Source organism: Primulina tabacum, chromosome 16, assembly GCF_025594145.1.
Source record: "Primulina tabacum isolate GXHZ01 chromosome 16, ASM2559414v2, whole genome shotgun sequence".
NCBI classification, from domain to species: domain Eukaryota; kingdom Viridiplantae; phylum Streptophyta; class Magnoliopsida; order Lamiales; family Gesneriaceae; genus Primulina; species Primulina tabacum.
The window spans coordinates 31,152,768-31,224,856 of record NC_134565.1 but is presented as its reverse complement, the minus strand read 5'-3'; the positions used below and the strand labels follow the sequence as shown (position 1 = coordinate 31,224,856).

Genomic DNA, 72,089 nt, shown 5'->3' with positions numbered 1-72,089 from the left:
ATTTGGTAATTCACCGAAAAGTATTTCGAAAGAGGATTTGTAGGAAATATTGTGTTTAGGTAACCGATTAATGATAGGCTGTTGTGGCAAAGGCAAATGGCCAAAACTGGTAGAGGCCAGCAGATCGGGCGGAAAGATGAGCGGTGGCCGGAATAACGACTTGAGTATCTAAGCGGGTAGTGAGATGAGCTTCATGATTGAGGAGGTTTTCTTGTAACTCCTCAAACGAGATTGCAATGTCCCAGGCCTGAATGGCATGAGCAAACTCTTTATAGTCGTCATTCAGACCATGGAGAACTTTGATGGTGAGATCTTCACCATTAATGGGCGCATTCATGAGAGCGAGTTCATCGGCCTTTGATTTGATAAACTGCATAAACTCAGTAATGGATTGAGAAACTTGCACCTGGATTGCGAAGTTGTCTTTTTAGTTGCATGATGCAGCCACGAGAGGGTTTGCCATAGCTGAAGAGTACTGATCCATGCTTCTGCAGATGTGCGAGCAGTCGCAATAAACGTGATCAAGGATGGAGATAACAATCAAATGATGACGTTTAATATGATTTGATCCAGGCAGATCCACGAGAGATACGCAGAATTGGCCGTCTGAGTATTGGAGACAGTGTTGAATTTGGTTGGACATGGATGGGAGCCATCTACAAATCCAAGCTGATCATGACTTGTAAGGAGAGTCGTGAAATGCAGACGTAATGAGAGATAATTGGAAGAGGTGAGATTCAAGGGCGCATGAGGAGCAGCATTGAAGGAGATCAGAAGAGCGGGAGTGGAGGAGGCCATAGGGTCATCGGAAAAAAGTGGAGGAGTGGGGGCGGGAGCTGCGGCGGCGGCGGCTTGATACCACGTAGAAACTAATGAAAAAAATATAAATTTTATATATCTCAAGAAATTAATACTAGACATATTTATATACAAAATATAAACCTAAGACAGATAAGGAATTACATGAAAATGTACAAAATGTACAAAAGATAATATAGGAGGATCTAAAATGTACAATTCGAATCTATAATGCATCTGGATAGTGAAAGAACTTTTAAGAATTTCAATTTTATCTTTTGAATTCGAATTATTTTTAATTTAAATTTGTGTATTTGAAATTTCTTCAAATCCCACTTTCAATTTAGTCCTTAGGTTTCGAACAAATGCTAATGGAACAGGGCAAGATTTCTACTTCTTTCATTTTAAGTTCGGGGTTGGATTCAAACCATTTCCATGCCAACTTGACATTTTCCAAACAAATTATTGTAAACCTTCTGATCAAGATTGCAACTCGTACTCACCTGACAAATCTCCATTTCTATCTGATAAATTTGACCAAGAACTCCGTAACTACGTACTGTAAGTTTGATACTCTCCAATACATGACCAACCGATTACTCCAATCAATTTAATGTGTTGGGGTTCGTGCCGGTTTGTAATTTTGACTTGAGAGGAGATGGGTATTTAGGGGAATATACAAGGTACTCCAAGTTTATACTTTAGTCGATGCATTACCAATGCATTTGGCAAGGAAACGAAATGATTGTGGGAATTGTAATAAAAGATTGAGCATATACTTGCAACTTAAATGAAAATGGGAATGGAAAAGACACCATCAAGCTAGCTAGCTAAGGGTGCATACTGAATAAAATGACTGGAGAAATCAAGAGATCTTACGTACAGGTGACTCGATCGGTAACATGTGAACCATATTGATCTGAGAAGAAAGAGCTGCTCAAAATCTACAAATTAAATTCTCAAGAATTTTTTATAGTTAGATATTTTCTGAAACTGATTTTTCAATGCATGATGTTTTGATGTACTTAAAGAATGATGACAGATATGAAGATCCATGCAAAAGGAGCAAAAAGTGATATTGGCGCGGCTCAATCTGAGATCGTCGTTTACTCGCTGCATGTGTAAATCCGTCTTCAAATTGAACCGCACCAACATCTCGTTCTTTAACTCCCAACGACACGCATCCCCACAAGTGTTGGTTTCAGATTCTTGATTGGACTTCTAGCATTTTTTCTTAATTTCTCTCAAGATTTTGCTTGGTAACAACAAAGAACGGAACGTCGCATTATAAAAGGAATAAAGGATGCATCAAAATGGTCCTATGTAGGATCAGAAAAGACAACATAATCATTACATATGCCGACAATCTACTGAAAAATAGACATGGAATCATAGGAGATGTTTCTGAAGAGGGTTATCCATGTTTGGTCGTTGGGGTTGGTAATTCGGAGTAAAATCGCAAAAAAGTTATTGATTCTCAACTTTGCCAACCAACATGATCTGGGATTTTTTTCTTGATGAGCATAATGATTCATCAGGCACGAAAATACGTTCATTAGGTCCTACAACAAGAAAGGAGGGAGATTTGAGGAAAAAACAAAACCAAGATAACAACTTCATTTAATTTTTTTCCCACGCATTAGAATAAGATTATCATCTCAAATACATCGATTAAAACTCCATTAAGCTTAAATACTGATTGATACTGCATGCATGTATATATATATGAGGAGTTCATTAACTGAAACATAATTATCATTTACTCAAAATTTTCATAAAGCTCTAACAACAACAAAAAAACACAAACCGAAGATAATCACAAGCTCGAAATTACGAGAATAGATAGAATCTAATAAACTATATGTATATGTAACATAAATATGCACAAAGATACAGGAAAATGTAATTAACTAAGAGGTGTATGTGTGTATGTATATGTATGTATGTATGTATGTATTTATAATGTGTGATTGAGTAAGCTACGCTTGGCTTTGGGATATTGACAAGGAGAAGAAAGTGAGGTGAATGATATCAATTGGGGAGTGAATCTCACTTTAGAGTTATCATGCTTAATTTGAACTCAAATTCAAGAAACTTTCTTCCTTGTCTTGCGCATGCACCTGAAATATTCTCCACCAAGAAAACACAAACAACCCCTTTTTAACGTACCTTGTCCCCATTATTTTAATTCTTCCTTTTATATCATGCTAGCTTTCTTTGTTTTTTTTTCATTGATCAAGATTCTGCGTGGGAATATGAAAAAATTGGTGTATATATCATATATTTCATACTTTTTGTTTTAGGATTGTTATAATAATAGAACAATATTGTCCTAATTATTTAGCTCACCCATGCATGTAAACTAATATATACTTGATATTTGCTCAGATTAAGGTTGTGCAATTCAACCATTTTTGTGTACTCCGGACCTTATGTATATATAATGCATGTACGTTGTAGAGGTATTGAGGACATACTTTGGCGATAAAATACTATATTTTCGTAGTGTAGCGTACGAAAGGAACAGAAAAAATATATATATTCGACGACCAAAGAAATTCTATATTACAAAATTATGTAAAGCAAGATCATTAGACACGATTTTTGTACCTTCTCTTAGAAGGCGAACATATCATCTAGTCTAGGCAAGGGAGTCGTTTTTTACCCAAAATAAAAGGTTAATTTAATTAGTTCATGCAAGCTTTGACTTACTCTCAAGTTACTTTAAAAAAAAAAGTTACTTAATTACCATATATTAATTAATATTTGCGTGTATATATATAACTTAAAGGAGAAGAAGAGACAGCGGGGCCAAAGGAGAGGTGCCTTGGTGATGCAACTGCAGACAATAATCTTGGTTTTCTACACTTTCTACTAACTCACTACACATACTTTTTACCTCTTTAATTAATTAAATATAATTTAACGAGATTTGGGAACCCAAAGAACCTTCGCTGTTGAAAAGCGACTCTCCAATATTTGTCTCTAAAAATGTAAAACTCATTATTTGGGGTGACCACTTCGCGTGACCTGATTCTCACACGCCTTATTAAACCCCTTTCTCATGGAAATTGCAATTCATTTTCCGTCTTTTACATCTGTCTCTTTGAAATTTTGGCCAACTATTGAGTTTTAGTCATGTATTTTTTAATTTTTGGTTATTGAAGTTCGTTTGATACAACCGAGTGTCACGTCAATGTTATGCAGCTAAGAAACAAAAATAAGTTATTGATGCTGAAATTTGACGATATATATTATCAAAAGATAAAATAGTTTGATATACATTATCAAAATTATTACAAGTTTTCTTCTAATTTAATTTCATCATATCCTATCTGATCTTTCGTTGGTTTCCTATCGATAGGGTGGGCATGGGTCGGGTTTTTCAGTTTTGGGTTTATTCGGATTTCTGATATATTATTTTTGTAACCAAACCCGAACCTGAACCAGATACTCTTTTATTTGAGGTTAGGGTCGTGCTGGAGTCGAATATTATCCAGTTTATAATATGCATAGATATATTTTCTATCCGAATGGATTATGCTCCGGTTTGTGACCCGAAATACCTAACCCAAATGCTCATTCACACTTGCACGTTAGTAAATCTTGGTACACGATAGCTCAAAAAGAAATTCTTGGTACTTGATCAATGTGAAAATTTAATTTCAATATAAAAAAATAAAATAATTATCGTTAGAATAGAATATGAAACATGCTATTAACAAAAAGAATGGTGATACAAATACATCAAATATTTGTACATCAATTTTTACACTCATATCTATGGAGGTAAACAAGTTGAACCAAGCCAAGCCATATCGGGCTCGGGCTCGGGCTCGGCTCATTTAAGATATATATAGTCTCAAGCTCGATTCAAAATTTTATCATGAGACTTGAGCTTGCAAGCTCGAGCTCGTGAATATGCTCACGAGCTTATGAGCCAAATATTCTCAAACTTGAGCACGAGCTCGACTCGATAAGCTCAACGAACAATTTCAAGCGAGTTTTATTGAGTCGAACTCTAAATAGCTCGCGGCTACTTGGTTCGTTTACATCTCTACTCATATATGTGAAAAGACCAAACTACCACTGAAAACCAAACATACAACTCATTTTTCTGGAATTCATTGTATAACAAAAAAAACGTACTTATTTCAAGTGAAATATATATCTATCTAATATTATTATAAATATATATGTTTGAATTGTGAGCTTACTATTTTATCATTTCATTTATTTTATAATTTGTTATATTAATGAGGTTCCTTAAGTCATTTTCTATGTTCATTTAATAAGATTATTAATAATGTACTTAATTTAATCAAGATAGTTATTAATATGATTTTACTTTTAAATTTAATTTAATTACATGTTACATATTTAAAAAATTAGGGGTGTCAATCGGGTAGGTTGGGTTGGGTCGAGTTTCAGGCTAACCCGCAAAAATTTTTTTAATTTTTTTTCAATCCGAACCCGAAGCAACCCGAAAACCCCCAACCCGAACACGAACCCGTATAACCCGACTCAACCCGCCTAACCCGAATTTTATTTATTTTTTTAAATTTTTTAAAAAAAATTAATGAAAAAAGTTCAAAAAAATAAAAAATAATAATAATATTATAATTTAAACACATAATAACAAAATTTCCGATTTAAATTTGAAAGTTTAATCGTAGAAAATTAAAAGTATATTTACTAAATCAAATAAAAAATTGTAAAAAAAATAAAAATATGCAAAATAAATATTAAATGATGAAAATTTATCATATAAATATACAATAAATTTTGTTCAAACATACAATATATAAAAATATAGGTAATATTTTCAAAAAAAAAGTTCGCGGGTCAACCCGCGACCCAACCCGAAACCCGCCTAACATGGCACTAACCCGAATCCACCCAACCCGAACCCGAAAAACCCCAACCCGAACCTGATTTTTTTCGTGTTGGGTCTTGTCGGGTTGACGGATCGTGTCGCATTTTGACACCCCTATAAAAAATCTAATATTATTATAAATATATATGAGTTTAAATTGTGAGATTTTACCCTTTCATTTATTTTACAATTTGTTATGTTCATGATTTTCTTTAAGTCATTTTCTATGTTAGTTTAATATGATCATTAAAAATATACTTAATTCAATCAATACATTTTACAATTTGTTATGTTAATGAGGTTTTTAAGTCATTTCATTTATTTTACAATTTGTTATGTTCATGATGTTCTTTAAGTCATTTTATATGTTAGTTTAGTATTATCATTAAAAATGTACTTAGTTCAATCAATATATTTTACAATTTGTTATGTTAATGAGGTTTTTTAAGTCATTTTCTATGTTCATTTAATATGATTATTAATAGTGTACTTTATTCAATCAAGATAGTTATTAATTTGATTTTACTTTTAAATTTAATTTAATTACATGTTACATATTTAAAAAATCTAATATTATTATAAATGTATATTAGTTTGAATTGTGAGCTTACTATTTTACCCTTTCATTTATTTTATAATTTGTTATGTTCATGATGTTCTTTGAGTCATTTTCTATGTTAGTTTAATATGATCATTAAAAATGTACTTAATTCAATCAATATATTCATTAATTTTAATTTTTACTTTTAAAGTTAATTTAATAACATGTTACATATTTAAAAAAATCATCTATTTTACTATTATAATGTTATAAATTAAAAATTTGTTAATATTCCGATATTAAGTTAATAATGGGAAGACGAATGTAGATGAGTGAGGTTGAATAAAATTAAATTATTAATAAATATTAAGATCATATAAAACATATTTTCTCATTAAAATAGAGATATTTTTAGACTACTTATATATCAACATAGATACATGATTGAGAGAAAATATCTGTATGTAAGTGATTTAAATGCAAATATTTAATCATTTAGTCAATTTCGATATATGATGCTAAAAAAATATCCCTAATTAATATATTATCTATTAATATCTATTAAATATATGGATGGGTGAGGTTTGAATAAAATTAAATTAGTAATAAATATTAAAATCATATAAAACTTTTTTTCCTCATTTAAAATAGATATATTTTTGGATTATTCATGTATCAACATAGATACATGATAGAGAGAAAATGTTTGTATGTAAGTTATTTCAATATTTAAGTATTTAATCAATTTCGATATATGATGATAAAAAAATATCCATAAATAATATATTATCTATTAATAATATCTATTAAATATATGACTTTTAATTGTGAGCTTACTATTTTACCATTTTTTTGTTTTACAATATTCGTCATATTCATGATGTTATTTAAGTCATTTTTTATGTTAATTTAAAATGATCATTAATAGTGTTCTTAACTCAATCAAAATAATTATTATTTTAATTTAATTTTAATTTCTTAAATTTATACATTGCAGTCAAATTCATGAAAATCTCTACCATATTAATGATAGATAATAATGGGAAGACGAAGGGAGATGGGACGGATTGAATAAAAATAAATTATTAATAAATATTAAGTTCATATAAAACTTCTTTCTCCCATTTAGAATATAGATATTTTCAGAGTCTTTATGTGTCAATTGAGATAGGTGATTGAGAGAAATATTTGTATGTAACTGATTTCAAACACTGTTTTTAAGTCATTTGGTCAATTTTTTATATATGCTGCTAAATAAATATTACTAAATAATATGCTTCATTTGATCATTTAATGTTCATGTAATAAGATGAATTTTTTACCCTAGCGTTAACATGTTTTATTGTTATATGTCATTTGTGTTGATTATGTTGTATGAATGTCATATAAAATGTCAATATTTCTAAAAGAATAAAATATTTTTCAAAAAGAAAAAATTATTCATCCAGAAAAAGAAATACATGAAAAACAAAGTCTACACAATTTTCATTCTATTTATAATGATATGAGAACAATTCTAAAGCTTTGTGGACACAATAGATCAATTTTGTGAATTTTTAGTAAATTGAGACATTGAGTCAATTGCACTTTATTTTATCCAATATCATCTCGATATATTTTGAGGTGGCTAAGAGTTTGTTTTTGTCTCTTTTTTAGTCAAAGTGGCTAATCAGCTAATTCATAAGATATAAGATGGAAGCATTAAAAACTCCTCGCCAAATACATTCACTTAGCCAAACAGTGAAATACAAATATAAATCTACAATACTCCATCAAATTTATTTTGACTATCATAAAATGCTCATAAAATCTAAACAGTTGTATTATTAGATGAGATATTGAATAAAACAAATACTTTTATATATATTTGAATGATATCTATTATCTTATTTGCATATCTTAATTACGTTATTCATGTCTCTTCTCAAAATTTTTAAAATACAATAATTAATTTTTTATGTCGTTCAACAAGATATAAAATATCATAAACAAAATGTAAACTCGATAGAAGAAAATTTGTTTTGTTTCAATTAATAATATAATATTATGTTCTAGACACAACAAATGAGATTGAAACTATATTATCCCCATGATATGATGAACGCAATCATTGTTCCAAAGCTTCTAAAAAAATAACTAACGAGAAGACTTTCCGGAATTGCGTCAAATTAAACGAGAAAACAGTTCTAATATAGTAATTTGAATGGATATATCAACCTTATAGCTATATATAAAAAGTTCTAATTTATTAACCTTATAGCTATATGTTAATAATATTGATATTAAATATATAAAATTGATATTACAAATATCACGATGTTTGAAGAAATTACAACATCATTCATTGGTTATGTTCTTGAAGGATATATAGGTTATACATACTTTTACTCACAAGTGAAAACCTAACACGATTAAAAGAATTTTTTCTTAGGCGTTGCAGTTGATGATTGTCATAAACTGAAAAATCATCAACAAAAAAAAAAATAAATAGTCGAAATATAAGATTACCGGATAAAAATAATGTAGAAAATTGAAAAAATATCGTGATAGAGAAGCAAACTACAAACATGTCAAATCCCCGATGAGGATTCTATATAATATAATAAGTGTTAAATATTATCATATACTTGTTGAGTATACCAAAATGATTATACGCATATTATAAAAACTACGACAAAGAGTTGTTGAGTTGTCAAAATCAACCAAAAAACATATTGGAAAATGTGTCATGTGGATAAGATAACTTTTCTGATTTATATACCGTCTATGATCATGATTTTTATTTTTTGTGGTTTGATTTGTTTCAATTAATAAATGCTACTATCCATATTTTAATTCATTTAAATATTATCAAAATTTCATTCATATATTTTCAGCAGTTTAGTTGCTCACGTGCAACGCACGTGCACTTTTCTAGAAAAAAAAATATATATATATATATATATATATATATATATATATATATATATATATATATATATATATTTCTTTTTACTAGCTACTAGATTTGTACTTTTAAGTTCAACATCCAAAAAAAAAAATTAACATATTACAGAATTCTTACAAATCTCATCATTCACATGTATTTTTTTCACACCATGGTCAATTCATCTAAGTTCAAGAAAGACAAAAATGTTCATTTATCTTTCAAGTGAAATATGTTAATATAATTGATATAAATGAAATACAAAAAATGAACTAATGTATTATGATATGTCAATTTATTTAATATTTTATTTTGGGAGCATAACACTCTCTCTAGACCAATTGAAACTAAAATTATGGAATTTAAATTTTCTTCGATCAAAAGAAAGAGAAAATTTTTTTGACCAAGTGTCGCAATAAATTGAATAAAAATATCATAATATAGTGGTTGTAAATATCAATATATCGCTATATGGATATACTTATAGTATTTTTTATATATATAATTTACTATGAAAATTTTAATTTGACCCCTAAATTATTAGTCAACACTCAACCCGAGTTGATGCAAAATTAATTCGTTCACATTTGAAACCTCCTCGTGTTAGCCAAAAACCCCACTGATACGTAACTCCGATCCTTTATGCTAACGTTTGAACTTTCACAAAAAAATTTACTTTTATTTCGTTTCCCAATATACTTGAAAGATTCTTTCTTAATTCAAGGAAACACGATAGTTATTTGATTTTTTTTTTTTTTAAATCATTGATTTGGTCCTCTCTTTTAAACCATAGAATTTTGTATGTGATGGGTGTAAGAACAATTATTGGTTGGGTTAATAAAATCTAGGCAAAAACTTGTGTGAGACGGTCTCACGGTCGTATTTGGTTAAATGGATCTCTTATTTGGGTCATCCATGAAAAAATATATAATAAGAGTATTACTTTTTATTGTGAATAATGGTAGGTTTGACTCGTCTTACAGATAAAGATTATTGAAGTCCAAAATATTGATTATGATTGCAGAAGCATAAGCCCATTAGACGCTCTTAAAAATATATAAATAGAAGAGTTTCCGAACAGTTCAAGGTATGCTCTCGTTTTTATATAAAAGTTCTCTGAGTTTTCTTTGAACTGTTTACTGACTTGAGCGTTGGAGTGTCTACGTCGAGAACCCTCCCGACGCCCACTTCACTAGTGTTCGTGACGCAAGTGACGCACCGCAAATCATTTGTATATTGTCAATGTGGATCCGTTTATCGGCCAGGTAAGCTCATTTACCGGTCAAGTGGACCAGTTTACTAACCGATATGATCTCGCGTCCGCAGTCTACACGACTCATTAATTTTAGCTATATCAGTATGTATATCTTCATTGTTTCAAGAAATACTAAAAAACTACTTTCCTCTCAATTATAGAGTTTGAAATGAATATTTTATTCTTATTATTTTGTTAAATTGATAATATCGATTTAAGATTTTGTCTTTCTAGATTAAAAGATTATATTTGATTTATTTCTAGATTTTCAAATCTTGCTTGATTTAATTTTAAATGATAATATCTTGGTTTACTTATTTCTTGATTATGAGATCTTGCTTGATTTATATCTAAATATTATATGATTTGTTTTTAATATGATTTTTATCTCCAAGATATTTTATCCATGTTTAAAATAGTGTTATCTCTAATGAAAATCTTATTTCTATATTTTCTTGGACTATTTTATGGAATGCTTTTTAGGTCAAGCATTGGTTATATATAGATGAAAAACTTCACGGCCGCAGGAGAAGTCTAGAGGAGAGAGTTGGAGAGAAGAGAGTCTTTTTCGTTTGAAGCTTCTCGTGTGAGTCTTTTGGTGTGACTCTTTTGTGAGGTCGGCAGAGGAGCGCATACATAGAAGAAAAATACAAAAGCCGAACCTATATTTTGAGGAGACGTTTTTGTGTGATCGGGTGATCACTTTACAGCGTATGAGAGCTGCTGGATTTTTCTGAACATACAGAAAGTTCAGATATTGAAGATTTTCGTGTTGAAGATTTTGTGTGATTGATTCACATATACCGTGTTGCTGATTGGTGTTGACAACACTCAAGAACAACACTGACGCAGAGTGTTGGTCGAAGAGTGGTTGTGTTTGTTTTAAGCAATACGTTTTTATTTTATGCATCTAGTTTTTATGTGGTTTATTTTGATGCATTTTTAATTCCTTGGAGTGTCAAGGAATTTGGTTTTGTTTTCTCACTAGTATTGTTTTGGTGTAAACGATTTACATATTTTTCTAGTGAAATTTTTGCCATGAGGCATCGCACAAGTATTCGTACTTGTGCATAATTTAAAACTGGTGTTTATTTATTAAAGTTATATTTGTGTGTTAATACTTAATTTCCGCTGCATGTTGTGTGCTCGTGTTAACAACACCAGAGCACAACACTAACTTCTGATACACACATTATAATATTTTAATTTCCTGTACGTTTATGAGCAACATCCCTTTCAAGTGGTATCAGAGCCAACGCTTGATACACTAAGTGATTGATTCTGGTTTATTGTTGTTTTTGTTTGCAGGAAATTTTACAGAATCCCAATGGACGTACTGTCTACAAACATTGATGTTTTGAAGGAAAAATGCTGGCTGCAAGTCAACCCGCACGGTTTTGCCTCTGGTGTTGCAACACCGGGCCGCAACACCACTTCAAAATCCTTGTGTTTCAATGCTAAATCTCACAATGACTCAAGTAATCATGAAATCCAGGATACTGATTCTGATGAACTCACCCTTGATGGTGTGCAGGCTATGTATGAAGAGCTATACGAAGATTGGATCAAAAGAAATAAAATAAATTCTATGCTCTCAAAGAAAAATACTGAGTTAAAGGGTAGCATGTCTCGACTGGAAGTCTTGTTGAGTAAGAAGGACCTCGAACTGTGCAAAGTCAAGGATGATCTTGAGAAGGCCACAAAGACTATTGCTAAATTCAGCTCAAGTTCATCAAAACTTGACTCAATGCTAAATATGGGAAAGGATAACAGAACTGGTCTTGGATATGTTGAAAGCACATATGAACATGGTGAAACTTCTAACTCTAAATCAAAATCAACCGTGTTTGTAAAGGCAAGTGAAGACTGCTCTGTCCCCTTAATAGTGAAACCTCCCATGAAGACTCTGCCAATCTCAAAGCAAGCCTCGGAACGATTGCTGAGACAAAATAGAGCTTCCTCTTCTCATTTGAAATTTGACCCGCCAGTGAAGATGCCACAAACCAAGAAGCCGGTGTCAACTTCTAAATCAAAGCAAAGAAGGCGACATTTTATTTGCCACTACTGTCATAAGCCAGGTCACATCAAACCTTTCTGTTTTAAACTGATAAATGACTATATGAACTGGCATGCAAAACTGGTGTTGCCCAACACCAGGCGCAACACAACAGTCAAGAAACCTCCTGTGAAGAAAGTTTGGGTACCAAAAGCTGTTTTTCATTGCAATGTCATTTATACTTCTTTAAAAACTAACATTGCAGGTGCATGGTACTTTGACAGTGGGTGCTCACGCCACATGACCGGATCTAAAGAACACCTCACGGATTATGTTGAAGTAAAAAGTGGGCGTGTAACCTATGGTGATGGTGCCAAAGGAAGAATTGTATGCAAAGGAACCCTGAATGTTGACGGAATTCCTGAACTTCATAATGTTCTACACGTTGAAGGACTTAACTCAAACTTAATAAGCATAAGTCAACTTTGTGACAATGATTTACGTGTTAAGTTCAATAAAAATAATTGTGAAGTTTTTAATGATGTCAATGTTTGTGTAATGTCAGGTACTCGTTCTGCTGACAATCGCTATCAATTGGGAGAAGGTGATAGTTGCTTAAGTGCCAAGGTGAGTAATTTAGACCTATGGCATCAAAAACTGGGACATGTGAGCTTCAAGACTTCGAAGAATCTGTGTAAGTTTGATGTTGTGAGAGGTATGCCAAATTTAAGTTCAGGTAACTCATATGTATGTGGACCGTGTCAGAAAGGTAAACAAACTCGTGTTGCGAACCCAGTGTTGCAACACTTTGGGACAACACGGTGCCTTGAACTCTTGCATATGGATCTAATGGGTCCGATGGAAGTTAAGAGCTTGGGTGGTAAGAAATATTCGTTTGTTTGTGTTGATGGTTTTTCGCATTTTACTTGGGTAAGTTTTCTTAGAGAAAAATCTGATACATTTGATGCTTTTAAGAAGTTGCATGCTAGAATAACAAATCTGTATGATATGAGGGTGGTTAAAATAAGAACCGATCATGGTGAGGAGTTCGAAAATTCTCATTTTATTTCTTTGTGCCATAAGAAAGGTATCACTCATGAATATTCATCTCCGAAGACCCCTCAAAAAATCGGCATAGCTGAAAGGAAAAATCGAATCCTCCAAGAAATGGCTCGGGTCATGCTTAGTTCTAAGAATGTGTCAAAATGTTTTTGGGCCGAAGCTTTAAATATGACATGTCACATTTCCAACCGTGTTTATTTAAGGAGTGGTTCTACAATGACCTCATATGAGATTATCATGGGAAGAAAACCAAACCTTAAATATTTTCATATTTTTGGATGTGTAGGTTATGTGTTGAATGATAGAGATCATCTAGCTAAATTTGATTCCAAAAGTGATAAATGTTTTTTTCTTGGATACTCTACTAATGGTCGTGCTTATCGTGTATTTAATCTGAGAACTAGGACTACAATGGAATCAATTAACGTTGTGTTTGATGATCTTGCAGATCTGACAGTTAAAACACCGGAGGATGATGTAGAAGAATTGCTGGATATAAGTGAGGCACTGACCAGAAACAGTGTTGAGTCTGGTGTTGAGACCAGTGAAGCAACACCAAGCACAACACCGCCTCTGAACCAAACAGAAATTGTGGATAATGATAACGATGATTATGATGATGTGGTGATCAATTGTGAAAAAGAAATTCCCAGCAAGATTCAGAAGAATCATCCATCATCACAAATCATTGGTGAATTACATGATGATGTGCAAACAAGAAATAAAGAAAAGGTGGACTATCGCAAAATGATTGGTTTAATCTGCATGAGCTCCACGTTTTCTCAGTCAACATAAGGGATTTGAAGATCATCACCACGTGGACCATGTCTACAAACTGAAGAAGGCCCTGTATGGACTGAAACAGGCTCCACGGGCATAGTACGGTAGGTTAGCTGACTATCTGGTAAACTTGGGCTTCAAACAAGGTGAGGTTGACAGAACCCTTTTCATTCAAAAACTGAAATCTGATATTTTGATCTGTCAAGTATATGTAGATGATATTATTTTTGGTTCTTTATCTCAAATACTTGTGAATAACTTTGTGGATTGCATGTCATCACAGTTCAAAATGAGCATGGTAGGAGAACTAAATTTCTTTCTTGGATTACAAGTTAAGCAATTACATGATGGTACATTGTGACAACTCAAGTGTTATAGACATTTCTAAGAATCATGTTCAACACTCTCGAACAAAACACATAGACATAAGACGTCACTTTATTCGAGATTTGGTTGAAAAAGGCATAATTCGACTGGAATTTGTTAGGACTGAGAATCAACTGGCTGATATATTCACGAAACCTTTGGACTTTGAGAGATTTTCCAATCTTCGGAAGTCTCTCAGCATGTGCGTACAATAATCACACACACATATTGTCATTGGTGTTGTCAACACCGGTGACAACACCATTTTTTCATGTATATTTTTAGGATGTTAGGCATACTGCATAATCATAACCATCCTATTTATTTGTGTAATGTCTGAACAGTGAAGGCAATTTCTGAAAGGTACTCTCTGAGTGTTCATACTTCCAATCAAATGTTGAGAAATAAATTATGCTCAATCCAATGCATCGAGTAGTTGAGGATATTCATGGAAATCGTGATCTTATCTAATGTGAAAAAGTGACTTGGATGTGAGCATAAGGAGAAAAATAGAAAAGAGGTAAATAAAAAAAATTGTTTAGAAGAAAATGGAAAAAGCTACCTAGAGGAGTCCATTGAAGACCGTTCTTCTAGTGTTGGAGCTACCACTTCTAAGTAAAAATAGTAATGGAAAAAGCTACCTAGGGGAGTCCATTGAAGATCGTTCTTCTAGTGTGAGAGCTACCATTTCTGAATCAAAATAAAATTTTACGGAAGTTTGAATAAAACTCAGTGGTGTTGCCAGGAGGTGTTGCCAACACCAAGTTCTGACACAGCACAGTTTATACACTGCCAGACATTTTGATAATTCATCATATTGGAGGCATATTTAGGACATGCATATTGATTTTTGTTTCGTGAATTCATCATGTGCAGTGACATATCAGTGTTGACCTATGACAGTTGATACAAACCTTGATCACCTAGATTTTGAGTTTATGTGTATAGTTGTGTCAGTGAGTTATAATCGACGTGTGTTTACTAGATATTCTTTTGAAATCGTCGTAACACGAGTTTGAATCAATTTTACTGCTTGATTTTGGTAATTACTCTTGCTTGTTTCATGTACCCTTGCAATCTTTCTTTTACTCTCGTGATTTCTCTTGTGCGTGTTTGTGTATAACTCCTGATATACATTTATAACTTTCTCTCACGTTATACAGATGGCTGAAGATACTGCTAATGTTGAGTCCGATGTTGTCAACACCGTGGACAACATTGACTCTTTTGTTCTTCAAAGATCAAGGACTATTTTCTATGTTTGTCAAGTTCACCCCGACTGTCATCAATGAATTCTACAATACCCCCGCGGATGAAAAAATGAAATCACAGAAGACATCAGTGCTTTCACTGATGAACTCATTTCTTCTTACTGATCTTTGGAATACTGGAGTTATCGGGGTTTCTCAAAGAAGATGATGATATCCTTTTTTATGTGAGCGAAACCCTCAAGATCGCTTCGCCTTATTTCAAGGGTAACAAGAAACTGGACCTACCTTGGTCAGTTACAGGTGTTGTCAATGGTGTTGGCAACATGGCGTCCTCGTCCACTTCCACTCCCGATGTATTTGACATGCTCTATGTTTCTCATTTACAGGCCCAAATTGAGTTTGTTCTATAGCAGATTCAAAAGCCCAAAGAACCCATTGCTTACTAAGAAGAACAAGTGGCTGAGTAGAGGACACTTTTGGAAGTTGGCTTACATTCTGGTCAAAAAATGAGAGTAGGAGAACCAAAAATGACACAGACTATGGATGGTGCTATGGATAGTGCTGAAGCATCTCGAGTTGCTGAGACTGATGAGCTTACAGACACAGAAGAAGATAAAGGATGAATACTTATGCTCTGTCTGTAATGCTGTTTTTGGGTTGCTCTTATATCTGTTTGCGTGATGATTGAATTTCTCATTCGTATGTCTTCTTATGTTTTCAGGTGTTCTAATGATGGTGTTGACAACACTGTCAACAACACAGTGCTCTAACATGTTTAATTCAGGGGGAGATGAACTTTAACTCAGGGGGAGATAGACTCTAACGCAGGGGGGGCTTAACTGACTGTGATGCTTACCAAAATTATCATTTTTGGATGTTTTGTCCAGAAAGACAAAAAGGAGGAGATTGAAATGAATATTTTATTCCTTTATTATTTTGTTAAATTGATAATATCAATTTAAGATTTTGCCTTTCTAGATTAAAAGATTCTATTTGATTTATTTCTAGATTTTCAAATCTTGCTTGATTTAATTTTAAATGATAATATCTTGGTTTACTTATTTCTTGATTATGAGATCTTGCTTGATTTATATCTAAATATTATATGATTTGTTTTTAATATGATTTTTATCTCCAAGATATTTTATCCATGTTTAAAATAGTGTTATCTCTAATGAAAATCTTATTTCTATATTTTCTTGGACTATTTTATGGAATGCTTTTTAGGTCAAGCATTGGTTATATATAGATGAAAAACTTCACGGCCGCAGGAGAAGTCTAGAGGAGAGAGTTGGAGAGAAGAGAGTCTTTTTCGTTTGAAGCTTCTCGTGTGAGTCTTTTGGTGTGACTCTTTTGTGAGGTCGGCAGAAGAGCGCATACATAGAAGAAAATACAAAAGCCGAACCTATATTTTGAGGAGACGTTTTTGTGTGATCGGGTGATCACTTTACAGCGTATGAGAGCTGCTGGATTTTTCTGAACATACAGAAATTTCAGATATTGAAGATTTTCGTGTTGAAGATTTTGTGTGATTGATTCACATATACCGTGTTGCTGATTGGTGTTGACAACACTCAAGAACAACACTGACGCAGAGTGTTGGTCGAAGAGTGGTTGTTTGTTTTAAGCAATACGTTTTTATTTTATGCATCTAGTTTTTATGTGGTTTATTTTGATGCATTTTTAATTCCTTGGAGTGTCAAGGAATTTGGTTTTGTTTTCTCACTAGTATTGTTTTGGTGTAAACGATTTACATATTTTTCTAGTGAAATTTTTGCCATGAGGCATCGCACAAGTATTCGTACTTGTGCATAATTTAAAACTGGTGTTTATTTATTAAAGTTATATTTGTGTGTTAATACTTAATTTCCGCTGCATGTTGTGTGCTCGTGTTAACAACACCAGAGCACAACACTAACTTCTTATACACATATTATAATATTTTAATTTCTTGTACGTTTATGAGCAACATCTCTTTCAGAGTTTTTTTCTTATTTTTTTAAATCTTAAATACATGGTCCGGTTTCTACATTTATTCGCATTTTTTCTTGGTTTTACTATATATCTATGTTAACTATGATTTAAAAAAAGTGCAATCTGTTTCAAAAAAAAAAGTGCAATCATTTTTTTAATAAATTAAATAAATATACAATAAGAAATTGATATGTAAATTTGTTTTTCTAATAATTTTTTAAATCCATGTGAAAAAACAAATAAGTCTATATATTTAGGACCGATATAGTATTTTAGGTATGGCAAAAATTTATGTGAGACGGTTTCATGGGTCGTATTTTGTGAGACGGGTCTCTTATTTGAGTCATCCATGAAAAAATATTACTTTTTATGCTAAGAGTATAATTTTTTTTGTGAATATCAGTGGGGTTGACACGTCTCACAGATAAAGATTTGTGAGACCGTCTCACAAGAGACCTATTCTTTAGATATTTTAATACAAAATCCAACGTAGCCTTTCAATTGAAAATCTATAGGGTTATATATATATACACACACACACATACACATGTATGCTACTTCTTTGTTCAAGGTCTAACTATGTTGAAATCATGTTTAAATTTTAGCACCGCATACTAATTACCCGTTGAAGCTTACTTATCATGGCTAATTTATTTGTCAAGTAAGGACTCAAATTTTTCCTAATGGGACCGATTAGTTTACCAAAATAATGAAATTTTAATTAATTTGTACTAATAATTATGGTGAATATCCCTTCAATAATTTCATTCTGCATTATTAAGAAATGGACTATGTTTTTTAAAAAAATTCAAAAACAAGAAGTGAATGATAGCTTTAACCAGTTAATTGTGTTTGACTTGATATTATTTTGAGAGGAAAAACAAATTACATTGGAAACTTATGCCCTCTTTTTCACTGAAACCAATCACCTAAATGAGGAATACAACATATGCATCATCGAGTTTTGTATGAATGCTTATATAACCTACCCACATGCTTGGATGGCAACACTAGGCAAGTGAACAAACACAATGGAGTAAGGAGCAAGAGTCATTGGCTCTGATGAATTGAAGAATGCAGGTTCCATGGCAGGTATAGCACCCGATGAATCAACGGTTAACGCCTTCCCATTCAGCAAAACGGTCTGGCTTTGTATATTTCCGTCCATTGGGGTTAGATGGTATTCTTCTCTTTTTGCTACGGATGCTTGTTTATCATGAGGCAACAATGTCACCTTGGATCTGTGTTTGTGATGCCTGTGCCTTCTGTGCACTTGCATTGACGTTCCACTGAAGTTGAGTTCTGCCTGGACAGTTGTGTTTCCGTCTAGATTTATCAGTAGTAAAGTAACACCTCGCTGAACAAAAGACACATGACACTGTTAGGTCGATTGCTAGCAATGTAAATTTAGGGTCGATTTCAGGGTAGAGGTACTTGGATAAATCAAACGTACCGATTGTTTTGAACAATGGGCATAAGCACGGATCATGTTGGTCCCCGTGAAGTTTGTTGACAAAACGTATCTCCCCATAAGGCGGTGCCAAAGAAGTGCGCTGCGAGAAGGCCGACAGGTTGTTAGCAATCAAGAAAGGATGAACAATTAATTAAGTTTGATCAAGCTTCAAATATCTTGAAAAGTTGCATCAGCAATAGCTGTAAGATCAAGGTATTGAACGTATATCAGTTTCAAAATATATGATGCCAATTATCGTAAACTTTTAATAGCCAACCAAATAAAAAATAGTGATATTATGAAAATTCTTTTCATTAGAATTTTATTTTTTTTGGCAAAATTTTGAAAATTTCAGAATATCCTCGAACTTTTGGTGGATTTTTTTTTTTAACACAAACAGGAAAGCTAGAATTTCATTTTAATAGGTTGGAAAATCCGGAGTTCAGAATTTTGAAAGGAAATTTAAAAATAAAAGTACATGAATGCAGGAATACTTTCATTTCACCTGTAATAATCTGGATTTGGATTAAAGGTGGTGGTGTTAAGTAAACCATAGTTGCCACCAATCAACGACTGCCTACAATATGTCTTTGTATCGTGAGCAGATGCCATTCCCAATTGATTCAGGTACCTATTATATAATCACCGAAACAAATACATCAATCAGCTATAAGCAGCTATATGGTACGAGAATTTTTCGGTTGCAAACAATATATGGGATTACCAGAAACTGAACACAAATGCATTCGTTACTTTATCACGTCCACTATTATACGCGCCTCCAGACTCGCCTACCCAAGCAACGGCTGAGGTCCCAGAGCTGTTCACTATGCTCTGGAGTCTTGGAAAATCATCTCCTCCAGAATCAAGAATAGATGGATTGAGAATCCTATCCATAAGGTGCTTGTCGCTGCCTACAAATACAGTGGGTGATTAAATCTTATTTTTGATAAAATCATCACTTTTGATGTTCTTAGAAAGATTTAGTACCTGGGCCTAGATTGTATATATGATGAGTGATTGCATTTAGCGATCCATTTGTTTTAGCTATATATTGTTGGAACCATCCGGCATCAAAGAATCCTCCAGGACCAATGGTTAGTGGCTTGAGACTAGTCTCCTTGTAAATATCTTGAATTAAATTGTATAGAACGACTGTATCAGCAGCATATTGATCCACAGAAATTCCAACCCCAACACCGCTCCCACTCAGCTCGTTCCCTGACAAGAAACGAGGCATGTTGACAAACTTTTCAGATTATATAAATGCTTCTGATAAAATATCTCATTAATTTGACCATAAATTGCGAGGATTCTTACCAAGTTCCCAACCGAAAATATCATAACCTTTCTTGACAGTGTAACGAATGAGAGAGGCAGCATTAGTAGGATCCCAAGGACCAGTTGCAGTATTATCTCGCTGTATTGATTTCCCATTAAGTGCATTTAATCCAAAGATTATAAGAGCCCTGAATTGAACTCATAAAAAGTAGCAGCAACTTTTAATACTAGCATGATTTTTTTAGTTATTGAAATTCAAACCAAAGTTATGTTCTTACCCAGATTGATTAAAGAAGGAATTTAGCTCATCCCATCTAGCCGATGGAAGGCACCCTTCGGTGAAACCGAACAAAACAGATGGGTTCTTGGTGAATGAATTGCAGGGCTTCGGATTATCTTCCGTTTGATATATGACTTTGTCTTGCAATGTACCACCCAATCTGATCTTTAATGGTGAAAAAGCTACATGATCATGTAAAAGAATAAAGTTAATATCCCATCATTTTGATTGAAAAGTGCAGAAAACGTGCAATTACTTATTTCATGTTAATGAATCTATACCTCGTACTGCATTTAAGAGAACGACATTCTTGAGATCCTGCACTCAGAAACATGAAAATCCTTGCATCAGGCATGTTTGTTCATGATCTTCACATCAAAAAGCTCTTAGTATATAAACATTAAGTTTTGCAATGAAGAAATTTCGGATGGCAAAGTTTATTTTTTTCACGGAATTGTTAGAACTCTGTCCTTATTCTTTATGAAACAAATTAAATTAATTTTTCAAGACAGAATAATTTACTGGTTCAATATCATCTCACATCCATGAATCACAAGACAAACTCAATGGGGAGAGGTGTGATTTCCCTAGAATAAAAAACAACTGCATATTTCATGATGAGGTCCTCAAGATACATTTGTCACCTCAAGATACATTTGTCACAAGCCATAGATATCTTGTATTCTTGTTTGCTCTGCGGTTGCTTAGTTTTGAATAATTGGACGTTCTCTTTCACCAAACTGTACCAAATTTTTACCAAACCAAAGAACTTATCCAACCAAATATTTTGATTCAAAAAGTGGTGGAGCCACATTTGAAGCAGGGATGGAATTTACGGATTATCCCTGTCATGATAACCCCTGACTTTTTTGTTTTTTTTTTTAAGAAAAAACCTCTCAATCTTAGCTTGATATTGTGGTTTTGTACTCCAAAGGATTAATTAAAAACTTTAATGTCGGTCCGGCTCCACCCTTGGCCACCAGAGCTTAACAGAAACAGAGAAAAGCACAGGAATAATGAACTTTAAAGCCTCAAGAACATAAGATAGGATTTCTTCCAATCATAAATAAAATAATGATAACCATCAATTGCTACCCATCAAATTCAATCATGTCAAATGATACACACAAATACAAAGATATAACAAGTTTGCAGATGCATGCGGACCAAGGATTCGGAAAGCGGGGGAAAATCTCAGCTATGGAAGCGAAACTTGAATTTTCCAAAACTTAGCATGCCAAAATTGAGATTTTTCTCGATGCGCCTAGTAAACATGGGACAATGATGAAGAAAACATATTAGAAAACATACCAAATTCAACAAAGAAACGTGACCCCAACTGCAAGTCCCATAATCACATTTCTCAGGTGGCCACCAGTCCAACGTAGCGCATATAAAATCCTTATCCGTCTTAGCAATGGGGCTTCTCCCATCCACAAAAACTCTTCCCTCCACAGTCACATCAGCATTCACATCACAAATTAAGCTAAAACACAACAAACACACAACAATACACCAACCCTTTTGCAGAAAAGAGTAGCCCATTTCTGAGGCATCAACAGAAAGCATCAAGAACTCTTCTTAAATACCCAGTTACATGGCATCGTTAAAAACAAGAAAGATTGCAAATTTAGAGGTTTAAAATGTGCAAAATATGCTTTTTGGCCATTAAAGGTAACTCAAAAGATTTATATAGCAAGAAGTCAAGAATTTGGATGAATTATCTCACTCCCATCCTATAACCTATTTATATATACAGATGAATGAAAAGCAAATGAAACATTGAATGAGATGATACAGCACACCACTATCCAAGAAAATGTTCAACAAAAAATCCGTGTGGATGCTGTGGTGAAATGAATTTCAAGATTTAGGTGAGGCTCTTGGGTGTATCTAATACATTTCAAAACAAGTGATCTATATCTATATCTATATACACAGTAATTGTGGTTCGTTGAAGTGGGTCCATTTCACATGTTCTTTGCCTATGGTAAGCAACAAAGCATTGCCGAAGAGTAGGGGGAAAGATAATAAGGATGTCGAAATTCGAGAGTGGTCAAGTGTTATTGTCTGTGGGGACACACTATCTTTTAATTAATTGTTTTTTAAAATAACTATTTACTAATTTGACTGTTAAGATTGGGCTATGTATAGGGATGTAAATAAATCAAATGTGAGTTATTCGAAACTCGATTCGATAAAAGCTCGTTTAATGAGGTTCGTAGTCAAGTGTTATTGTCTGTGGGGACACACTATCTTTTAATTAATTGTTTTTTAAAGAAACTATTACCAAATTTGACTGTTAAGATTGGGCTATATCTAGGGATGTAAATAAATCAAATCGTTTGTGAGCTATTCGAAACTCGATTCGATAAAAGCTCGTTTAATGAGGCTTGTTAAGATAAACGAACCAAGTTCAAGCTCTACAATATTCGGCTCGTTAGCTTGTGAACATGTTCGTTAGTAAATTTATAAGTAATATTTTAGATGAAAAATAATAATTTTGATATTTAATTTATTGATTTAGCACATTAATTATGAAATATATAGAAAAATCTATTAAATTTATTTATTATCATAAATTGACAAATTTTAATAAGAATATTATATTTTTTTCTAAATGTATAATTTATTTTTTAATGAATATTTAAATGTACAATTCATATTTATTGAGCTCGTTTAGATTCGATAAAATCTTGAATAAGCTCGTGAGCCATGAATATATTCGTTAAATAAAGCTCGAGCTCGGCTCGATTATAAACAAACCAAGCTCAAATATTCAAGAGTTCGGCTCGGCTCGACTCGATTACATCCCTAGCTATATCCATTTAATATTATCGTTGAGCAATAAATTGTATTTAAAAAATATATAGTAACAAATAAATAATACTAATGATTGAAAAAATATTATCACACGCCATTATTACTTAGAGTTCAAGATAAATTTATATTTTCTTTGTCTCAAATATATAAGTTTAATTTTTATTTTTATTTTTTCGTGTTGGTTACGTCGAATAAACCGTAATTTTTACAAGAGAATGTTATCTATCTTATAGATAGTGGTATTTTTCTATTCTTTTAATAATATATTCATGTAACTAATTTAGTTGTCTCGAAGATCCATTAAATAAAGATGAAATAGAAAGTTGGCAAAAACTTGTTTGAGACGGTTTCACATGTCGTATTTTGTGAGACAGATCTCTTATTTGAGTCATCCATGAAAAAGTATTACTTTTTATGTTAAAACTATTACTTTTTATTGTGAATATCGGTAGGGTTGACATGTCTCACATATAAAGATTCGTGAGACCGTTTCACAAGAGACCTATTCTAGAAAGTTTGTTTAGTATAGTTGGTTTTTCCCATTATATTTTAAATCTGTTTGGAAAAACAATCAAGTATATGTATTTTTGATAAAATAGAGTAATTGAAAGAAGACATGATCACGTGAAAAAAGATCGTGGTGGATGCTTTATTTTTTTATCAAGTAATTGATGATGAAATGTAAGGTAGAGGTTATCGAAGAAAAGGAAAAAGGATTTTAGAAAAATTGTAGTGCCTCAAAAACATATCTTTTTCCACTTTCAAAATTCTTTTAAATCTATAAAGATCTACTTATCTTTCATTGTCTATATCATTGAAGAGTAGGTATCTTGTGAGACGTCTCACGAATCTTTATATGTGAGACGAGTCAATCTTGCCGATTTTAGCATAAAAAGTAATGAGTAGGTCTCTTGTGAGACGACCTCACGAATATTTATATGTGAGACAAGTCAATCATACCGATATTCACAATAAAAAATAATACTCTTAACATAAAAAAGTAATATTTTTTATGGATGACCCAAATAAGAGATCTGTCTCACAAAATACGACTCATGAGACCTTCTCACACAAGTTTTTGTCAAAAGTAATATTTTTTATGGATGACCCAAATAAGATATCGTCTCACAAAATACGATCTGTGAGACCGTCTCACACAAGTTTTTGTCTTCATTAAATTTTTAAATGTCATCCATAATTTAAAAAAAAAAATTGTAAAAATCAATCAATCGGGTACTAGTTACAAATATTTATTCAACACTCTAAAGTTCTTATTATAATTGTCACGTTATTTATTTTTTTAAGAATTATTAAATTATTGAATCTATCGTAAAACCAAGTTGAATGTTCACGAGACAAAATTTTATTTGAAAACAAAAGATAACAATAAAAGCAAGATCACCTCATATGCCCATTTATTAAGAAATGTGTATGAATTCCATTCTTGGCCCGATTACCTTTTCAAAAAAAAAATATCTTTTAATCAAATTTCAGAAGTGAGGAAAGTCATTTAAGTTTTGCAAATTTTGTGTTTGGTATCCGGCCCGATCAAATCGGGTAGTGTTAACATTAAAGTGCTTACTATTTTCTCAATACGAAATGGTTATCCATGTTTGAAATGTAAATTCTACACCTAACTGTTTGTATATTACTATATTTAGTAGTTTTTTTCCCCTAAACCTTTTCTCGGAGTTTAGGTATATTAGAGTTTGGAAAAAAGTTCAAAAGAAATTCATTAATTATCTGACAGTCCAAGTGATTATAAGTTATAAACTCGTCTATCAAGAAAATACACAAATGTGCTTTGATGTAATAGAAAATTAGGTGATTGAATAATTTAAATGAGGATCAGAGTAATGATTAACAGAGACAGTCGAAAGTATTCATATTTCATGATAGCTGGTGAAATTCTTGGATTTATAGAAGACAAACAACTGCAAAAACTTTTGCCAAAGATGTTTTCATTAATAAGAACGAATAATTGCAAAGAAGATCTCGTGGATTAATTTATAATCAATCTTTACCACTTATAGCAAGATATACCAAACATATTCATATTAAATTAGACTTTAAGTTAATTTAGAAAGTTGCCATAAAAAAATATTCCAGAAAATTTATAACTCAACTACATGTATCATATCCCAAAGAAAAATCTTATCTTTTTTGAGTTTTTAAATATCATATTACTCATTATAAAAACATTATTATAAAAAGATGTCGATTTAATTTTTTATGTTATAATATACACTCCACTTTTTCTACACAAAAAATATTTAACACCAGAAAATTGTCTTCGTATACACCAATAGACTAGTCGGTAAATAATAATTCATGACCGAATTTGACATCGTATCAAAAAGTCGTATACCAAATAAAGTAAGCCACATACATGGATTGGCAGGTTGAATTCTCTATATGTGCAGCCATACAGGCTTCTTGCACACGGTGTAGCTTAGCTTGGGTTGGCCGTAAAATAAACACTACACCGCAGAATCAGGTTAATGCCAAGAAAGCTAAATGGCTCTTTGATTAAGCGCTCAACTTGTTATACAGATACACCTTTGAGCTTTAATCAAACCACAAACATTTCTGTAGAATCATCACCTACAGTTAAATAAACGGAAAAGACGAAGGAAAGGAGAATAAATGAAACGAAACAGATCATTCTATTCAAATCTATTTCTGCTTTATCAAAATTTCAAAATGACAAATCTGTATGATGCTCCGACAGAGATGTGCACCTAACAAGAACAAGTAGCATGGGCTTACTGAAAATATCGACCCAGAAATGTTGGTCTAAGTTCAGGTGAGGTCCTCTTCATACAGCAAAAGTCCTTGCACTCGCTCGATAGTAAAGCATTTTTTGCACATAAAACATCATGTAACCTTGAGCAGATCTTACAATGTTGTCATTGACTTGAGTTATCCATGCATCATCACACTTGTACCATTGATTGCTCAATCTAAGATATGTAACATAGTGACCGGCATCAAGTTTACCCGAGTGAGTGATGACAGCAAACAATTCAAACTCTGATGAAAATTCACTAGAAGGATCTTGCTCGTCTCCATCAAATGGGAAGATTCGGTTGCCATACCTACTTCTTAGAATTGATGATGATAGGTAAGGTGCCATGTCCATGGAGAAAGGGAATTGTAGATAGCGGTCAATTTTTTTTGACATTTTCCGGACTGATGAATGCTCAAACCTTTTGATGTGAAAGCAGGAGACCAAAGGAAGCTTTCTTATAGACATCTGCTTAAGAGATTCCTGCCTCACTTGACATTGCTGGCAGAAAAATTTTTGGTCAGACCCCAACCGCTCTGGTCTTGTGAAACGATCTAGACACCCCATTAATGTAGAAATGTTGAGGTTATGGCTAGTATTCATGGAATCTTTTTCACAATTGACATTATTATTGGATTTTGTAGGTGTCGTTTTTGTGGAGACCGCCAAATTTGATTCCAAATCCAATGAGATATCCACGCATGGATCATATGTCGTAGATGTGAAACCACAGGACGTGCACATGACATCAGATCTCAGGATCCCAGAAAACACACGGTGTGCAATACAGCAGTCTCCGCTTCCTGCACAACAGAAACAAATGGTTACATAAACCATCGGGACAATCATTCCTACCGAAACTGTGAAACATGCCCGGGAAATTAAAGCCTATCTCAGCCACAAAAAGTGAAACTGGAACAGTGATTGTATGAAGCTTGTGATTCAGGAAATGAGAGCATGCTTATTCTGCTAGTGATTCACAAGATGAAAATTTAATATTGACCGTCAAATTTTACAACCCAAATACACAGCTTAGCAACACTTGCTAACCGAGTAGAAAGAAGGAAAGATGCTGCAGGTCATGATGGCATTCGAATCACATAAAACTAGAACTAAGAGTAAGAGTGTTCTTGAAAAGACGGTGAAGTCCACTACGAAGGAAAGGTCCAAAGAAATCCATGGCTAACACCAAAATCTTCAGATTTCTAAGACAAATGGATCTAAAATGACAGCCTACGAATAACTAACACTTTAACAACACTAGATAACCTTTTCAAAAGTGAAGACCCTGGTAGCAACAGCAAGGCTGAAGTTAACACAAGAAAAATTCACGACACAAAGTTTCTATGAAGAAACCAAGCACACCAAGGAAAGTGTAACTTACAGGAGTGAAGCAGAAGGCAAGCTTGCAATTTGAATTATTGACCCTAAATCTGACAGCACTGGTCAATTTCAATGCCTAAAGCGATGAGAAAATCTAGACCAAGATCCTGCATTTAGAAATTGTTGGTTACTCCATCTGTTAAAAGTATTTTGGCTCTCATAGATTAGAAGAGATTCTACGTTAAAGAAGAGGGGGTTGGTTGGACAAGAAGATGTTAAGAAATTTGGAGCGATGCTCTAAAAGCACAAAGTAAATGGAACGTTTCAACTCTAGGTTTTATTATTATATCCAACCATATCTAACATGCCTGTCCAAAGAGGAAGGAAACAAATGTCGATGGATCCTAAATTTATCAGTTGAAACCTGAAAGCATTCAACATCTCAAACGTTTTAGTTTCTTCATTAAATTTACTGGAATAAAATAAAATAACAAAATTATGAATATTTAAGATCGTACAGAATATACTAGGTAAGAAGAATTTTATAGCACGCAGTTATTTTGACTTATTACTTCCAACACTTCATATTTGCACAAGATTCAAAAAAACAGGGCAAAGCAGTGCTAAACTGATGGTCAATTGCCTAAGCGATGGCCAGTAAAAATTATGCCTTTCGTTGTTCTGAGAAACTTACATGAAATAGAACTTTAACTTAACATTTTCGTTACAAGAACCTGACGTGAGGCTACATAAGACCGTCCTAATATTAGGTCCGTGATAATGTTGAGCCATTTTCACGAGAAATCATACAGAATAGCTGTAGGACCTCAATTCTAAAAAATGCAAAGCTGTCGAGGCATGCAAGGAGAAAAGAAAATTATTTGCAGCAATAGTGACTCACCCTGCTAGTTTTAGCCTCTAACGTCTAGGGATCAATCAGGAGGAGAAATTTACACTGAATTGTTGGTCTTACCTTGGGAGTGGTGCTTGCGTTTATCCTTCTGCATCTTTTCATGAATACCTTCGAGCATGGATATGAAAAATTCATGTGCATCCTGCTGTTCATAACTTGCAAGGTTTGATGCATGCTGCCACCAGCTGCAACAAAAAATACAGCCCAATGAAGAGTTCATCCTTTTACCCAAGCTAATCAAAACTGTTAAAGGCATTCAACGCACATGTTTCAGAGATGTGAAGGACAAACATATACGAATTGCAGCAGAAAATAAAAAATATAGGTATAAATTATAACAAGAGCAACTACCAAATATCTTTAGTTAAAAAATATAAATAGCCAGCCTATAGATAAGGTAATTTATTTATTTTACTCAAAGACCATATAAAATAAAAGAATTAGAGAAGCCACAAATATTATCTGACTTTGGAAATTTTCAAATCAAATATGTACAAACTAATACACACTATTCCAGAGAAAAAATCCAATTTTTACTCGATGATTAACAAACCAATGTGGGGTAGATGCACCAAATCTACGAAGTCCAGGTTTCATGTTTTTTTTTCCTGTCTAGTGCATCTTAATAACTAACAGTGTCTAAATTTTCAGCCAAAATATGGAAAAGAAAATGCAGCTGTCTAACTCATGACAGCCACCTTTTGGGGACGGTAATTGGTTTGCTACAAACCATGAACTATCATATAACAACCAACTGAAAAACAAACCAAAATAGTATTTAACAGCCTAACGAAACCTTATTCGTCGAGCAATGTACTGCAAACCACAATATTCAACTTAAATCCAGACCTGTATAAAAACTTTGCAGGGCTGTATGGCTTACGATCACCGGAAAATGCAGCAGAGAAGATGGCATCCAAATCACAAGCCAAACACAACTGCACATTCTTAGTTTTGCTTTTACTGCTCTCGCTCTTTCGAGTTGCGATAGTTCTATTCTCTCTCTCACAATAGAAACGATTATGCTTATCGCTCAAGAAATAATTCCTTAATGGTGGGGTGTGAAGCAACGCTTGCAAAACGGAATTCATAAAACAAGTGTTCCCAAGATTGCTTAGCCCCCTCAAACCCCATGGGAGTTGACTAAAGGGCAAAGGGCTTGAATTCTCCTCGATCAAAGCCTGCTCCCTGAGATCCGGCGTCCATGGTTTGTAATCAACGCGCCGCCGCTTCCGCAGATTTTCAGGCTTTGGAAAAGGCACCACCCCCACCGAAGCGGCAACAACGGCGGCATCAAAATCCTGATCGTAGACCTGATCTCTGCACGTGCAGCAGAAGAGCTCGGCCCGATCGACATCCACCACCACCTGGTGTGACGTCTCCGCCGCGTGGTGCGCGGCATGTGAACGGCAAACGACGGCAGCGCACGAAACGCAGGCGTAGAGGTATGGTGGCGTACGGGAGCAGTCGACACACCGCATAATTTCACCCACCCGGATAGAGGCGCGGCCGAGGGGTCGGACGCGGAGGCAGTCGTGCAGGTTGCGAAACGGATTCTGTCCGAGCTGCAGTCGAAGCTCCGACAAATGCTGACAAAAATAACTAGGCTTTTCAGCAACCGGCGCCGGATCCTCCGAATTGGGAATTGGTTTCTTGGATTTCGACAATTGGGTCTGGTGTGCATTGATCTTCCAAGAACTCCGAAGAATTTGGTGGTCCGATGATGAGGAAGACATTGGGAACAAAATGAACCCAACAATGGGTAAATCGAAAGAGTTTTGAAGCTTGATCTTGATCTTGGTGAAAATGGGGATGAACCAGCGGCCGGGGGAGGGGGGGGTGTCTGGCTATTCTATTGACTGTACATTTTTTCATGGAAGTACTTCACCCTTCTTTTGACCAGAGTACAACGATACCCTCACGTATTGGCTTAATTACAATGAAAATTAAACAACTCTAGGGAAAATAAATGTGCATACAACGGTGATAAAGTATTTTAAATTCATTGCGCAGATAATTTGATTTGAAATTTAAGGTAAAAAGGTTTTTTTTTTTTTTTTTAGAAAACAAATAAGAACAATGAATTTGACATATGAATTTGAAATCAAATATCTTCTAAAATACCATGCAAAATATATTAAAATAATAGTTTCTTCCATATATATTATGTTTTCGTGCATTAATGTTAAAGTTATAGTGAGAAAATTTGTGCTTTTGATCTGTGAACCGTTTGTGTCACTTAGTCCAGACTAAACGTCCATCGTAGTCTACACAAGGAATAACCAAGAATTGGTTGAGTTGGTTACTCAAGGTTGATCACATACAGATCAAGATCTGTTATACCAGTGGTTGAAAGTGGAAAATAAAGAAGAGAACACAGCGGCAACTATTAAGGATGTGACAATGGATTTTGAGTAGCAGAGCATATTCTGAAATCTTCTGAAAAATGATCATCTGCTTGAGAGAAAGAGTGGACAGACTGTAGAGCGATTAGGAGAATTCAAGAGAGCTTCCTCTTTGTAAATTCCATAAGAGTTGCATGAGTGAATTCGAAAATCACAATTGCTTTGTATATGATCAATAAAATCATCCTTGGGTAGTGTTTCATGTGGATGTAGATCGATTTAGATCGAACATAATTCCCGGTTTTGATATGTTCTTTTAGTGTTTTTGTATGTGCTTGAGTTTTTTTATTTAATATTCATTCATCACTGAGTTCTGTAAAGGGAACAATACATTTCTGCTGAATATAACAATCTGTAACCGCAATATTCCTTACAAGTGGCATCAGGTTATTTGAGTGGATCAGATTTGAAATAATGACTGCCAAAAACGAGATACCAAGATTTGATGGTACAGGGGATTTCGGCCTCTGGAGACGGCGCATGTATGTCATTCTAGCACAACAAAATGTGGCAAAAGCACTGGGTGGAATCAAATGTCTCCCCGAAAAACTATCTGATGAAAAAAAAACATGAGGCTATGGAATTGGCATTTAACACGATTACACTTCATCTAGATGAAAAATATCTTCGGGAAGTTTCATCTGAATCGACAGTTGCTGGGCTTTGGAAGAAACTGGAAGAATTGTATATGAAGAAGTCTTTTCAAGATCGAATATTCCTGAAAGGAAGGCTATTTGGATACAAGATGATTGAATATCACTAGTCAAGTTCACAGTTATAGATGAGGAGAATATGGAGCATCATTTGATGAACTTTGTTCATATTTGGACATAATACATCAAATTACTGCATCATACTCACTTCAATCTAACCGGGTGGCAAAAAGAAAAAATCGAACTTTGAAAGAAACGATAAACGCATTATTAATCGGTTTGGGCTTATCCTAAACTTATGGGAGGAAACAATATTATCTACAAACAACATATTAAACAAATTCTCCACAAGAAAAATGATAAGTCGTCTTATGAATTGTTGGAAGGCCATAAACTTTCCTATAAATACTTGAAAGTGTAGGGGTGCTTGACCAATATTGAAATACTAAAGCCAAAGCATGTTAGAATTGGACCGAAGACGGTCGACTACATATTCATCGGATATGCAAATAACGGTACTGCCTATAAATTTATAGTACACAAGTCTGAAAATTCTGAAATGAGTGAAGGCTGACAATTGAGTCAATAATGTTGTGTTCTTTGAAAAGAGAATAAAGAAGAAAATTCTAGCAAAAGAAAAATAATAAATGAGATTGAAGGTTCTCTACAAGTAATGATGAACCTTCACAATATAAAAATCACTATAACAAACAAAGGTTCTTCGAAAAAAGAAGAACCTAGACGAAATAAAATGGCTAGAACCTTGAATCTCTTTGGTCTAGATTTTCACACCTATATGTTGGAAAATGAACCAAAAAAACTTACAAAATGCTTCCTCTAGCCCTATAACTCCATACTAGAAAATCATCAATACAAAAATGGATTGTTTTATGCAAAACTATACTTGGAAACCAGTTAATCTTCCACCAGGTATCAAACTATTGGGATGCAAATGGGTCTTGAAAAGAAAGTCTAAAACTAATGACACGTAGAAAAATACAAGGCTGGATTAGTGGATAAGAGTTATATACAACAGGAAGTCATTGATTTATTTGTTACATATTTGCCAGTTTCAAGAATAAATTTTTTTTTTGTACTTATTGCAATTGCAGCTTTGCATAACCTTAAAATACACCAAATTGATGTCAAAAAATGAATTATTAAATAGTGAACTTGAAGAAGAGATATTTATGAAAAACCCTGAATGTTATATTGTTCAGGGTCAAGAAAAAAAGTTTGCTGACTCGTTAAATCTTTGTATAGACTTAAACAAGCGCCAAGTAGTGACACGAGAAATTTGACAAATTGATATTGTCAAATGATGTTAAGATCAATGAGTGTGACAAATGTGTTTACATCAAAGACACTCGATAATCTTGTGTAATAGTGTATTTATATATAGATGACATGCCTATAATATGGAGTAATCAAGACATGATCAAGGCAACAATGAAAATGTCGACAAAAATTTTTTGATAAGAAAGATATGATTATTGCTGATATTATAATTGAGATTACAATATATAGAATTTCAGAAGCAATTGTCATATCTCAATCTCACTGTGTTGAGACTATCTTGAGGAAGTTTAATGCTTATGACTTCTCTTCAGTAAAGACGCCTATGGACGTGAGCGTCTATTTGGGTAAAAATCATGGAGAACCAGTGTCCCAACTAGAATACTCCAAAATTATTGGGCGCCTTATGAATATTACTAATTTTACTCGACCGGACATCGTTTGTGCGATAAATAAAATTATTCGATTCACTAGCAATCCTAGTGATGTTCATTGGAAGGCGTTGACAATGGTGCTTAGATATTTAAGACACATCTTGGAATATGGTTTTGTATGATACAAACTATTCCGCGATGCTAGAAATATATAGTGTTGTCATTTGGATTTCTGACACCAAAGACTCCAAATCAACTTGTAGCTATGTTTTAAGTATTGATGGTGGTGCGTTCTCTTGGAGGTCATGAAAACAAACCCGATTACTAGATCCACAATGAAATATGAATATATTGCATTAGATAAAGCTGCAAAAGAAGTAGAATGACTTCACAAATTTCTAGAGAATATTCCTTGTTGGACAGTTATAGTGCTTGCAATAATGATACATTGTGATAGTCAATAGGCAATTGCAAAGGCACCAAAGAATATGTACAATGGTAAGTCTCGACATAATACAATGCAACAGTTAATTTTGTATGGAGTTATATATATTGATTATGTCAAATTAAAGGATAATTTGGCGGATCCGCTTACGAAAGCATTGAATAGAGATCAAATGTACAATTTAAACATTGAATAGAGATCAAATGTACAACTTATATAGTGGAATGAGTTTAAAACCTACAAAATAAAGTTATCATAATGGAAACCTAATTTTGTTGATTGGAGATCCCAAGATAATCAATGGAACAAATAAATTATGAAAATTTGAACATTGGGGAATTATTATCTTCTCATTTTTAGGATGACAAGTGTTGTTACCTACCAATATAGTGTAGTTAAGTATTGAAATTTTAATGGTTCTTTAGCTTGTAAAATGATGAGTATGATATGATATTTTTAAAAAGAGACCAACTATATGAGTGTTAGAACAGACTGCCTTAACGAAACACTTATGAAGTTTAGAAGTGTTTCACGGCCAAAACGGATACAACCGATAAATAACCAAATGAAAATGGTAGGGAAGTTATTGCGTATGTACTGTTTTCTGATTTTACACAAACCGTCAAGAAATTAAAGACATCGAGTTCACTCAAATTCACTTTGTAGCCTAGTATATCCGATAGTACTCTGTTAAGGAAAGTTCAAAGCAAAAAACTATCTATCATATATCATGTGTGGCCTAGAACAATCCATGATGCGGGAGAGATGCCTAAGCGTCCTCTCTAATCCAAGGCCGGCCGTGGGGAGGCTCCTAAGCACCCCTATGTGCCATGGAAATTTTACAGGGATGTGGAGGAGATGTCTGACAGTTCTGTTTGACGCGAGTTTTCATTATTTTTGCATCCAAATGATATTCTTTGATGGTTTTCGTTTGAATTTTGGATGAAGAGACACCTCATTATTGAAACAACATGTTCCTATATATTCATATCTATAAATACATGATCTAGGATTATTATAAACATTCTTTAATCAAGTTTTGAATAAGATTTTTTGAACTCTTGCATACATGTTGACTTATCCTCTTATTCTTTCTATACAAAAGAGAGAATATAGCTTTTTGAGTTATTATTATTGCAATTTACTATGTCATTATTGTAAGAAGAAGTTGTTGAATTTTAGAAGAAGATTGTCATAAATCGAATGACCAAGGCGAGATAATTCATTTGTCATTTGCGAGATCTCAGGTACTACACAAACAATATTAATTGTATTTGATAATATATTAAAACTCGTGAAAAACGTGGAATTTTCATGTTGTTAAAAAAAGACGCCATCTTCTTAAAAACACGCTTTTGGCTGAGAATTGTGCTGCCCTCGTCGCGTCTTATCTTGCTTTGAAATTGTAATCAAAGAAACCCCTCGATAGTCCTTCGTTATCTTCGCCTGCATGGATTCATTATTTACAAGCTGAAGAATCCGTTGTTTGCTCTCTGTTGGATTCAATTCAGAAGATAGACAGCTGGCGGCTGAGGTATGGAAATTGTGAAACTATTTTTGGTTTTTTGTATCTGCGAATCTATTGGATTGGATACATTAATTGTGTTTCAAATTCGGCATACATATGGGTGTGTGAATCGATATGATTTACTCGTATTTTTCTCAGTGCTCTACAGTGGGCTTAAACCTAAGGATTGCTTGCGTTAAAACAAGTTCCATTTGTTTGCTTTATGTTGGATTGTTGGTTGTTCATTGCCTTTCGAATTGTACGAGTTAATGGCTTTACAGTTTTACTTGTTGTATTGTTCCTGATGCTTTTAATGACCGAGGTCGTGTTTCTTTGCAGATTGGAGTATCGGAAGTTGTTAATTGCTGTTGCTGTACTGAACTTGAGTACAAATTGTGAGTTTATAAAGTTCATTTTATTTCTGTGGACGTGAAATGAGTGATCTGAAGAAGATTGAGACCTGTTTTACGTATGTGGCATCTTGCCTGTTTAATTGTGGTGTAAGTTTGGGGAATTTGCTGTAAGTTTGAAGTTCTTCACACGATCTGCAAGAAATATCTATAAAGTCCTAGGATATAAAAGAAAAATCAGCGATCAAATAGTCTATTGCTGCATTGAAGGATCATCGATATTTTCCTTCTCTTTGTTTCACTAGTTGACTGAGTTGAACTGTTCCGAAACCTTTCACTACTAAAGACTTGGTCTTTGTCATTTATTTTCATACGACGGACACCATAAACTTCTTTAGATTGTGCAATGAGGAAAATCTGCACTTGAATGATGAAAAGTCCATGGTTTGAATTTTATTTAGACAACAGATCACCCAACAAGACCTGGTTAGAAACAATGAAACAGAATAAAATTCGTTTAGACACGGATGACGATATAATAAGGATAGAGCACGATAGCTTAGCATAGGAGGATCTATATGGCCGACCTTACTTAGTGGAACAAAGGCCTATTGTTGTTGTCGTCGTAATAGGCTGCTCGAGAAATTATTTACTTTTTTTTACAGATACGTTCTTTTTTTTTAGTTCCATGTTTTTTCACAAGGATTTCACTGTCATGGCTCTATTCTTTTGCTTGATATAGGATGATTGGTCATCTTGTTTGTTGGCTTTAACTATACCTTGGAAATATTATTCTTTGATTTACTTATGGCCCATAAAGTTCACCAACAAGTTTCATTTTCCTTGTACCGATCACAGTTCACATGGCAAGCATTAAGGATTGGGTTATATCTCAGATGATATCAAAGTCAATAGCATCTACAAGACCACTCTCAGCATCAGAAAGCTATCTAGACGAGTCTCTTAATGAAGAGCTAGGGAATCAAGGTAAAACACCCTGCTTTACATTGGCGCTTTTGGTTGTTTATTAGCTGGAGTTTCTTTTACTTGTAAGAGTTTTGATATGAAAGCATACAATTATTATTGGTTGGATTATGACTGAAGAGTTCCTTTGGAATGAAGTTTTATATACACTTTATTTCATGGAAAAGAATTTCTCATTGAACTTGAGTAGTGAGGTTAGGAACTTGCAATGATAGGCAACCACAATTTCCTTATGAGAAATATTCAGAAAATTTCGAATTTTTTGCTCACTAGTTTTGAAAATTTTAATTTCGTAGGATCTTGAAAATTAAAAGAAACCACTAGTTCTGCTTGCTTATTGAAGTGATAAGATGTTTGGCTTTATGTAGATTATGAATTTTCTGACAGCAGCTGCCTGCTGTAATTTTTATGCTTCAGGGTTGACCCACACTAACACTAATTTGATTACGCAACCAGTTTCTGCCGAGACACCATGCTCATCTGGTGATAATCAGATGGCTCCGCATCCCACATCCTTGGGAATGGAAAGCTCTTCTGCCTCTAGTCTCAGCAGTGTAGAGATGGATTTGGATCCTCTTGTCATGGTTGAAGCTCTACAAATCAATTTTTTTCGTATTCTTCAACGACTTGGCCTGCCACGGGATAATCTTTTGGTGGTAAAGGTCTTATATCGGATCCAACTGGCAACTTTTATTCGAGCTGGTGAATCAGATTTAAAAAGGGCTAATTTCAAACTAGACAGAGCTCGAGTCACAGCAGCAGAGCAAGAAGCCATTGATATACCAAAACTGAACTTCTCTCTTAGGATACTTGTTTTGGGTAGGACTGGTATTGGCAAGAGTTCAACAATAAATTCCATATTTGGTGAGCCAAAGGTAATAACTGATGCATTTCAGCCTGCCACTGGTCAAGTCCAAGAGATTTTCGGGATTGTGAATGGCATTAGAGTATCTTTTATTGATACACCTGGCCTGTTACCTCCGTCGACAAATTCTGTGAGAAAAAATATGAAAATTTTACATTCCGTGAAGCGGTTTGTTAGAAAATCACCACCGGATGTTGTTTTATATTTTGAACGCCTCGACTTGATTGACATGGGGTATCGTGACTTTTCATTAGTGAAGCTTATAACTGACATCCTCGGCCCTGCAATTTGGTTCAACACCAACATTGTTATGACTCATGCTTCTGCAGCCCTTCCTGAAGGTCCAAATGGGTATCCTGTCAGCTTTGATTCTTACGTTAGTTACTGCACCAATTTGGTGCAACACCAAATTCACCAAGCTATGTTGGATACAAAACTTGAAAACCCTGTAATTTTGGTGGAGAATCATCCCTACTGTATGATGGATAACAGTGGGAGGAAGATACTTCCAAATGGACAGCTGTGGACATCCCAGTTCATGTTATTATGCGTGTGCACCAAAATTCTTGGTGATGTTAGTAATATTTTTGAGTTCGGGGACAAAATACGGTTGGGGCGTTTGAGCAATGTCCGACACCCTTCTTTACCTCATCTACTCTCGTCTTTCCTTAAGCAGAGTGTCCATTTGAGTTCTGGTGGAGCTGGTAGTGAAAATGACGAATTCTTTTTTTCTGATATGGAAGAGGAAGATGAATATGAGCTACTACCTCCTATTCGTATTCTGACTAGAGCTCAGTTCCAGAAACTGACGTCATCTGAGAAAAAGGATTATCTTGATGAGTTAGATTACAGGGAGACGCTTTATTTGAAGAAACTACTGAAACTAGAGTATATTAGAAGAAAGGAAAAAGATAATTATGGTTTGGGATCTGATGAGAATACCGAAAATCAAGAAGGGCCACCTGAGGCAATTATGCTGCCAGACATGGCTGTCCCGCCAAGTTTTGATTCAAGTTCCCAGGTCCATAGATTTCGCTGCCTTGTTACAGGTGACCAATTGGTAGCAAGACCAGTTCTCGATCCACATGGATGGGATCACGATGTTGGTTTTGATGGAATCAACCTTGAGATAACCACGGAAGTAACAAAGAACACAATTATGCGTGTTGCAGGACAAATGAGCAAGGATAAACAAGATTTCAACATACAATCTGAGTCAACCGCAGCTTTCTTATTTCCAAGTGGGCCTGCTTACAGCATTGGCCTCGATGTCCAATCTGCCGGAAAAGAATTGATCTGTTCCATCCGTGGCAACACAAAGCTAAAGAACTTCAAACACAATGCTTCTGAATGCGGTGTTCTTGTGACATATCACGGAAACAGATATATTTTTGGTTCCAAGATTGAAGACAGCATCTCATTTCGGAGGAGGCTGAACTTAAAAATGAATGCGGGTCATGTGACAGGTGCTGGGCAAGTTGCCTATGGCGGAAGTTTTGAAGCGACTTTACGAGGGAAAGACTATCCTGTGAGAGATGAAAAGGTCGGTGTGTCAATGACAATCATTTCTTTAAACAATGAGCCAGTTTTGGGCGGAAATCTGCTGTCTGACTTTAGATTGAGCCCGAGCACATCAATGTCAGTGAACGCCAGTATCAATAGCCAGAAAATGGGTCAGTTAAGGTTAAAGATAAATAGCTCTGAGCGCATGGAAATAGCTCTGGTTGCAGTTATCTCCATATTCAGCTGCCTGTTTAGGAGAAAGTCCAAAAAAGATCTTAGCAGTAGAGAAACTCTTGAAACAGGCTAGTTTTTGTTTTTCCTTCTTAGTATATATATTTTTTGAGGGGGGACGGCGATGAACTTTGGATCGATCTTAAGATAACCATATTCAAGAATTTGTAAAGAAAAAAGGCATCCGATAAAAATTCGAATATTAGATAACGAAAATAATTCATGAATTTACTTAAGTTTTTGTCACATCTTAAAACAGAAAAAGCTTTGTCATCATTCATCCATTATTTAGAGAAAATAATTTGAGCCCGAATGTTCATCACACATAATTTATCAAGGGGAAAATGTATTTTTTCATGTATGTTTTTTTTTTGTTTTTGTTTTTTTTTTTGGGTGCGAATTTGATTATGTATGTTTTAGTCATATATTTTTTTTATTTTTTTGTAGTCTTAGTCTTTTTCATTAAAAATCCTTATGTGGCACTATCAAAGGTATAATCAGGATTTTGAGTATAGAGGTTTGGATTTTTATATTAAAAAGTTCATTCATCATCATCATCATTATTGCCAGTTTCGGAGTCGGTTATATGGATATTAGTTCTTCAAATTAAATGATTTTCTCACGTGTCATCTCTTAAATCAAGATATAAGATATCTTTCTTAATCGATTTTATCCAAATTTTCAATGATTTACCCATCTTACTCTTATATTAACATGTCAATCTAAGATATGTATTGGAGTCATGTTTAGTCTCCTTTTCAATCATGTTAAATGTCTTTCCCTAATATTATCTTCAATGAAAGACTATAACTAAATAGTTCATAATAATTTCCTTCATAATTATATATTTGCGCATTTTGATACATATTCATCTTAACATACGCATATATGCTATCGACATATTATACATATGTAGTCTTTTATTGGTCCAACACTCCGAGCCATAAAACATAGCTAGTCGAACATTAGTCTTATAACATTTTTTTTTTCAATCTCGCATGTATCTTTTTGTCGTATAAGACTCCTGATATCATCTTCCACTTCGTTCACGCTACTTTAATCATATGGTCTATGTAAAAAAAAAAAAATTAAACTTGATTTATATATATAAGAAAAAATATAACTTGAAGTCTTAGATTAATTAAATAATTTTATTTTTATTTCTACCAAAACACTTATATATTTTATTTATATTTATATTTATAGTTGGTTTCTACCTACTATTCATACAATGAGTCAATTTAAATTTTCCATTCATTAATAATTATAGAACTAAAATATTGAAACTAACAAAATAAATATAACATGAAGTAATGAAACTCAATATATATGTGTATATATATAAATATATTAGTATTATTTATATTACGCTGATAAGTCATCAACATAGTGACGACATGACGTTAATTTATATAATGGTTAAAGGGAATTTTACTCAGTTCAGCCTTATGTTGATGACTCATCAACGTCACGTCTGAAAAAATAATTAAAATTATTTCGAAAGAAAAACAGATTAAGACATAAAATTAAATATTTAGAAGTTAAATCATAAAGAATCAAACATTACATACCTAAAATACAATTTATCCATTTATTAACGAGAAAATTTTAGATTAGGACATACACTATTGATTGATTATCAACTCCATTTATGAACTTTTTTATACTGAAGTATAACTATTTTAAATGTCTTATTTGATACATATTAAATCAAAATTAAATAAGAAGGTTGATTTTACCCGTGAACTCAATACTTTTGACACCTAATTTTATGTATTAATGTAAAACGACACCTTTATTTTAATCATTAATATAAAGCAGTACTGAGAATTAAAATTTCTCATAACTCAATTCCAAATAAACTCTTAAATGAATAAACAACAATGACATTCATGAATAAGTGATTATTTTCGTGTCTGCAAAAAAATTGAGAACCCCCACCACGTACTTTTATATGCCAAGTAGTAACTCCAGCCTCTCTCAACTGTGCTCCGTCCTTTTCCCATTTTTTTTATGTACTAAAACCAAGACAATTGTGTATACATAAAATATTTTGTAATTTCTTTAAGGTCGCATCTTTTGTCAAAATGTATAAAAGAAGAGACAAAAACCGTTGCCAACAGAAGATCTGCGTTGCTATACAGCCGCGAATACAGAGGAGATGGATTAGGAATCCCTGTAAATAGGTTGTGGAGTCCATTTGAGATGTAAGTTGAGGGTCCCTGATTTAGCACCATCCAAAGGAATGGCATCTGAATATTCACCTTCCATCAGAACCCGTGTCAATGTTAAGATGCATCCTCCCATATAATCCTGAATGCAAATGAAACACAGAAATAATGACAAGAAAATAAAGAAATCTGCCATCGGAGATATTCTCATGACTCACTGCAGAGACTCTTGTTGCGAATTTATTTTTCCATTATAACTTATGCAAGCTTTATAAATTGTGAGAGCATAATCTGAGACATTTGTCAAACAGAAGTTTTCAAATATATGATGTTGACATACATAACTGTAATGATTTCATGATGAGCGTTCATAAGTACATCACTGTAGACAATTTTATAGATGAGAACCCTACATGAACTCACACTGCTGATCCCAAAATAATGTCAAAATTTTCGAATTTATCATAGAAAAATAAACCAAAATTAAAGACATGGACAACATCCTCGACTGAGCACTAATGCCAAGCTTGAGATCCCTTACATTATAGCCTTCAATTATAGACAGGACAGCTAAATCAGATTCAAACGCAAACAGGCAGAGCTCAACCACCAGACAAACATTGTGTTTTAACAGTTCAGTTTTAAACTGAGTATGGTATTTGCCTCATCCCCTGACAATTTAAGATACTCTCGAGGAGAACAGCCACATTATCTCGCATCGTGGACATTAATCCATGCTACACGTAAATGGACAAAAAAGTCAGTTCTCGTCATCTAGTTTTGAAAATTGCAAGCTAGCAATGTCAGGATGTATCCTCGGAACCAATTGTTAATATTGAGGCTGTAGTTCAGGAGGATTCCTTTGATGTTACATAAATATGTTGTGAAATCTACCAAAAGTTGGAATAACTGTAAGACGTCAGCATCAGTTTTTTCTTACTTCAGCACTGAGGGGATTACAATGGTGCTTCCTACAGGAACAAAGCTCGTCCGATGAGAACTTTTGAAGTCCATCAGAGAATATAGAAGGTCGAGATTTTCATACAATTCAACTACAAAATTTTAAATATCCATTTTATTGCTTTTGACATGTTAAGGAGCATCAATTTTCTTTTAACCTGATCCATCAAAGTTCTGGACTAGTGTTGACCAAATAATATCAATTTCTCAAAGCCGTTGCAAAATCTTGCACGTGCTTTCTTGTGTTCAGCTAATGAATAACATCCATACTTGGAGTTCAACAGTTAAATGAATATAATCGATTTTGACCAAGCATTTTAGAAGTAGCCATGACCATTGAGCTAGAATAAAAGTGTATTATTCACAAGCAGTTAGTACATGAATGAGCCACCCTGTATTAGTGAATATGTCAATGGCATGGCACCAATTTATTAAATCCAAAATTATCGAGTCGGCATACAAATGAATAATTCCCAGCTGCATGTATATCGATGCGCTGTCTCAATGCAACTCTTGTGACATGGAACTAATAGATATTAAATATTTAAATCCGACCTTATGTACCACCTGATCAATTAATTTTAACTCAAGAACAAGAAAGCCGTCTAATATCAAATTACTCTATGCACCCTTGTCAATCCAGTGGAATTTTCCTGTTAAGTGAAACTACTTTATTCCACTATTTCCGCTTGAACAAAATGTGATGTCTTACCCGGTAATCCTTTCATAGTGACTTGTTTGTCAGAGATCTAGAATATTTCTTGACCATGTTAAACTAGTATATTGTACCACGAATAACTGTCAGAAGAAAAGAAAGGTACCTTTCTGAACATGTCATGGTCCCACACTTCCAGAATTAGCATATCATGTAATCCATCTTCAACAACAAAATCAAAAGTCTGGTTCCAAGCTGGATTTAGATTCTCGTTCACAACCTAGAAAATAAAAATAAAAAACAAAAGGGAAATTGATCACATGACAATTTCAGAATCAATTCAATCTAAGAACAACAGTAGAATAATCAAGTCATGAAAAAGATCCAATATAAATTCATTGGAGTTCAGAAAGAATGAAAACAGAATAATGTTCTTGAAATGTCTTTAAATGAAATCCTCATAACATAATTCAAAGAGAAACACACCCTCGTTTTATTTCTTGCTTGAGTTTTTTTCAAAGAAAGAACCACATAGGGGTCCGCTTTCCCCATTAGATCTGCTGGTGGCAGGTCTTCCGCGGATACCACAGTAACAGAAAGTACACCTCTCACATAGACCTCCTTCCTTCTGTTGACTTTACCACCGTCTTCAACTGCATCTTTCCCTTCCGCTCCACCTTTTAGGACCTTCTCCAAGGAAGTCAATGAAAACTTCTGGGCAAAGGGATTGGTAAAACCATTTTGCATGCCATAAGGGCAATAAAGAAGCTCCAAGTGAACCTAGAAAATAAAATTTAGAGATAAACATAAGACAGAGACTCAATGTCAATAAAATTAAGTACACATCTGCATTTCACTATAATCTTGCTACAAAGCAGATTTATGTCTTAATTCCGTTGATTAGCAGTAACTTTGGGGTAGATGATAGGAACTCAATTCCTATTGAGGAATTTTGTGCTTGCTAACTCCAAAATTAAAAACAATAGGGAGGGAAAGAGAGAAAAATGGAGCATAGAGTTGAGGAAATTTTATGAGGCACCTTAAGTCAACCCATCTTTTATTCATGCTATTTATAGTTGTGGAAAGGGTCATACCAAATCTACAGCGGTAGTGCTAGCTTTACAAATGTACAACAGCAGTGACAGCTTTACAAATGTATTTTGTCAGTTGTACATAGGAGTCCAATAATCTCTATGCAACATTACAGCATACAAAGAGAGTGGATAGTGAGTACTGACGGTAGACCACTTGTATGCCCCATATAAGGACAAAAGACAAGTCAAAAGATTCCACAAAACAAAAGATGCTGAACAGTTAAAGAAGGATCCCAATGCTGGATGTTACACATGCAGCACAATAAAGTAGGTCACAGTGACATCACCTTTGTGCCATTACATTTCCTGAATGAGGCTTGAAGGTTTTCGGTAGAAAAATAAGAAATTCAGCATCATTCAGCAAAGACAATGTTTGTTAGGCCCAAGAGTTCCCACAGCCTTGGAATAATATAGACGTGAGGAGAGGGGAATAAAACGTCAAATAGGGGAGGGATGGAGCATTCATTCAGTTATTATTTTGTATTCTGGACTAGCTTTGGATAGGGATAGTAGCATTTCTGCTAGAGTTTTGTATCAAAGTTTATCTCTGGGAAACATTGTCATTCTAGTTGCCATAGATTTTCAGTTCGTAAATTGTGTTCCTAGATTTTCAGTTCGTAAATTGTGTTCCCAACAAACAAAGGTGTCTAAGAAAAGACTAAACAACCAGGAAAATGGGGTGGAGGTCGTTTCTTCATATTTCCAACTGTTAATCATTGTTTCTATTACAATATTTTAATGAAAGTGTACCCACTTACTTCAATTTGGGTTCCTGATCAACATTACACATAACTAAACGATTTCAAAGGTAAATCTATTACTCTTTTAATCATTTTAATTATGAAAGACAAAACGAACAATCACATGGCAAGTGATGGAATAATCAGCCATTCTAATATGAAAATTTTGAAGATGCTACTTCACACCAGGTAACAGAGGAAAATTCTAATTTTGTGGTGTTCATTTTCTTCTGTCCCCCATTTATCTGAACATGTTTATTAAGTTCCCAATCCATGAAACATAAGCATTTTAGTCAGAAACATTGCCATAATAAGAAAGTAAGAGAAAATACATATCTCACCTTCCCCCTATTCTTATTGTCTCTCTGAATGTCCAAATCTTTTACCAATTTCAACCACACATCCTTCACCTTGCCTGGCTGAAGCTCAGTTAGCTGGATTTGAGCACAACCAATTATCTCAGCTGACTGAACCCCTTCTTCATCGTAGATTTTTACAGTCAAATGTTGTGTAGATGCATCTTCAATTACAAACTCAAAATGTTCATTCCAGACTGGATTCAACTGATTGTTCTGGAAGAGAGAAGAAATGAAAAACCATACAAATCTCTGTGTTCAACTGATTTAAGGGCCATGGAGAACTTTTTTAAGACAAAGATATATATATCTTACAATTGTCCTGCTTTTCTTCATCCTATCACGCAAAGGTCGCACATATAACACCGCAAAAGGATCAGATTTTCCTATAATATCTTTATTTGTTAACTCCTTCGCTTGTACAAGTTTCACCTCCAAAGTTCCGACAGGCTTCAGTTCAAGGTCACTGCGAGTAAAAGATGTATATAACAAGTTATCATTCTCATGCTTGCAAATTTCTTTGTGGAAACAACCTCATCAGAATGTTTAGCACAACAGACTCACTTTAAGAAAGAATACTCATTTTAAGAAAGAATTACATACAATTCATACGCAACAAAAAAATGTTTACCTTGATCTTACCTTGGACAATTGTTAGATGTATACGGAGCATATTAAGCGAACAAGGAAAAAAACAGAGATTTTACATGTGGCTTACCTATAATCACCAGGTAATATCTGGATAACTTTCCGAACAGGCCATGTAATAGAATCTTCAACAGCATCCTTTATGGTGCTCTGAAAACAAATGCTACTTGTTATTGCTAGAAGGAATGATGGTACCATAATCTTATTTTTGGTTGTGCCCGAGTGAATGAGTCACCATATCTATAATCTGGTTGCAAAATATAGTACATAAATGAAAAATCTCGAAGCTGTAAAAATTTGAAGTAAAATTTTTTCACTTAACCAATGGTGGAATAATTTCTATAGATTTTGGTTCGATTACAAAGCATATTTAATCGCACTGTTAGGCAGAACAAAGATTCACTGCTAAAGCAGCAGAGCCAGGGATAGCCAGTAGGGATTTTTGCCACCTGGCTTTTAAATTTTTTTATAATTGAATTTTTTTTACATACATATTGATTAAAAGTCACTTTCTCCATCTTCGTATCTGGAAATATTTATTAGATAAAAATTCCAACCCCCCTAAAATGAATTCATGTCTATGCTACTGTCAACTGTGATCAGTTCAGTCAAGAAAATTTCAAGTTGGAGACATCCAACAAGAAGATTTCAACAACATCCGTACATACAACAAATCTAAGACAAGAAGCGTAAAGGTTTTTTGCCTTGGCTAGAACGGAAATTAACTTTATCAGAAGAGACATCCTTCATGTAAAACCAAAGAAAGGAATATTTTAGTGTTATTCTTGGATTATTATAAAAAACAATCAGGAGATTGACACTCAAAACTTCGATTTCTCACGAGCTAAAAGACGTAACTGTGTAACAAACTTTACAGCACACTTCCCAAACAGTAAAATCTGTTTTCATTCTCTTTAACTCAGAAGCAATTTCAGACTCTGGCAAAACATGATTTTACTTCGCAGTTCACATTGATTCCGAATGTTAGCGAGTGTCTATGGTTCACTTCGAGTAAAATAAACACTCGGTCAAATTTATGCTGATAATATTATCTTTGCAAGCACTGGTGGCAAGAAAACATGTAGAAGGATTATCCTATCTTCATTATCTCTGTAAATCCCTATATTCATTACAGTTAAATATTTGTTGTTTTATTTATTTAATACTAATAAATGTTTGAGTTAAATTTCCAATCACAAACTAGTTCATTGGTCTTTAGAATTTTAAATTGGGAAATTTTGCATCTTTCTAAGCAGATTCAGAAAGAGCGCTGATGTCGGATCTAACAAGATCAAGAACTGACTAAAAATAGTTCTTTTGCACTTCTAATCAGTTATCAGAAACGATACTTCCTCAATTGGTTAAAATCTTTTCAAGGTGAAAGTAATCCATTCACCTACTCATACACTAAAATAGCTCTTTAGCACTTCTGAACCGGAGACAATATTTGTTAATTGATTAAAATCTTTTCAAGGTGAAAATAATACATTCCTGCTGCTAGACAGTTTTCTTCTTATCACGGGACCACCACCACGATTTAAAGCTTCACTGAGCTAATTAAATTAATTAGAAAATTCCATATGATAAAGAATCCCCATTTTTTCTGCAACTTCAATTAATTTAAATACCCAAAATTGTATGTTACAGTCATTCAATTATATGCCATGGATCTGGGAAAACAAAAGCAAACTATTCAGATCCAAATTATGCAAGTTTTCAAAGAAACAAGAAAATCAAATCAGAAATTATTCTTTACAGTACTGTATACACATCAAACTACAGCAGATAAGCCACACAATTTACACATTCAACTCATGCAAGCTTCGGACATGCTACCTCTGATGCTTCATGCAAAAAACAGACTTGAGCACGAGAGCTCATGAAAAATGTCATTAAGACTCCTGTGCTCATAAAAAGCAACCTTAGCTCATGTAATATTAAGAGCAAAGATGATCAAATTAGATGGAAAATGGAAAACAAGATGAACAGACCTCGATGGCATCAGATAGGCCAGGTATTGTTGAGATGTCTCCTCCAATAACTTTGAGTGTGAAATCCAGCTTTTTCTACGAGTAATTAAAAAAATATGAAAACATTTGACGTGACAATCAGGGATATTGATAGGTATACTTCAAAATCATTTTAATGAATACTCATTTCCCTCAATTTTCCATATTATATTTTGCTTAAAGAATCCCAAAAACCAGTAAAGAAAATGCTCCACCTTTTTCCGTAAAGAAAAACAAACTGCTCCAAAGCAAGGAAACTCATCCACCTGCGGTCTGAAAATCAGCCTGAAGATGCCAGTAAATCCAATATTCTTCACCTGTATCAGAAAAAAGCTTGGCATGAAACAACAGCTTTCACCAAGAAATTAACACAATTGATACTTAAAAATAAATTAAATAAATGAAGGTGTAAAGTGGATTTCAACACATTCCACAGCTTTCCTATTTCCAAAGGAAAAAACTGAACGACTTCTAAAGGAAGGCAACTGGACCTATGCTTTACATCTTTAGTTTGTCCAGGGGGAAGTAACAGGTTGCACGAACAACAAATTATACTTGAATTATTGGCCAAAAGATATTTGAGAGGATATTGTCTAAAAGGAAAACGATAAGCATGTAACCAAAAAAACTAACGATAGTTATCATGTTTAGGATTATATCTGGAGTCCTCAAACTCATAGTGCCCTATGAGTAATGCAGTAATGCAGTAATTTATAAATGTGGAATCAATCCCGATTAATGCCTGCAATTGTATAACATATATAACTGCTATTACGAGATTTTAAACTGTTTTTTATTTTTTCTCACGCAAATATAAGTTCTTTGCCACCCTAGCCAACATCATATGTCTTTTCCAAGTAGAGAGGGCACAATTAACACAATCGAATGCCAATCATTTTTTATAGCAGAAACTTGATAAATTCAAATCGATAGATTTAGATCTCATGAAAACTATAAGTCCTGTAATATATTTCCATTTACTCATGCTCTGGTATTCTTTGTCATGTAATTTACAACTTCCCATAAAAATTGTCCGAATCTTCTCGTAAAAGTTTGGTGGTAGTGCTTTCCAATCCAGCTACCACCTGAAGCTGATACAATCATCCCACATAAGCCTATAATTTTGGCTCATTGTCTCGAAAGAACACATCATGTTCTCCACATAGACGAATAAGGTACCATGTTCGAGCAAGAAGAACATTTATCCAACTCAATCCCACCCATTTAGTACCACAAGGGAACCACACAACAGGAAAAAATTCTCCTAGAGCATCCTCCCTGCATTTATAACTATTTGTACTGTCAAATCAACTTTCTTCATTTCACAACACACCACAAGCATCCGTGTGCATATTTCGTAAGCATCATAATTGAACATCTTTAAAACCCATACCGGCACTATATTGATTTTATTCAATAACCAACAGTTAAATTTATTCACTCGGGCCTTTTAAACCATGCAATTTGCTTTAAAATGACACGGCTCATGATACAATTGAGCAGCGAAATATAGCATAAGTACATGGCAACCATCAGTACAAAGGCACAATTGAAACAAAAAATGGCCATGTTGCTAGTTCCTGATTCAATAGATAAAAGTTGTTGGCATTATGCAGTGACAGACAGGGGAAGGCAACGAATTGAAAGAACTTTACTAAAAAATCGATTATATGATGGAAAATAGCTCTTTAAAAGACAGATATACTAGTTAGTTAATAGGTCACCTGTACAGGTAGAGCGACACCGACATAAGTCTTAATATCAAGTATAATACTTGGGTTCCCATCCCACTGCATCTCCAACTCTATGGTGATGCCTTCACTCCCTTCTTCAACAATTGTAACTCCTGAAGAACTATAAGGCTAATAAGCACATCAACATTCATCGAACTGTGTCTCCTTGCATCTCAATAAATTCAACTTATCACTGTAGAAACTATTGAGGCCACAATAAAAGAAAAGTACAGAGTATTTGGCAAAATGCATTTCACTGATCAAGACTCGAGCAATTGTAAATCACAAGAGAGCGATTTCATAAATTAGCTCGATAGACAGAGACTGCTCAGAACTCCATTTTTTGGCTTGAGTAGGAAAGAAAATAGCCGAACATGTTCTTAACATGGCTAATCTACTCAACTGCAGTGATAGCAAGTCCACTGTTGACCACGCAATACCCTTAAGCGAAATTGCCTTCTTATACACCACCACCCCCCACCCCCCCAACCAAAAGCAGCTTGCATCAACAATAGACTCATTATTTTTCTACTTCGAGGCACCAAAACGATGACTCAACCGATTTAAAGTTTTCAATGGATAACCATATCTCCATAATAACTATTCTTATTGTCAGTAGATATCAACAATTTGGCAACCATCAAATAACATCAACCCAAAATCATTGTGGTAAAAAATCAATATATATAAAGAATTTATCATCAAGATTCAAGATAAAAATTTCATAATCAAACCTGTGAACTGCGGTGCTACTGTTCCAAGAGTGAACCTAGAGAATGTTAATGATGCCAATATCATAGGCCGATATTGCTCTAGAATTGGCTCCAAGTTTGCCTTTATAAGCTCAGATGCAGCCTTGAAAATTCGAACATGTTAATAGATTAACCAAAACCAGAACTCCCCCATTCAAGGAAGACATATTGCACAAAATTATACCTCATCAACATAGGGCCAAATCTTTTCCAGCTGAAGATTAAGCCAGGTCAACTAAAAGAAAAAAAAATGAATCATATTACCATCGATAACTACTTCACAAATCACAAGATAGCAAGAACATGCAAAACAGTACAAAACATTAAACCAAAAAAAAAAAAAACCAACCTTTTGCCGCTGTGAGAACACTACCCAAGAAGGATAATACTCAGGCGACAGTATCTTTCTCGAATCTTCCACAGTCATTCTAGCAAACGCCGCAACCGTAGTAGCCTTTTCAATCGCAGAATCAAAAATTCATCACTCGCTAGCAGAAATTCAATCGAAGAAGTAACAGAACAAAAGGTCAACTTACAAGGTCAGAACGCTGTTTGGATCGTGCATTTTCAGAGCGGACAAAAGCAACGATCAAAGCAAGACCGAAGATCAATCCAATCACCAAACCTGCTACAAATGACATCCTTGAGATATATTCAACTCAATTTTACACCTCAACTTCAGCTTCCCGAATTTGAAAACGAACGAAGCTCCGTGTCTATTTTTAACTTAACTTTAAAGGAAGATTAATGGCCCACTTAGTGGATTAACAGTGATTTAAAGATTGTTTAGTTGTAATTATCGAAGCAATAGTACGGCAGAATCCCTGCGATTAGTCTCCTCGAATTCTTACAGTTGACAGGTTCAACAGATGGTTGGAACATAATAAAAAAATTTAAAAAGCGTTTGACAAAAAGAACGAAAGTGTTACACGGGTGCAAATATAACTGCACAACTGCAGACTCAGCTACCGTAGGAATTTCGAAAGGTTTGTCGAAAGGCCCTACTTTGTGGTGTCCGAAAAGATTTTATTTATTTCATTGCCGACATATGACTGGACGAAACAATTTTTTTCCGTTAAATTTCGAAAACATTTTTTTCGAAATTTAAAACAATCTTTTTATTTATTAATGTTGTTTGAAAGATTAAAATATTAATTTTTTTTTCGAAATTTAAAACAATCTTTTTATTTATTAATGTTGTTTGAAAGATTAAAATATTAATTTCAAAAAAAAATTCTCATTACACGACAGGGAAATTTATGGGAATAAACAAGTATTATTACTTTTATCTATTTTTACTATTTAAATCTTTTACAAAAATATATTTGTAATAGTTGCTTCAAACTCATAAAGTGATTTACAAAATTGTCAAAAGTTTTCAAAATCTCCTTCGTATCTAGAAATATCACTTGACGCCTCGGATGTTTTTTATACATTATTGTCTATTCTATTTTATTAAGATTGAGCATATGATAGTAACTACCTTTGAGTACACCAATTTTTTCTTCCAATTTTACCCTTATATGATACTAATATTACACTTTTGTTTTTTTGTAATTTTTTTTTAAAATTTCAACACACTTTTTTTTGTTATTTCAACAATTCAAATATCAATTTAGTCACTCCATAAATTGTCAAATTACATTCTAATCCATCGATAATGATAAAAAAATTTGTACACACACGCATCGCGTGTGCTTAGTAACTAGTTATTACTATTTATAAAGATGGAAGCAACGACCACCCGTCTCCACCCTCACTTTTTGGCAAAAAGGGTGGTGGGATATGTTGGTAAGGTGGTAAGTTCGGACGTTATCTATATTGATTGAATTCTGTCAGTTGTTATATATGTTTCATCTAGTTCGATTATGCAACGTCAAGTAAGTATAGAAAATGTTCGAACTAGTCTAGTCGGTCTGATATATGACTATTCAAATTGAGTTTTTTGTAACCATTTTGTCTTATAATTTTGATCATTAGTCAATGAGGATATAATCAAAATGCTTCAATTCGTTGGATTTTTAGCTGGTGTTGGGAGTGTTTGTGCAACTTATAACGCCCAAAAATCAGTCAACATAGACCGCATGCATTAAAATTATTAAATCGCTAAAATATTTTAATTAAATAATTTTGATGCATGAAAGATATATTTTGAGTGACTAAATGATTAATTGTATAATTTGATCGATTGCATAATTTAAAGATTTTTTTAGGCAAATATTGGTGGTTGACTGGGGACGGAGGACCGAAGACGATTAAAGTATTAAAGATTTAAAAGTTAAATTTTTATTTTTAGTAAAGAAATTATTTATTTTAAATAATTTAAGAATTATAGCATTTTTAAAGTCAAGTTTAAATTAATTAATAGGAGCAAGAGATTTTATGTATTTTATAAGAGATTTTTTTGAAAATATGTATTTTAAATTATTATAATTTGAGGCTTAATGATTTTATTAATTTTAATATGTCTAATTAATTATTTAAAAACTAGAATTGATTAAGCCCATTAATTAAGTAATTAAAAAACTTTTTTATTTTTATTTTTTATTTAAACTTAAACCTAAACACACACACCTAAACACCTACACACACCCCATGAAACACACACAAAATTACGTGAAAAGTGAATTGAAGAGAGGAGTTCAGTAGCCGAATTCTTTTCCTTGTTCAAGGGAGTTTTGACAATTTTTTTCTCCATCGTTCTTCGATTTTCTTCATCGTTCTTCTTTCTAACAATGATCATTCGACTCCTTTGCATTCCAAGATGGGTTTTTGGTGGACTTTTGATAAGAAAAAAAGGGTTGAAAAAGGGTATAAGTTGTTATGCGTTTGTCACCGACTTCCACCGCTTCGGTATTCGTATTTCGAGCGTTTTAAACACAAATGCACGTTTCTAAACTTTCTTTTGCACCATTCAAACCATATTATGTGTGTTTAATCATGTTTGCATGAATAATATTAAACCCTCCTTTTATTTTCGTTTTTATGTCTTGTACAAGTTAAAACTAGGATTTTCATACTTTCAAACTCATGATTATGATGCATAAAGGGGCTGTCATCATAGGGCTATGGGAAAGGATGAATTTCGGTATGTTTAAGTGTGGCTAAGGGCCACGGTTAAACGCTGTACATGTAAGGCAAGATGTTAAACGAAAATTGGGATCAAATGGGGCTAGGGGTTGCGTTTCTAGTCCTAGGCGATGGAGACTGCTAGCTGTTGTTTGGGATGTGTTCAAGGATCCTAAAGGAGTCTAGGCATGGTCCTAGATGGGTTGTGCAAGGGCCGGAAAAATAGGATAAAGGTTGCATGTCGTTTTGGGTTGTTTAAGGCATGTAGAGGCGCGACTTAGGGCTGGGGGGTCTAGGCTCTTTAAGCTTGGTCCAGTATGGTCTCTAGGGTTCAGTCATGGTCCTAGGATGGTCAGCTAGGGGCTGGTTGGGTTGGCCATGGGCTAGGGTCGAAGGAATTGAGGGTTTGTGCAAGCTAGGATTTTCGAAAATGAGCAGAATTTTCCAGCATAGTTCTAGGCTTGTTCAAGGATTTTAAATGGCTTGATTTGGGATGAAAAATGATTAGTAAGGTGTTAATAAGCTATGATTCAAGTTTGGTTAAGTTTTAAGTCGATACGGGTTAAAACCGAGACATATGGTTAAGTTTTAAAACGGATTGAGAAATTAGTTGATGAGATTAATTTTACGTCTAAGAAATATTTGTGTGTGTATTTTAAGGTGTCATGTTAAGTTTAGGGATGAAAAGTTTATGTTTAAAATTTGGAAAGAAAATATTAAGTTTTGAATTTATTCAAGTTAAAAACGCTTCATAGTTTAGTCATTAAGTTATTAAATCGAAATGCTCAGTTTTGCGTCTAAGAAAAATATTATAATTCAAATTTAAGCTTATATGATACTATGGGATATGCTCGAGTTAATAAAGGTAAGAGAAAGTCAAAATCAGAAATTTTAAAGTCCAGGGGTAAAATGATCAGGCATCCCGGGTAGTACGAAAGGTCTAGCAGCGCCCCAAAGAATCATAATACAAGATAAATGATATTTTAAAACGTTTATGATGAAATTATATAATTTTATGATATATGCTAAAGTTGTACGTTTTTTCTTAAAAAAATGTTATTTTACGAAATTTGAAAGACACATTGTTTTATGAATAAAAAGGAGAGAAAATATTTTGAAGGATGTGAATTGACTGTGACAAACATGATATGATATGATTGGGAATATCGTGATGGATAAGGCCCAGAAAGAGCTCTTTTTTATGGGAGAAGGCCCATAAAGGAACCAGACGATCATATTTCCACTTACGACGAGGCCTAGCGTCCGTCCCCATGAGCAACGGTGAACTAAGACTGATAAGTCGACCACATGATGATACAATTACAACTAATCACTTTCAAGGATCAAACTTCATCCAAAAATGATATACGATAATGGAAAGCTTTACGATTTAATGATTTGTGCTTACAAATTTATGCTAGCTATTTTAAATAAAAGTATGATTTTATGCATGTGTATGTATATGTATTTTTTGTTACTCATTGTTAGAACGTGTTGAGTCATTAGACTCACTAGGTTTGGATAGTTGCATGTGAAAATGAGATTGAGGGTGGCGCTGATATTTGAGTGGATCGAGTCCGGCAGTACACTCCCGGTGGACATTGATTTTCCGCATTTACTTAGTTAGTATTTAAAGTTTATGAAAAGATTTAGAGAATTTATCATTTAGAGATTTACGCTTGATTTTGAAGTTCGATTTTGGATTATTTTTAAAATGTTGACATATGAGTTTGGTGGTTGACAGTTATAAATTTTTATGCGTTTAGGATTTTGAAATGTTGGATGATTTTTAATTGAATGGTTCGAAGTTTATTAAAAAAAATATATTAGGAATTTAAAGTGAAATAGTAAGGGACGTTTCACAACTTTTATAAAAGGTTGTGATCTAAGATACCTATTTAATTTTCACATAAGAGATGTGTGAATTTTCGATATTCCACATGGATGTTTCTCATAATAATAAGATATATAAGCATGAAAACGTCATGAAATACTAGAAGCATAGGAATGTGTCGGACTTTGGACTATTGTGCTTTTTCCATTTTGAATCGAAATTAGATAAATATCTTGTGGGCTTGTTGAGTGGATGATTAAGTATAGAATGAAGAGTGTTCCATATAGGAAAATAATTTTAACATGAGTAAACTTATATTGAGTTACACTTTGTCAAGTTATAAGAATGATTGGTCAAAAAATTATCTCTCTCGTGCATCTGCGTAGTGGGGGTACAAATCAATGGCCCGATTTGTACTGAAAAAGCTTGACTTGCGTGTAAGCGCACAAGCGCGACCTATGAAAATTCACTCCAGATCTTTCTAGATGTGACCTTCCACTTGACTAACTGCTGGTGCTCCAGCTGAGCAACCGTTGGCCTTTCGAATGGTCAGTTTGTGACTGTCTATATAGAACCTAAGTGCCTAACTCGTGATAAAGTTCACGTACTTCTTCAGTTCACTGTTGCAGTACCTTAGTTCTAGTTGCTACCGGTTGTCTCGTTGTATAATAGGAAACAGTAATCCAACTTGATCCTCGAATCACATACCGGAGGAGACGGATTTTTTTAAGAACAATGTACTTCGTACATGCATTAATTTGCTTTATTGTTTTCATTTTTACCTACTGTATTTTCTTACAACATCGTTTCTGCTCGAGCTTCTGTATCTTTTTTAACTTTACACTAATTTATTCATCGTTTGAGAACTACGATATTGACTTACGATCTTAAAACTGAGCATGTATACACATTACATTATTTGTTTTTAGATGGCTTCTAAAACGAACATGCAAAGAAAACTGGTCTTGTTGTCCCTCATGTCACAGTTCTTGTTACGCCTCAAGTCGTTCCTCCCGTTGCCCACATGTTGCTGGAATTGTTGTTCAGTCAGGCAAGGAGAAAAACCATAGAAGTTCATCGGAATGGACTTCAAAATAAGGCAGCAGAAAATGCTATTTTACTTGTCAAACATGATAAGAATCGTAGCACATAATCTTGACATGTCAAAACATGATAATAACCATAGCATGTATCATCGTATCAGCATATACGTGTTCATTTTCTTAATTTGAATTCCGTTCATTAGTCGTGACTTTCGTATCATCATGTGAGTCTCCATCCTTGGTCATCTTCTACAATTCTTTCATTGTATGATCTTTTAAAGTGTCCACACTCAAAGTGTGCAACAACTGAGTAGATTTGATCTGACTGATAAGTGAACCAAGGTTGTTCAGTTCTGAAATTATGTTGTCCAGCAACATATCAGCTCCTAGTGGCAGTCCAGGGGAGAATACTTTAGCGGGAAATTTTTCTTTCCCCTTTCTTTTCTGAAAAAATGCCACTACAGCAAATTGATATGGGGCAACATCTTGGTCAATGATAGGATCGATTAACTGGTGAAAGAGTGTTTAGAAGGGGGGGTTGAATAAATACTCACGATTTTCAGAATCTTTTCGAAATTTGAGTTAGTTTAGTGACAAACTGAAACTCGAAATCTTGTCAGTCCGACGGTGAACCTGACCAGATTCACATACGAGGATGCTCCTAAACTAAAAAGAGGGTGAAAAAGATGATGAATCTTTTAGTGCTCAGGAAGCGTGAAATCATTCTGATTTCCTATGCCGAAACTATTTAATGAATCGATCGGACGATTCGTTCTACAATGTGTTATGCGAAAAGAAAATGGCTAAAGAGCCATGAGAATCCCTTGACATAAAGTATAAAGCCGAGGATGTGGGGCCAAGTTTCTTGTAGACCGTTTTTTGGATTTTAAAATGTTAGATTCTAAGCAAGTTATAAGCCAAGTTCGAGAAATCCAAGTGATTCTTCACGAGATTCATCCACTACTTTTCGTCTTCATAAGTTTTGGCCACGTTCGTTTCCACTCCGCCTTTTTGTGAGATAAAGTAGAAAGAAGCCGAGATGATTACAAAGCAAATCGAACTTGAGCAAAACATTATGCTATAATTATGGCAAATACAAGTGGAATGACGGAGAACCAGCTGCATTGGCATACGAAAATGGTTGCAGCAATTTCGATTATATTCGATGTAATCAACTATCATATCTCGACCTTGTTGATTAATTTGATAGCTATAGTTACAATTTTTGAACAATCATTGGCTTATATTTGCTGAAAAATCAATATGGATCACATTAAGAACATAATAAAACAACTTATCATCTTGAACAATATCTTGGCTTCTTGAAATTAACACAATTTTGTTATTAAAATGTTGTAATAGATATCTATTAAAGAGGTTGTTTCAAAAGTATTAGACATAATATTCTATTTTTTAAAAAAAGTATTAGACATAATCAATGTAAGTTGACATTTAAAAGTATGAAAGAGAGAGAGCAATAAATAAGCGTCATCCGCTCAACTCTTGGAAAAAGCACTTTGAAAGGGAAACAAGAAAAGAAAGAGAGAGGCCCCCCGTTAATACATGACACGTACACGCATACATATAAATAAATAAATATTAATCTACGTTGTTTGCTTGTAAATTTTTTTTATAATTAATTTAATTTATATTTAAACGAGGATTATATGTGATAAATATTGATAGATTAAACTACAATTTTAAAATATAAATTATATAAAAGAAGAGAAAAACAAAATCAATATCTATTTTTATTAATATAAATTTTTTATAACAATAAAATTCGTAATTGACATAATTCGATTTGCACATTTATAAATTTTTTTTGAAGATTTTATATTTATTTGTAAAGAAAAAAGTGACGAATCATATTTGTTGTCTCTCTCCTCTCTACACGTGCATTCGCATCTATACTCGCTCGCGGGTATATTAGATCACAAGACATATACGGATTCATACGCAATTGCACTGTAATGGCGGGAAACGACTGGATTAGCAGCTACTTGGAGGCGATTCTGGACGTTGGCCCACCGATTGAGGATAAGAAGTCATCTCTGCTGCTACGGGAGAGGGGGAGATTTAGTCCCACTAGGTATTTTGTGGAGGAGGTGATTACGGGATTCGATGAGACCGATCTTCATCGCTCTTGGGCCAGGGTATGTGTTTTTTTTCTTCTTCTATTACCTGTGCCTGTATTTGTGTTTAGATGATTCTGATTGTGTGTGTCTGTTTGTATGTGAATGTAGGCTCAAGCTACGAGGAGTCCGCAGGAGAGGAACACGAGGCTGGAGAACATGTGCTGGCGGATATGGAATTTGGCTCGCCAGAAAAAGCAGGTGTTTTTTTTTAATCTTCGAATGTTGAGGGGAGTGCTTCGCTTATGATCTCTATTGCGGGTGTCTGTGCGTCTTTGATTTCTTATGCTTTTTATGGTTACTTTATCTATTTGATAGATGCAATGGTTGACGGTTTGAGATTTTTTTAGCGGAATGCGGTGATTGGTAAGGATGTGAATGCAATAACTGATAAGGGGCAGTGCAAGTGGACTGAATTTTTTTCTTGAAAGCCATTGATTAGAATGTTTGTAAATTGTAATTAACCAGGAGCTAAAATGAAGGGGCGAAACTTCGATACTAGTTTCACATTATTAAGTGTAGTGGCAAATAAGTGCTGGTTCCTTCACTGTGAAATGCATTTTCATGATCATAATCTTTGATTGCAAGTGATTATAATAGTTGTGGGATGCTAAAATGCTTTATATCATTAGTGCTTCTTCTACAGAACAAGATCGAGAAAATCCCATTTATTGTGCTTGTATGCTTTCTTGAAATATATTTTAAAATAAATTCCTGATTTTTGTTTAGATATGCAACGTTTAACCATCTCGTTGGCTACAAGTTGTGCAGCTGTGTGATTACAACCATTTTCAGAATTGCCACTGCATGATTTTGTCTGACATCATTCTGATTTGCTTATGTGCCATAATCGTAATTTCAAATCCACCCTGAAACTTCCCCTCAGTTTTCTACTTGGATTCCCGAAAAGTGCTTTTATTGTTTAGCATGGTAAAATTTTGTTTCGCAAACCAAAAGTTAATGACTGCAGATTCTGGGATTTACTCTGTTTAATTGAGTTATTTTAAAAAAAATTCACTGATATTGACTTTTAACATTTAAGGTTTGGCGAGAAGCCGAGAACAGGCCAACTAACTGGTGCTTTGATTAGAAAAAGTTTTTTACGTACTTTGTTGGTTTATTCGCTACATTTTTTATACTCTACTACTCTAGCTACTCATCATTTCTTTCAATGACTTATAAGTGTAGCTTGAAGGAGAGCAAGCCCAGAGGATGGCTAAACGTCGTCTTGAGCGTGAAAGAGGTCGCAGAGAAGCTGTTGCTGACATGTCCGAAGACTTATCCGAGGGGGAGAAGGGGGATACTGTTGGTGTGCTTTCAACTCATGTTGAAAGCACTAGAAGTCGACTGCCTAGAATTAGTTCTGTTGATGCAATGGAGGCCTGGAGTAGTCAACAGAAGGGGAAAAGGCTGTACATTGTACTGATTAGGTATGGGATTGATATTGTGAAGTTTGAGTAGTGATAAAAAGGAATTGCCATAGATAAAATTTGTTTTTCATGGCTGAAGGAAATACGATCTTTCAAAACTTTCTTTTTTGATGCTTCTGTCTGAAGATTGTGATCTTCAAAAGGTGAAGACATAATTACCTTGCTTTCTTGACATTTGCAGCCTTCATGGTTTGATACGTGGTGAAAACATGGAGCTTGGCCGTGATTCTGATACTGGTGGTCAGGTAGGTCTGGTTTCAAGGAATGCTCGTCTAACAGTTCTTTTCCTAGTCATGTCCTTCGTGCTTGCGTTTTATGAAATTCTCAAACGCATTGTGCAGCACCGAGTTGAATGTGGCTTGATTCATTTCACGAACTCTTTTCTTGCTTGTAGATGACTTCTTTCCTATATTTTCTTTAGGTGAAATACGTTGTCGAACTCGCAAGGGCTTTAGGTTCAATGCCAGGTGTGTATCGCGTCGATTTGCTTACTAGACAGATATCATCGCCAGAAGTAGACTGGAGCTATGGTGAACCGACAGAAATGCTGCCTCCACGAAGTTCAGAAGGCTCGATGCATGAGATGGGAGAGAGTAGTGGTGCTTATATAGTTCGCATCCCATTTGGTCCAAAAGATGCATATATTCCAAAAGAATTACTGTGGCCGCACATCCCCGAATTTGTTGATGGTGCTCTTAACCACATTGTACAGATGTCAAAGGTACTCGGTGAGCAAATTGGTAATGGACACCCAGTTTGGCCTGTTGCTATCCATGGGCATTATGCAGATGCAGGTGACTCTGCTGCTCTTTTATCCGGTGCTCTAAATGTACCAATGCTTTTCACTGGCCATTCTCTTGGTCGTGATAAATTAGAGCAACTTTTGAGGCAAGGCCGACAGTCGAGAGATGAAATCAATTCTACTTACAAAATAATGCGTAGAATAGAGGCAGAAGAATTATCTCTTGATGCCTCTGAAATAGTCATTACCAGCACAAGACAGGAGATAGACGAGCAGTGGCGATTGTATGATGGTTTTGATCCTGTACTGGAGCGTAAACTACGTGCTAGGATTAGGCGTAATGTGAGCTGTTATGGAAGGTTCATGCCTCGTATGGTTGTAAGTACTTCTCTCATGGATCTCAATTTTTTTCTGAAATCATAAGTTCTTATGATTGTGTATCTCACATGGATCTCAAGTTTGAACGAATCGCCAGTGATGTGACTTAATTCACCATTTAATGACCAAGCCTAATATTTTAAGCTAAATCAATTTTATTTTTTGATCCTTTTGTTCGTGAACTCGAAAGAATTGTGTGTTACTTCAATAATGAGGATGAAAGAAATAAAAGTTCTCATTGTTAACTCAAGTTTCAGATAGAAGTGGTATCAATCTTATTTGTTCTATTTCATCATACATCGCAAATTTATAGTTGTGACAGTTATAGGTACGGAAGTTTTACTTTACCATTGTGATGTAATAAGAGCATGATTTTGTGCTTTCAGGTGATTCCGCCTGGGATGGAATTTCATCACATTGTTCCACATGATGGAGACGTGGATACTGAACCAGAAGCAAACACAGACGGGAAGTCGCCAGTTCCACTTATTTGGGCTGAGGTTAAACTCGTTAATTCTGCAGTCCCATTCATGTGTGGCAACTTTATTTCTGATTTTTTCCCACTATTTAAATATATTTCCTATATATTTTGTTCGGCCTCTAGAGTTTCAAAGTTCATGCCACTTTCTAATAGTGATCTGCAAACAGGTAATGCGCTTCTTTTCAAATCCCAGGAAACCTATGATACTTGCACTTGCCAGGCCTGATCCGAAGAAAAACCTTACTACCTTGGTTAAAGCATTTGGGGAATGTCGACCACTGAGGGAGCTTGCTAATCTTGTAAGTTGGATAAATACTGACATAAATGTTTGGTGAATTATGAGAATGCACTAGTGTTAACATTTTCAATTGTTTCATTTGTGATAACAGACCTTAATAATGGGGAATCGGGATGCTATTGATGATATGTCGAGCACGAATGCTTCTGTTCTTTTATCAATCCTCAAGTTGATTGATAAGTATGATCTATATGGCCAAGTGGCATACCCAAAACATCACAAGCAAAGTGATGTTCCTGACATCTACCGTCTAGCGGCGAAGACCAAGGTATTCTCGTGTTTTGCTTACATCAATGGCAACATTGACTCGTTTGACGGGACTGACCCATAAAGTCAATAGTATGCTTGTTAATTTTCCTTTTAGGGTATCTTTTCATGTTCCCTTGAATGGAATGCCTAACCGTGCATGAGGAAGATCTCTGTTGCTATGTTTAAATCTTTGCTTAATTGAGCTGGATGAGTATTTTGAAACTTTTGACAGTATACATTGGCCTGCTTTTAGTTTTCTGTTAAAAATGTGTTCTATAACATTAATTTTAGGAAGCCCTGGAATTAAATTTGGGAAAGGAAAATGATTGTTTTTTCAAAATATTGCCATCCAGAAAAGCCAATAAACTTTTTTCATCTAAACACCACCCAATATAATATTTTCATACCATAGGGCTCCACATGTCAAAATTCAATAATTTAGTTTTCAAAAAATGCACTTGATGAACTTGTTTAAGAATAATAACAAAATTATTAGCGAAATAGGATTTTTTTTAAAGTTATTTTTATAAAATTTTAATTTAGTTATATCGAAATGAGGTCAATGAATTTAAATCCTTAACCCAGGCTTGAGTGTACAACAATTTAGACTTAACTAAGTAGTTTTACCAGTTCTAGGTTTGTATTATTTTACCGTTGTATTATTATTTCTTCTTTTGTATACAACATAATTTTGTGTGTGCATTGGCATGATATGATTGAATAAGAGTTCCATTGAATGAAAGATTAAAAAAAATTCAATCCGGTTTTCTGATTTAAATATTTTTGGATTAACTACCAAAAAAATTAAATTATAATATTGACAGGATAAGTTAAGGCGTTTTGGGCACGAAATTACCACATTTTGACATGTCGGATTTTTGGTGTGAAATGGGAGGATGAGTATCTAGGAGGGAAAAGTAGGTTTTGGGTTCTTTTGGATGTCTAATTTTTTGAAAGAGGTTGTTAGTACTTTCACTGAAGTTAATTTTGCAGGATTGCTTGAGGATTAATTCATTATTTTTTGACAGGGTGTTTTCATAAATCCAGCTTTTATTGAACCTTTTGGACTTACTCTAATCGAGGTGCGCCCGCCTTCACATTTACTAAGTTTTGGCTAGTAAAATTATTCTGGTGACTAACGTGATTTCTTTGACATAAAACAGGCTGCAGCGCATGGTCTGCCCATTGTCGCCACAAAGAATGGTGGCCCTGTCGACATACACAGGGTATTTTTATTCTTTTTTCATGAGATGGACTCACAAGGATTTCATTCAACATAAGGTTATCTTGGTATATTGTATCTGACATTGTTTTTCCATGTTGATGGTAGGTATTAGACAATGGTGTCCTTATAGATCCACATGACCAGCAATCTATTGCTGATGCTCTTCTTAAGCTGGTTGCAGATAAGCATCTCTGGGCAAAATGTAGAGCAAATGGATTGAAAAATATTCATCTTTTTTCGTGGCCAGAACACTGTAAAACTTATCTCTCTAGAATAGCTAGTTGCAAACCAAGACAACCTCGTTGGTTGAAAGACGAAGATGAAGATGAAAATTCAGAATCAGATTCTCCAAGTGATTCCTTGAGGGACATACAGGATATATCTTTGAACTTGAAATTCTCCTTAGATGGAGATAAGAATGAGAATCAAGAAAACATGGATGGTTCTGTGGAATTAAAAAATAATCTAGAAAATGCCGTGTTAACTTGGTCCAAGGGTGTTGTGAAGAGTGCACAAAAATCCGTGTCTATTGATAAAGGAGAACAAATTTCTAATTCTAGTAAGTTTCCAGCATTGAGGAGGAGGAAGCACATTTTCGTGATCGCCATAGATTGTGATGCAAGCTCTGGTCTCTCTGAAAGCATTAAAAAGATCTCTGGGGCCGTAGAGAAAGAAAGGACTGAAGGTTCAATAGGATTTATTTTATCAACATCCTTCAACATTACAGAAGTACGGTCTTTTCTGATTTCAGAAGGCTTGAATCCAAGCTACTTTGATGCATTTATTTGCAACAGTGGTGGTGATCTTTATTATTCATCTATTCATTCAGAAGATAACCCCTTTGTGGTAGACTTATATTATCATTCACATATTGAGTACCGATGGGGTGGTGAAGGGTTGAGAAAGACTTTGGTCAGGTGGGCAACTTCTACAACAGATAAGAAGGGAGGAAAGGACGGACCTGCTGTTGTTGAAGATGAAGAGACTTCGGCTGACTACTGTTATTCTTTCAAAATTAAAAAGCATGGAGTGGTATGATATTTACCTTTATATATTTAATTCCATTTCATTCAGAGCATTTTGAGCCTGTTAACAACTTGAAATGTTTTGCAGGTCTTAGCTTATTACTGATTATTGAATTACATCTGGTTTAGGATTAGGCTCTTACAGTTTTGTTGTTACTCTTGAACTATAACACCTTTAGGCTGCGTTTGGTTGGCTGGATTAAGTAGGATAGATTATTCCCTCCGATGAATGATTAGGCTGTATTACGTGTGATTAAATAATTCCTCCTTCTTTCGTAGGATTATTAATCAATCCTCTATCCCTACTCTCTTTCCAATTTTACCCTTCTTCCTTCACCGCTATTGAACCACCTCGGCTGCCGGACCGCCGCCGCCATCGTCGGATCGCCGCCGGACCGCCCCCGCACCGCCGGACCTTCGCCGGACCGCAACCGCACAGACGTCGCCAAACCTTAGCCGGACCGCCACCGCACAGACGTCGCTGGACCTTCGTCGGACCGCCATCGCTGCCGCCGGAGTGGAAGAACAAAAAAAAGAGGAAAGACAATTTTGTCTTTTCATCAAAAATTTCAAAATTATCCTATACTTAAAAATCTTACCAAACATACTACCATATATTACATTTCTACGACAATCATTTTCTTTATCATTTACATACTAATCATTAGTTTATTTTATCCTGCAACCAAACGCAGCCTTATCGTATATCACGACGACTTTATTTTGTGTTGCAGGTTCCTCCAGTGAAGGAACTAAGAAAAATGATGAGAATTCAGGCATTACGTTGCCATGTGATCCACTGTCAAGATGGAAGTAAGATTAATGTAATCCCAGTCCTGGCGTCACGTTCCCAAGCACTCAGGTACTTCTTTTTATTAATGAATCTGTTTTATGACATCTAGACAAAAACAAGGGTTTTATGACAAGCAAGGCTATCAACTTCATCTTGGTTGTATGTTAAGGTTCTGGTGCTGCTGGAGTGTATTGTACTTTGAAGTGTTGAAATTCATAACATTAACCTTGTAAATAAATATTATGACCAAAAGAGAAATCAAAATTACTTATCCGTAATGTTGTACGAGTATCATATCTCATCTCATGGTAGCATTGACGGTACTGTGATTTCACTTATACTGTTCTGCTGCTGATGTGACATGTTGAGGATTCTACTACTCTAGATTTATCATTCCAGTTCATTGTTCCTGATTTAGTAGCGTGGGTTGACACCAAACTTGTAACTATTCTGTGTAGCCTCGGCCATCGATTTCAAATAATTAGGGTGGTGGTTATCCATGTATGTGAGCCACTGAGTGCACTTCTTGGCCACACTCAAGACCACAACTTGCACATATTTTGTATGGCCACACGCCTCTTGTTGCAACTCAAAGGTCAATTTGGAGTCTTTATGATAGGAGATTAGAGTGTTGAAAGGAGATTAGAGTGTTGAATTTCTTGCAAAGTTCAATAATCTTATCAATTAATGGAGAGAAACTTGCTTTGTAGGTACTTGTATCTTCGTTGGGGTATGGAGTTGTCAAAAGTTGTGGTTTTGGTCGGGGAAAGTGGTGACACAGACTATGAAGAAATGCTCGGGGGTGTGCACAAGTCCGTAGTTTTGACTGGAGTTTGCAGCAGTGCGAGCAGCCAAATTCATGCTAACAGAAGCTACCCACTTACGGATGTCATATCTTATGACGGCCCTAATATTGTCAAAACCTCCCAAGGTTTCAACAGTTCTGATCTCCGAGCCTTGTTGGAGGATTCACAGGTCTTCAAGGACTAACATTTCCAATTCTAGTCCAATAATGGCCTGATCTTATAAGTTGCCTCGTGCTACATACAAGGTATTTACAACATTGTTAAAAGCTTAAATTTCGCTTTGTATTTTTCACGATCATATGATCAAGAAAGAACTCTTGGAGCAAAGTCGGCCCTCTAATGCTTTGTTTACATAGGAAAATAATCGCTTGCTCGGCAAATTTGTATATGGATTTAATAATAATTATATAGAACCCGGAAAATCTCTTCAAGCAACTGACATCAGATTTTGATTGATAATTGCTCAAAAAATTGATATGGATGTGTTTAATGATGCAATTTTGCTTTTTACATATATTGCATACCGACTATGCTAATTTTGTTGGCTTAAATATTTTACACGGATATGGGATGTGCAAGTAGACTTTCATAAACAACTGAAATTGTTGAAGAGGAGGGAGATTTGTTGAATTGTTTGCATCAAATGCGACACAACTCTTCCAGCGTCCTTATTGTTTTTCAACTGCATAATCCAAGTTTTTTTTTTCTAGTTTATTATCTTATTTTATTGAAGTTACACTTGATGTTTAAATATTAGTACCACATTGACAGAAAGACGTATAACACGTACGGTATATCCCAATACTTGATACACCTGCAACATACCTTATTATCGAGTTTCAGCACCATATTTTGATTTTTGAGTTGTTATTTTAGTTTCATAGTGAACCTTATACTCATCAAAGGACCAAGGTATATCAGATGCAACTATTGAATTAGGTAATGTTTGTGAATATTTGAAAAAAATGATCATTAATTTTTTCTTTATAAATTTTGAATCAAATAAGTGGGTTGAATTGACAAATCAGTTTGTCTCGTCATGTGGGGGCTTGTGGGTTAGTCCGTATCAACTTGTCAAATATAACTAAAGATTGTGGCGCCTCCCCAAATAGGTGAGTTGGGTTGACAATTGTCAACTCACCCAAATAATGCGGGGTGGTTTGGTCTGTTTGTAGAGTTCTACCAAAACATATAATAACAATGTCAAATATGAGTTTTGGTTTTTAAATTCATTAATTTTTTTTAATAGAAAGAGTATTTAGATTAAAAAATTGCTTTATACGTATACATCGTTCGTTCAAAAGCAATAGTATGTTGTTTGCATTACAAAACCCACCAAATACTTGATATCTATATGTTGGTATTGAAGTTGCGCCCATCTTTGGTACGGTGTTGTGACGGTTTATTATTATTTTTCTCTTTTTTTGTGGGGTTTTCCCCACAGATTAGGAATCCTAATTAATTTATATAATTATAATATTATCTCTATCTAAATATAAATCAAATTAATTAAAAAATTTGTACAAGTACACAGTACGTGTATTGATGTATTAATATTTTTTTAAGGTTGTGTGTGAGCTAGTTGTATTTGGTTTTAATGAAATGATTTTAATATAATTAAAGGACATGAGTAATAATGCAAGCTAAATGTAAAATAAGAAAGAAAAAGCTATATATTTTGGACGTGAAAAAAGCTGTCTACTCTTCAAATGAACAAAAACAAACAAAATAAACATTTTAACAAAATCATCCAAATGTGAGTCATCTTCTGATTCGGCTATTAACAACAGATTTTCAGAAATCGACTTACTCGTGGCTTTGATAAGCTTCCCTGCAAAATAATGTGACAAAAAATCCGACTTTGTTCCGAGCTCTTGGTTTACAGGTTGGCCTCTATGAGGTAGACCAATAACGATAGAAAATTCGAATGATGTGAAAGGGATGACGATGCCCTTTCCAAAGATAAAAGAGAGGGAGTCAATGTTGAAACTCCTTAATACGACATCAACTCGGGTGCTGTAGATAGACAGTTTAGGTATCTTCAACCATTTACCAAAAGGAGTACCAATGATCCTTGCTCGTTGCTTCTCATTCGGTTTTGGTTCAAGTTTGTTTATTACTTTTCTAAAATAAGTAGAAAAATATCGTGACATTGCATCTTTTCTGCTCTGCATATGAGCATCATTTTCATCAACTTTTTTTTTAACCATTTCTACGTAAGAGAAAAACTTTTGAAACTCATAAGTAAAACAAATTTAATCAGAATAAAACTTTTGAAAATGAATCTAAATGATTCAATTTAGAACTGAAGGAGATCAAAAAATAAAGTGAAAAGATACCCATTAACGTGTAAATGTTTAGGGAGAAAAAATATATAAAAAAATAAAGAGACGATAATCGAGAATCAAACCCGTGTATATCTTCACATCAAACACAGTTTCCTCTTCGTGGATTCGCCATTAACTTGTCAATACATTTGACCATTTGTAATGTTTCTGATTTACCTGTCACAACTACTGAATCCCAAGACCAGAATAAAATAACATGGAGATATTGGGTAAGGGTGCCAAAAGAAAACATCAGTAACAAATAATAATCTCAACAAATTTGATCACTTGTAAATTGTAAAGGTGCTAATCATAAATTATAGTGTACTTATTTTCACCAGACTTTTGGAAGTTTAAGCTTTGGACCTCTCCCCAACTTCATAATCCTAGCTCCTCCATTGAATCATTGGAGGATAGCAAAGTTAACCACCATTTATAACAGGATCCACAAAAAGTACATGGCAACCAGCCATGACTACCGATACAACCACAGCAGCATACTGGCTAAATAGGAGGGTCACACTCTGTTCAATATGGCTTTTAATGTCTATTGTTTTTGCATCAATTCTTATCTCGAAGCCCGAAGGTCGTCGAAAAACAGAAGAAACAAATGCACATAAATATTTTATGCCATGTGATACAAATATAAGTAAAATTAATTTGCTTATTGCACTTGCATTTACCAAAAAAACCCAAGGTTTGATGATGTTCAATTCCAGATGCCATTCTCCACAAAATCTAGGAAAAATTTTGATACGTTTTTTAACAATAATGTATAAATTTGTTGTGAGAACAATAATATTGTTTCATCAATTTGAATGAGTTTGCTCGGATTTCTTCCATGGCGAGTTCTTGGACAAACTTGATAGGAGAAGATTAGAAGAGGGTTCACGTGCAAGATGGAGAGAGATAGACTACCTAAATTAATTCCTCTGTCCTTTATGAATGTTGAACATATGGATGAATTATTTGAGATTTAGAGCACCATGTTCACACATTATGTCAAACGATTGGTGTGCGAATTGAGTAATGTCCAAACTGTGAGTATCGATCACAATTTTTGTTGGGGAAAACGGCACAAATCGATCAACACTTTTTGCTTGGGAAAAAGGCACAAACATCATTCAAATAACCGAAACAACAACATGCGATTTTATCCTATTAAAACAACACAAAACCTCTATCCGAAATGCGTGCGCAAAATTAAGAAACCAAAAAAATAATGTTCTTACCGCTGACTGAAGAATTGCATTGGAAGAGAATGCGTCGTGTTATAGAAGTTTGGGAGAGGAGGTGTTTCTGTTTGTGGAAACATGCAGCGGTTTTGAATGCAAGGTGGAGGATAGCAGTGTAATTGTGAGGAAAAAATTTTAGTACAAGTTTATTTTATGTTTTGAATTTTTTTTAATTATTAATAAAAAATAAAAGAATAATGTTGCATGTATAGTAAAAAATTTAGAACATGTTTGTTCGGGTTTGTGGTTTTAGGGTTGGTTCTGGGGATGGCAATTTTCCCCGCGGTTTCGGGGCTCCGCGGGGAAAACCCGAAATCGGACGGGTTCGGGGATATGTTAATGGGTTTGGTTTCGGGTTCGGGGATTTTTAAAAATCCCCGAAATATATTGGGACGGGTTTGGGAATCCTATCCCCATACCAAACCCTCCCAAACCCGCTCCAATAACATATATATATACATATACAGTTATATATATATAAATACAGTAATATATATATTATATAAAAAAAGTATATACAGTAATATATATAAATATATATATATATATATATAATATTCGGGTATTTCAAACAGGTTCGGGGACGGGGACGAGGATTTTATCCCCGCGGGTTCGGGGACGGGGATTCCCCGATTAGGTAGATCCGGGGATGGGTGCGGGGATGGGAGCGGTGATATAATTAGGGGACGGGGATGGCAAATCCGCCCCCGCCCCGTCCCATTGCCATCCCTAGTTGGTTCAGGTTGAATTTTTTTTAAACACATTTGCTTCAACCCGACCTAAACTTACCAGCATTGACACTCCTATCCAATGATAACAACTTTAGTTATAAAATAAAAAGAACAATAAAAAAAGCTGTTAGTTTTTTTTTTAAAAAAAATTATTTCAGACTGGAGATGAAAAATGTTCCTGAGAGCGAAAATTTTGAGAAATCGATAGTGATGTTTTGTTATTTGCGAATATGTGTGATTGTGGTTTTGCTTTTTAATGAGTAATCTAAAATAATTTCCGGTATAAGCAGTAGTGATCTAAAATATTTTTTATGCTAAGAGTATTACTTTTTATTGTGAATATCGGTAAGTCTAACTCGTCTAACAGATAAAGATTCGTGAGACCGTCTCACAGAAGACCTACTCTTGTAATTTTTTGAAACAGAAATATAGAGCCTTCAAAGTTTGAATACTAACATAAAATAATAGTGGATAGATTAACAATCCCACCCCTCAAAAGCCCAACAAACTCACCCTAAGCAAGACCCAATGATATGTGAATATCATACTCCCTCCCTCCCCTCTGATTTTGGGTTTTTGTTAAATCGAGTAGCCCAAAGTCATCTAGATTATCTTGATTTTTTCAACACCATTGGATTCAAATTAGCATTTAGGAGAGATGATTTAAAATGGGTGGATTTTGATTATAATTTTATTTTTAATAATAAAATAATAGATGAAATATTAATTTCATACCTGACTTATTTACTCGTTAGTTACATAAAGTAGAACATATTTCAAATGTCTAATTTGTCATTGGACGAACTTGAAATTTATCGTAATTAACATAAAACACCTTAGCATGAGGTGAATAGATACATATATGATAGAACTTGGATCCAATAATTATATGCAAGAAGACCAAAAGGTGATGGCCTAGAAACAGGTTATAAAGAAGAAGCATCGACGACGACTTCACCCAAGAAATAAACCGATAAGTTCCCTCCAAAAACAGATATCGAAAAGAGCAGTGATTGATGCAAGTCATTTCATGTGAGAATGGCCCATTTTGCTTCTATTATCGTTCCAACTAGAAAAAAATAAATTGTTGATAAATAGAAATCAGATACTAACATTTTTTATTTTATTTTATTAAAAAAAGCTGTTTTTTGAATATAAAATTTTTAAATCTAAGGGCCTAATCATACGACAAATAATGTAACTGATTCCATATAAAAGATATTCACTCAATTGGAATATAAGTTAAAAGCCTTCCTAGCCTGACTCACTTGGTTAAGAAGAAGTTTTCTGTTAGGTTATAAACTCAAGAATATCATTCAAAAAAATTTGTTTGTTAGATTGTGTAACTTTCTTGAATTTAAAAGTCACTCTTTGTTAGTTTAATATATCGATGTTGTACATTTGTAACATTGTCGATCCCTTGAGATGTCGACATCCGTGATGACCCACTCTTGACGACTTTCTCTCACTTTTCAGTGCATGCACCATACAACTTAATCAACCTATAATTTTTTTATTGACACTGATATAATAACCTTTTTCTAGGTCTCTTCTTCCGCTACATCGGCTCTCAATTATATCATCAATGTTAAGTTATAAACTCAACAGATGTATCATCCCAAAAAACTTACCCATCGAGTGATATAACTTTCTTGAGTTTATAAGCCACTCTTTTATTAATTTAATATATCGACATTAGATATTTGTAACATTATCTTCTTCTTAATTTGAGGTTCGTCGCGAAGCTCGTCCTCTCTTTTTTGCTTTAAACTGTTCTTATACTTCTATGTTATCATGTTGTGGTAGGGTATGGGTCGTATCCACTTAATTTGTTAAAGGGGGGTTGGGATCGGATGAGTTGAGCGGCAGCAAATGGTCCCTCCCCTCAATTTTACCAAACAGGTTTGTTTG

At 34.3% G+C, this 72,089-nt stretch overlaps 5 protein-coding genes and 1 long non-coding RNA gene across 10 annotated transcripts; 3 read left to right on the top strand and 3 right to left on the bottom strand.

The window, feature by feature from the left end:
- Positions 1–18,618: 18,618 nt before the first annotated feature.
- LOC142529031 (heparanase-like protein 3) lies at positions 18,619–22,800 on the bottom strand. Its single transcript, XM_075634390.1, has 9 exons — positions 22,111–22,800; positions 21,081–21,117; positions 20,798–20,981; positions 20,559–20,707; positions 20,229–20,459; positions 19,963–20,152; positions 19,744–19,869; positions 19,239–19,338; positions 18,619–19,142 (listed from the first exon to the last, which is right to left on the bottom strand). Exons 1-9 carry the CDS (start codon positions 22,366–22,368, stop codon positions 18,771–18,773), a joined length of 1,647 nt encoding a protein of 548 aa, XP_075490505.1. The 5' UTR covers positions 22,369–22,800; the 3' UTR covers positions 18,619–18,770.
- A 3,188-nt stretch (positions 22,801–25,988) lies between these two features.
- LOC142529466 (ubiquitin C-terminal hydrolase 22-like) lies at positions 25,989–30,567 on the bottom strand. Its single transcript, XM_075635000.1, has 3 exons — positions 29,496–30,567; positions 28,707–28,831; positions 25,989–27,213 (listed from the first exon to the last, which is right to left on the bottom strand). Exons 1-3 carry the CDS (start codon positions 30,380–30,382, stop codon positions 26,441–26,443), a joined length of 1,785 nt encoding a protein of 594 aa, XP_075491115.1. The 5' UTR covers positions 30,383–30,567; the 3' UTR covers positions 25,989–26,440.
- Positions 30,568–35,171: 4,604 nt separating this feature from the next.
- LOC142529002 (translocase of chloroplast 90, chloroplastic-like) lies at positions 35,172–39,423 on the top strand. 4 transcript variants are annotated; one of them, XM_075634347.1, is made up of 4 exons: positions 35,172–35,353; positions 35,666–35,721; positions 36,535–36,663; positions 37,117–39,423. In XM_075634347.1, the coding sequence occupies exons 3-4, from the start codon at positions 36,540–36,542 to the stop codon at positions 39,333–39,335; spliced, it is 2,343 nt and encodes a 780-aa protein (XP_075490462.1). In that variant the 5' UTR covers positions 35,172–35,353; positions 35,666–35,721; positions 36,535–36,539; the 3' UTR covers positions 39,336–39,423. The 4 variants fall into 4 exon arrangements, with proteins under 4 accessions (XP_075490462.1, XP_075490459.1, XP_075490460.1 ...); XM_075634344.1 differs by having other exon boundaries at positions 37,078–39,423; XM_075634345.1 differs by lacking the exon at positions 35,666–35,721.
- A 1,862-nt stretch (positions 39,424–41,285) lies between these two features.
- On the bottom strand, positions 41,286–51,165 carry LOC142528678 (synaptotagmin-5-like). 2 transcript variants are annotated; one of them, XM_075633771.1, is made up of 13 exons: positions 50,914–51,165; positions 50,727–50,831; positions 50,562–50,612; positions 50,360–50,480; positions 49,617–49,738; positions 48,108–48,209; positions 47,875–47,949; positions 45,954–46,033; positions 45,551–45,701; positions 45,221–45,451; positions 43,532–43,825; positions 43,212–43,325; positions 41,286–41,572 (listed from the first exon to the last, which is right to left on the bottom strand). In XM_075633771.1, exons 1-13 carry the CDS (start codon positions 51,016–51,018, stop codon positions 41,426–41,428), a joined length of 1,698 nt encoding a protein of 565 aa, XP_075489886.1. In that variant the 5' UTR covers positions 51,019–51,165; the 3' UTR covers positions 41,286–41,425. The 2 variants fall into 2 exon arrangements, with proteins under 2 accessions (XP_075489886.1, XP_075489888.1); XM_075633773.1 differs by lacking the exons at positions 50,727–50,831; positions 50,914–51,165 and having other exon boundaries at positions 49,617–49,746; positions 50,562–50,586.
- On the top strand, positions 41,568–42,217 carry LOC142528679 (uncharacterized). The gene is made up of 2 exons (XR_012815709.1): positions 41,568–41,732; positions 41,920–42,217. It is a non-coding gene; the product is annotated as an uncharacterized LOC142528679 (long non-coding RNA).
- Positions 51,166–58,199: 7,034 nt separating the features above from the next.
- Positions 58,200–66,375, top strand: LOC142528705 (putative sucrose-phosphate synthase 1). Its single transcript, XM_075633814.1, has 13 exons — positions 58,200–58,479; positions 58,570–58,659; positions 59,647–59,888; positions 60,070–60,133; positions 60,310–61,008; positions 61,395–61,508; positions 61,657–61,788; positions 61,879–62,055; positions 63,065–63,118; positions 63,200–63,262; positions 63,367–64,293; positions 65,021–65,148; positions 65,790–66,375. The coding sequence occupies exons 1-13, from the start codon at positions 58,297–58,299 to the stop codon at positions 66,067–66,069; spliced, it is 3,153 nt and encodes a 1,050-aa protein (XP_075489929.1). The 5' UTR covers positions 58,200–58,296; the 3' UTR covers positions 66,070–66,375.
- Positions 66,376–72,089: the final 5,714 nt, after the last annotated feature.

Bases quoted from the DNA above. Each gene is read 5' to 3' on its own strand.
- LOC142529031 (XM_075634390.1), bottom strand. From the start codon at position 22,368: ATGCTTTCTGTTGATGCCTCAGAAATGGGCTACTCTTTTCTGCAAAAG. The intron at 21,118-22,110 runs GTATGTTTTCTA...TTCTGAGTGCAG, and splicing joins ACGTTTCTTTGTTGAATTTG to GATCTCAAGAATGTCGTTCT. The intron at 20,153-20,228 runs GTACTAAATCTT...CTGTATTTGTAG, and splicing joins TATATACAATCTAGGCCCAG to GCAGCGACAAGCACCTTATG.
- LOC142529466 (XM_075635000.1), bottom strand. From the start codon at position 30,382: ATGTCTTCCTCATCATCGGACCACCAAATTCTTCGGAGTTCTTGGAAG. The intron at 28,832-29,495 runs GTCTGGATTTAA...TTTTTGTTGCAG, and splicing joins CCTGCAAAGTTTTTATACAG to CTGGTGGCAGCATGCATCAA. The intron at 27,214-28,706 runs GTAAGACCAACA...TCTGTTGTGCAG, and splicing joins ACGCAAGCACCACTCCCAAG to GAAGCGGAGACTGCTGTATT.
- LOC142529002 (XM_075634343.1), top strand. From the start codon at position 36,540: ATGGCAAGCATTAAGGATTGGGTTATATCTCAGATGATATCAAAGTCA. The intron at 36,664-37,077 runs GTAAAACACCCT...TTTATGCTTCAG, and splicing joins TGAAGAGCTAGGGAATCAAG to GGTTGACCCACACTAACACT.
- LOC142528678 (XM_075633771.1), bottom strand. From the start codon at position 51,018: ATGTCATTTGTAGCAGGTTTGGTGATTGGATTGATCTTCGGTCTTGCT. The intron at 49,739-50,359 runs GTTTGATTATGA...ATAGTTCTTCAG, and splicing joins AGTAGCACCGCAGTTCACAG to GAGTTACAATTGTTGAAGAA. The intron at 45,452-45,550 runs GTAAGATATATA...TCTCTCTTCCAG, and splicing joins TGAAGAAAAGCAGGACAATT to AACAATCAGTTGAATCCAGT.
- LOC142528705 (XM_075633814.1), top strand. From the start codon at position 58,297: ATGGCGGGAAACGACTGGATTAGCAGCTACTTGGAGGCGATTCTGGAC. The intron at 62,056-63,064 runs GTATTCTCGTGT...ATTTTTTGACAG, and splicing joins GTCTAGCGGCGAAGACCAAG to GGTGTTTTCATAAATCCAGC. The intron at 63,119-63,199 runs GTGCGCCCGCCT...GACATAAAACAG, and splicing joins TTGGACTTACTCTAATCGAG to GCTGCAGCGCATGGTCTGCC.